Consider the following 72089-nt stretch of genomic DNA (forward strand, 5'->3'; position numbering starts at 1 on the left):
CATCGACCGTCGGCTCCTCATAATGGACCTCCTCTTCTTCCTCGCCCTCACAATGCACTTATGTAATAACCTAAATTTTTGAGGTATTACGTGTAGTGCCACGAGGCATAATCGTAAAGATTAAGAACGAGAAAATCATATTAGGATTGGATAATAAGGACTTAGACCGAAGAGGGTCTATTGGAATTATCGTAGGATAATAATTTAAGTGGAAAATTATTATGCGATAAATTGGATTTAATCGGGACAAAAATGGAATAAGATAAAATAAGTTGGAAAGCCAGAGTTAATAATATTCACGTCAAGGTCCGTGAAATATTATTAATAAATGATCGTCAAGTTTCGTAAGTGTACGAAATCGTTTTAGAAGAAAGTTTGACGGTTAGTTAAGAATAAGGGTTAAAGTGCAAATTAGCCACTTAAGGGCTAAAGTGGACTTCTAACCACAAACTTCCGAAGGAAGTTATGTTTTACTCTATTTTCTCAAGATAAGAAAATAATATCGATAAAGTGGTTATCGATAGTCATTAATATGAAAATTGGACGAAAAAGTGAGAAAAAGTGCAAATTAGCTCAAAATGGAAATTTGAGCGTTTTTGGCCAAAATTGCCAAAATAAATTGTTGAAAAGTGATATTATAAGATATGAGACTAATATTATTTATTTGGAAGTAAATAATACAGAATTTATCAAGATCGAATGATTAAGTGATTGATGGACTAAATCGGACAAAATAAAAGTTTGAAAGTGAAGCAAAAGGAGGTGGCAACTTCAAGGATCAAAGGAGACACTTTGCCAATAAAATATAAACCCTTTTCATGTGATTTAAACCAGCAAAAACTCATTTTCAGCCAACAAAATCGTCATCTTCTTCCTTTGATTCAAGAACATGCTAAACCTTTCCAAGGCCATATCTCACTCGTTTCTCATCCGATTTGGACGATTCTTGCGGCCACGGAAAGAGGAGAACGACCTCTACTGATCTATCCCAGAAATTCAAGGTAATAATCTCATCATATAGTTAGGGTTTCAGAGCTTTGATTTTCGGTTTTGATTAATTAAGATGGTGATGATGATTCTAATGGTAGAAGTGATATATATGATGAGTAAATTGATGATTTAAGTTAAGTCTAATGGTTGTTTTGATGTAAGATGGGAGTTTTGAATTGTGTGTGATATGTATGTCAAGGGTTTTGAGGATTAATTTGGGGATTTTATGTGTTGATAATCATAGGTGTTCTTGAGTTGAATTGAAGTAAAATTTATGGCGAAATTGAGCTTGAAGTGTTCGGCCATGATCAACAATCCAAGGTGAGGGTGATTTCTGAAATTAGCTATATTTTGATTGTTATGTTGGATGAATTTGGTGATTTAGGATTTAGTTTAGCTATGGTAATAATGATGGATAATAAGTTGGTGTTTTAGCCATTGAAATGGTGTTATATTTGAATGAATTTTGACTTCAAAATGAACAAGGGTTTCGGCCCCTAAGCTTGATGGATGAAGTGATGTTCAAATGTTGGATTCATGCTTGTTTATGGATGACTAGGGCTGAGTATATATGATGTTTGATTAATGGAAGTTGAATGCAAATGATGATGATGATATTTGGTATTAATGGGTAGTTTAAGTTGTATGAGTTTGATGATATTGAATTATTGATTTGTGTATATACTGATGTGTAGTAGCTGGGTTAAGTTGCTGCTATAAACATATAATGTCGATAGGTGTAAGTCTTGACGAGTTCTAATTACGAGTTGAATGGACGTAACTAGTTAACGATTTGCAGAAAATTGTCTTGCAAAACAGCGATATTGCAAAGGCAATATCTCGGGCTGTATAGGTCCAAATCCAGTTCCGTTTGTTGGTACGGAAACTTTGAGATGTTAACTACAATTGTCTAGCTTTAAGTTTTCTCTAATTCTGCCTCTAAGATGATCAAATTGAGCAGAACATTTTATTGCTCAGAGCAGGTCTACAGTTTTAGGACAGCCCTATGTAAAAATCTTTTGGGCTAGATTCCGACACCTTCGGGTGCGAATTTTATTCCGAGACCTAAACAAAAGTTGTAGGCGACATTCCGAAATTTAAGAATATCAATTTTGTTTTGGGGTCGGACTATGTTTAGATAAGAGTTTTATTAGCCGAAGTAGACTAGAAAAATAGCTTTTTTATAAATTAGTTATACTTAGAAATTTTATTAATTCGTAGCGTTATCGAATTTGCGTAGACTCGAAGGAGCGACTATCGATAAGGCTCGAGGCAAACGGATCGAGATATTGTCAAGCTTATTTGAAGAATTTGGATAGCAAGTGGTGAGTACACTTTAAATTACTCGTCAATATTCATAAAGCCGCGTATTTTCATACGAAAGGCTATATGAATATTTATATATTTGAAATATATGTTTGCAAATGTACTACGTATATATGTTTTGAAATACCTGTTTATTGTATTATGTTATTTTCATAATAACATAAATAAACAAAGAGAATATACTTATTTAAATACCGGGGAAGGGTAAAGCTATACAATATGAAATCGAACATTGAATAAATTACAAGTATCGAATCAAATATGAATAAGGAAATATAGTACATTCCGATATATACTATCAAACATAATAAATACCCATACGTGTGTGTGATAGATGTATGCGTGTAGATTGTAATGTGCATGCCATGGTCCATAAAGGATCAATATAACAGAACGAAAAATACAAAATCAATTAGTAAACGTAAAACGAGAATTGTACTATGGTACACCCAATAATAAGAACTGAGATACAAGGTTAAACTCGGTAGAATTATCCCGGGACCTGATCTCATCCATTCTCGATAATAGTCCTTGGGACTCATACGAAATAAAAAGTAAGTATACATCGAGAAATTGTACGAGACAAGATCGTGAAGCAATATGGAATAAACTTTCCTACTAAATGTCAATAGGAATCATATGAATCGACAATTAAGTTCAAAAGACCTGCAGGGTGCAGAGTCCGAATGTAGACACGAAGGTAACTCGGTTGAACTATCTCGGGACCCGTGTCTAAGGAGTAACTCGGTTGAATTATCTCGGGACTCCTATCGATCGTTTGGGATTGAGAAATGGTACAAGTAACTCGGTTGAATTATCTCGGGACTGTACCATATGGTTGAAGGTAACTCGGTTGAACTATCTCGGGACCCAACCATAAGGATCAAGTCACAAGAGACTTGCCAATGATTTAATTCGACTTAGAATCATGATGATATAAACTAAGATTTAAGATTCTGTTGAAAACTAATGCAACAAAACGAGAAACAAAAATATCAACACCATAATAAGAAATCGAAGATGCCAAATACGTATAAACTATAAGTTTATGAATTAAACAAAGAGTTATGAAGGAAAGTAAATAAAGTATGCAATATGATTTCAAAAGAGTATTTTCTATATATAAAATGGGTTTTCAAATGTTTTAACCCTTTATGTGATATTGCGTGTAATTTGGTGAACTCACTCAGTTTTATACTGACCCCGTTGCTCCTCCCATTTTTCAGGGATGGTATGATATGATTTGAAGAGTTAAGCTTCCGAAGTTTTAATTCTCGGAAGTCATTTGTATAAAAGGAAAAAGAAGGTTTTCATTCTAGCAGTCCGCAGTAGTCTAGATATTTTAACTAGAATTTTGTATAACGCGTTTTTAACTCTGATATTATTTGTAAATGGGGTCACATGTATTTTAATATATGAAATATGTTTTGATTTGCGAAAAAATTTACACAGATTTTTAGGCTTGCTACGGGATTTGGAGCTACCACTCCCATTCCCTAGCGCCGGTCGCGGCTCATAAATTTGGGTCGTGACAACTTACCACTTCTTCTTTAGATCCATCAATGATTGAGCAATTTTACCAGTTCCTTGCATCTCAGTCGCATGCCATGTCGGCTTCATTTCAAATAGGTTTGTCATTTAGTTCGTCAGGTATATCTTCTTCCTCCTGGATTGTAGATTCTGGTGCTTCGAATCATATGTCGCCTAATTTTTCATCTTTTACTTCTTTGACCCCTAAAATTTATGTTCCTGTTATGAGTGCTAGTGGTACACATATGCCCTTACAAGGTCTTGATTCAGTTATTACACCTTCTTTGTACTTATCAAATGTTTATCACAATCCTAGTCTTACTTTAAATCTTGCTTCTGTTGGTCAAATTTGTGATAATGGTTGCTTAGTTTCCTTCTCTTCTTCTGCTTGTTATGTTCAGGATCCAAAGTCTCAGGAAGTGATTGGGAAAAGCCATAGGAAAGGAGAAGTTTATATATTGGATCAGCTCAAAACTCTTAAGATTGCAGTTGCTATTCCTGGTGTGGATGTTTCGTCTTTTCGTTTGAGTCAGTCTTCTTCTGTGTTTTATTTGTGGCATTCTCGCCTTGGTTATGTCTCTAGGTCTCGATTACAATTTTTAGCGTCTACATGAGTTTTAGGAGATTTGAAAACTCATGATATTTCTGATTGCAGTGGTTGTAAACTTGCAAAGTTTTCTGCTTTGCCTTTTCCTAAAAGTAATACATTTTCTATTTCACCTTTTAATCTTATTCATTCTGATGTTTGGGGACCCTCTCCTGTTTCTACAAAGGGAGGCTCTCGTTATTATGTCTCTTTTATTGATGACTACACTCGTTATTGTTGGTTTATCTTATGAAACATCGCTCGAATTTTTTAGGCATCTATAATGAGTTTTGATCTCTTGTGAAAACTCAACATGCAGCTGTTATTAAATATTTTTGATGTGATTTAGGGGGCGAATATACTTCTCATGCTTTTAAGGAATTTCTTGCTTTAGATGGAATAATTTACCAAACTTCTTGCACTGATACTCCTGAACAAAATAAGGTTGCTGAAAGGAAACATATGCATATTTTTGAGACTGCTAGGTCACTTTTATTGTCTGCTAGTGTTCCTAGTGAATTTTGGGGGAGGGGAGGCAGCTCTTACTTCTGTTTATTTGATTAATATGATTCCTACTTCTCATAATTCTGGCTTGTCTCCTTATGAGAGATTGTATGGTTGTCCACCAGATTATTCTTCTCTTCGTGTTTTTGGTTCTACATGTCTAGTTCTTCTTCATCATGTTCAACGGAGTAAGTTAACTTCACAGTCTGCTATATGTGTATTTCTTGGCTATGGTGCAGGACAAAAGGGGTATCGTTGTTTTGATATAGTCAGTCATAAGTTATATGTTTCTCGTCATGTTGTCTTTCTTGAACATATTCCTTATTTTACAATTCTTGACCGCTCTCACAGTATATCTATGTCCGATCTTGTTTGCATTGATCCTTTTACTGCTAATGATGATGAGCTACCTCATGCTGAGAATCCTGACACTCCTACTGGCCCCTCAACTACCCAATCATCTTCTAAGACGGCGAATACTACTGAACATCGATATCCTGTCCGAAATCGTATGTCTACTAGAAAACCTGATTTTGATTATTCTTGTCTTTCCAGTTCATTTTCTTCATTCCTTGCTTCTATTCATTGTCTTTCTGAGCCTTCATCTTTCAAAGAGGCAGTTCTTGATCATCTTTGACAGCGTGCTATGGCTGAGGAGCTAGCTGCTCTTCATCAAATCCATACTTGGGATTTAGGGTCTCTTCCTGCAGGAAAACGTGCTATTGGTTCTCGTTGAGTCTATAAGATTAAAACAAAGTCTGATGGGTCTATTTAAAGATATAAAGCTTGTTTGGTGGCTAAGGGTTATTCTTAGGAATATGGTATGGATTATGAGGAGACTTTTGCTCCTGTTGCAAAAATGACTACAGTTCGAACTCTTATTGCGGTTGCTTCTGTTCGCCGTTGGGATATCACTCAAATAGATGTTAAAATACCTTTCTGAATGGCGACCTTCATGAATAAGTCTATATGGTTCCTCCTCCTGGTATTGATCATCAACCTGGTGAAGTGTGCAAACTTAGGAAGGTTCTTTATGGTCTTAAACAGGCTCCCCGTGCCTGGTTTGAGAAATTCTCTAATGTGATAACTTCTCTTGGTTTTTGCCCGAATAACCATGATTCTGCTTTATTTGTCAAGTATACCTCAGCTGGTCGAATTTGTCTTTCTCTTTATGTTGATGATATGATTATTACAGGTGATGATGTTGTTGGAATTAGCTTGTTAAAGTCTGAGTTGACACGAAGTTTTGCTATGAAAGACTTGGGTCCCCTTCGTTACTTCTTGGGTATTGAAGTTGCGTCTTCTCCAAAAGGGTATCTTCTTTCTCAATCTAAGTATATTTCTGATATTTTTAAGCGAGCTCACCTCTTTGATAATAAGAATGTTGATACTCTGATTGAGCTCAATGCTTGGTATTCTAATTCTTATAGGTCCCCTCTGCCAGATCCGAGTCTTTATAACAGTTGTTGGAAGTTTGGTTTATCTCACTATCACTCGTCCTGATATTGCATATGCTATTCACATTGTCAGTTAGTTTGTTACTTCTCCTACTACATTTTATTGGGCTGTTGTTCTTCGTATCTTGAGATATCTTCGTGGCACTCAGTTTCAGACTATCTTGCTTTCATCTACATCATCTTTAGAGTTATGTGCTTACTCTGATGCTGATTGGGCGGGTGATCCTACTGACCGCAAATCCACTACTGGCTTCTGTATTTTTCTAGGCGATTCTCTTATCTCTTGAAAAAGTAAGAAGCATGATGTTATATTTCGGTCTTCAACTGAAGCTGAATATCGTGCTATGGCTTCTACTATTTGTGAAATAGTTTGGCTGCGATGGTTGCTTGCTTATATGGGTGTTTCTTTGCGGTGACCAACTCCTTTACATTGTGATAATAAGAGTGTTGTTCAGACTGCTCATAACTCGGTTTTTCATGAAAGGACTAAGCATATTGAGATTGATTTTCATACTACTTGCCATCATCTTCAGTATGGCACATTGACGTTGCCCTTTGTCTCTTCTTACTTACAACTTGCAGATTTGTTTACCAAATCATTGTCCTCTTCGCGCTTTCGTTTTTTGACTGAAAAACTCTCAATGCTTATAGCTGACGCATCATGAGTTTGAGGGGGATGTTAGAATATTAATATTATTCTATTGTAAGGGTAGTATAGTATTTTCCTTTATATTTAGTTTAGCCCTCCTAATGGGTTGAAGACCATATCAACAGGTCTTCCATCTTGCAAATAAGGCATATCTTGTCTAGGTAGGTTTTCTCTTCTATTGTTAGCCTCCATTGCTTTATATCTAATTCTTCTATTCAATCAATGGTTTTGGATTCCTCCACTAATGTTATCACTTCTATTATGCAATAAATTATTATAAAATAATTTTTTTATTTAAATGAAATTATTAAAAAGGTCAAGTGCTAGGCATGTAAATGATATATATATGATTCGTAATATATTTGATATTTATTTAAATTATTAAGTATAATAACCAATCTTTTTGTTTTCAACTCATTAGTTTTTCCTTTGCATTTAACATCATAACATTAGACTCATAATCAGCCAAATAAGTAAGAAAGAAAACAAACTGAAAACACTACATACGTGTTAATTCTCCAAGAACCGACATCCGCACGGATTTGAATCTGGATTTCGCATCCACTTCACCAGCAAACGAGCCAAAAACTTAGACTGGTAATTTTGAGGACCCTCTATCATTATTCCTTTGATTTGCCATGTCATGAATATCATAATTACTGTAATTATGTGTTTTAGGGCGTATTGTTAGGATACTTTTTCTTACCCTCATTTTTCTTCTCCTTCCTCTCCTTTTTCTGATTCACAAAATAGCAAAAAAATCGCTTCATCTGGAAGGGATACCCACAAAACAGCAAAAAAATTCCTTCGACATGAAGGGATGCTCTTTTAAACAGCAAAGAAATCCCTAAGTTTTCCAGGGATATCCTTAAACCTTCAGAGACACATGTTGATTTCTTTTTTAAGGAGACTTTGTAGTTTGCAGATGATTCCATCGTTATGAATAGATAACACTATTGTTCTAGATACGTTTGATAACATAGCTCTTGGTGAAGATGCTCAGGTTGATATAACTGATGGACAAGGTTTGAATGATATTCAAACAGTGGTATCTGATAGTGTTGATTTCCCCTAAACAACCAACTTCAACCCTAGAAGTCCTTAAAATAAAAAAATAGTATGGATGAATCACTTATAACATTCCTTTAGTTAGGAATAATGAAAAATAAAAGGATAGAGAACTAAAAATTATAAAAAAAATAAGAGAGCTAGAAATCCGAAAGATTACGTGCATGTGATTTGAAAATAAGATTGAGTGTATTGTAATGCAGAGATAGAATTAAAGACTACGTGTCACACTTAGTGTAATATGAATCTTGCTCATTATGTAAAGGTTCAATTCCAAAGATCCCTTTGTCCATTTACAATCTTATAGATTTTAATATTTCTTGAGAATCGGTAAGTACTTTGAAATCGGCAGAGATATGTCTCGCCTATTTTGGGATTGTTTGCAATATTTATCTGTAGTGTTATATATAATTATAAAAGTGTTTTATTGTTTTAATTGTTTTCCGTTTAATATATGTAAATAATAGTATGGAGTCATCTTAGTATATCCAAATCCCGTTATCCCCATTTTTCAGGTTTATAATTTTTAGCGCACCTGATTGATCTCCAATTTTTACTTTTCTTTGGAGGTCTACTTTTTTTTAATAAATATGGTCAAAATTATTTTTAATCTTAGACCGCACTAGTATTAGTTGATGTCTTTGTATACTAGACTTGTGGTTTGTTGGATTGGTCTGACTGTTACTATATTGTTATTGGCATGGTTATACTTTGGTTGATTATAATTATTTATATATGCTAGTTTAAGGTTGGAGGCTCGGTTGTCCCTGAACAGTGGTTTTTATGCAGGTTATGTGTTGTTATATATGTTGTATCTTTATCGCGAGACTAGATACTAATTTTGAAGGTACCACTCTCATACCCTGGCGTTGGTTACAATCTATGTCAAGGTGGAGGATCTTATCATCGATAAAATTGAATCCTCTGCCGTTTTCTGTTCCGGGAAAGAGTCCCGACGTTGACAATTTTTCTATAACTTCTCGTGCTCACGTTTAGAATTTTATGATTCAAGTTTTTTTTCAAACAAATTATCTATTTGTTCCAACTTTAGATATAAGATCCTAAATGAATCTAGATTCTTACAGTTTCATATAAAAAAGATGTTCATAAATGGATATATAAAAAAAATGTTCATAGATGGATCTGTTGGAATCGTAAAGATATAGACTCGGTCCATAAAAAAATTCATGAACCTATCCAATAAGGTATTAGAGAAATTAGAAAAAAGAAAAAATAATAAGAAGAGAAAGAAAATTGTATTAAATTTTTTAACACTTCATTGGATAGGTGTATGGAAAATTTATGAACCAAGTTTGGGTTAGAATTTTCCAAAGATATAAATGGTGCACAAGCTTTATTACCGGTTGATTTACACTGTCCAAATTCTATCTTTAAAATACTATTTTATTACTTTTTGAGAAGATTAAATGGTAGAATTATTTTGCTAGTATTATATTATTTTATTGCTTTTTGAGAAGATTAAATGGTAGATTAAATGGTAGAAATAAGAGAGCTAGTATTATGTTATTTTATTTATTTTTTAGAAGATTAATTGTTAGATTTATTTTGCTGTTTTAATTTGGGATAATGTCATAAAAATTCAGTAATTTATTAGTGCAATTTGTAGAGGTATAAGTCATTTTTAACCAATGAATAAATTATACGTCAATACCGTATATGAATTTGGAAAAACATGAAAGTTGGTGTATTTTATGAGAATTTTTAAAGAACGTAATTAAATTGAGAAAACACGTAAAATTGATGATTTTTTTATGACATTACTCTTTTAAGTTTGTTAAATATTTTTTTATTAGGATGTATTTCAATTTATCTTGAACATAATTTAGCGGTTGGTTAAAAAAACGAGCTCAATAATTCTCTATTGGAAAAAAGTATAAAAAAACTTTCAAAGTTTCCTCAATAGTACAAATCAATACTTGAACTTTTTTTGGCACAAAAAACCCTCATTGTTTTTAAATTGAACAAAAAAAGCCTTTCCGTCCATGACTTTAACTAATAAACGTTAAGTAGCTGAAGGAAAAAAGTCCAAAAAGTCCAAAAACACCATTAATATTTAAAATATTTACCACTTTTATATTTATAATTTTTTACCATTATTTCACCCTGTTCTTCTCAATAATTCTATTTAAAAAAAATATTATTAAAGATATCAAAATACAATTTTACCTATCAAATTCAAACATACCTTTGAAGGTCTCAGTTACAGACCATAGAAGGTCTGTTGCAGACCTTCAAGGTCTGTTTAAGAACAGATCACGACCTCCAGTCAGCGAAGGTTGTTTTTTTAATAAAACAATTAATTAGAGTTAATTAGAAAGAAGATTAAGCATTAAGCGTGTATTTGGATTTTTTTCTTATCGCCACATCAGCTACTTAAGGAATTTTTGTTCGATTTAAAATCAATAAAAGTTTTTTGTGTCAAAAAAAAGTTTAAGACTGATTTGTATTTTTGAAAAAATTTTGAATTTTTTTTTACTTTTTACCTTCTCTATTTTTACAATTTTTTTCTACTTCAACGAGATTAAATTGTATTTAAAAAGGAATTAAATTGAAGCGACTTTGGCCCTTGTATTTAAAAAGCTGGTTATTAATATAAAAAGAATCATTTGAACTTGGTAGTTGTATATATATATTTCTCTTCGTTGTCCTTTTTAAGAACATATCTATTTCTCGACGATACGAAGGGAATTTATTTATAGACCACTGGTTGTTGAGGGAATTAAAATCCTTTAAAATTTCAAACTACCAATTTCAATCTGACTGGATTTTTATCTTTCTAATTTGGTCCCCTCTCTTTTAGATGAAAATAACAGGTATTCGTAGGTTGATTATTTTATATAAACCCATCCTAACAGCTAAAATTAAAGTCCACTTGAATATATAGGCTTAATTACTCATAAAACACTTATCTTTTAACTTTTTTTCAATAGCTATGACCCCGATATTATAAAACGGCCAATTATACCATATTTCATATTTTTAACTTTTAATTATACTGTAAATTAAAAAATTTGGATGATTTTATTGCTATATGTATGAAAACATTCAAAACAACTAAATAAAGGGTACTTTCATAATTTTTTAATTTAAAAAATTCAAACTAGTCATTCATTTTTAAAAATATTCAAATAAATCTTAAATGAGAAATTAATTTGATAAATAATTAATTACTATTTTATAATATAATTTAAATAACTTATAAAATAAAATTTTATTAAAGCACCCACCACATTGAAAAGACGATGACGATGACAATGGAACACACCACCACCGGAAGAAAGACGACGACAATGAAATTTTATTTTCGTTCTCTGATGTAATTGACGCTGATTTTTTGAGCTTGTAGACGTCGTGAAATAAAAAATAGAGATTTGAGATTTGATGGGAAAAGAAAATGAGAGAGGTTTGAAGATCGAAATTTCAATATTTATGTATTTGGGTAACCTTTTAATGGTTGAAAAGACCCTATTCGATAACTGTATCAAACAGCTCCCATCATTATTCTAGATTAGTTCTTTTAATTTATTGAGTAACTATTTTTTTATGTAATTTTCATTTTCTCAATGAAAATTTTAGTCTTTGAAAAAAAATGAAGAGAGCAGTAGTGGTTTAGCCAGAAATTAAATATAAGAGGGGCAAAATATACTATTTTTATAGATAATATATAAAATTTAAAATTTATTAAAATTAAAGGGGTCAATATATAATATTTTTAAGCAATTAATTAATACAAATAAAAAATAACTTTAAATAGAAAATTGTATTTTTTAAAAAAATAAGAGAGGCAAATGCCGCTTGTATGATGCATGTGGCGGAAGCCATTGGAAGAGAGAGGCGGCTATATTTGAGAGGAAGAGAGAGGCGGCTATATTTGAAAGGAATAGAAAGAGATGTTCGCGTGAATAAAGCTCTAATTAAAAAAAAGTAATTTTAAAAGTATTTTTTAAATTGAAATACTGATATGCAATGTATTTGTGTAGTTATATTTTAAAAATGAACAAAGGGTCAACGTGTCCCTTAAACTTGTGATGTAGGGTCATTCAACCCAATTTTTACTTGTTTGAGCAACCAACCATGAAACTCTTCATTTTTGGTCAAATAACCCTATAATTATATTTTTATTGCAAGAAATAAGTTTAGAATAATTTTATCGCAATAATTAGAAAACTTTTTAATTTCTATTTTGTATTTCTCACTTTCGATTTGTAATTTATGCGTTTTTAAAATATAATTATGGGGTAATTTAATCCAAAAAGTGAAGAGTTTTGGAGTTAGTTGTTCAAACAGGTAAAAATTGAGTTAAATGATCTTATATCACAAATTCAAAGGGTGCGTTGATCCTTTATTTTATTTTTAAAATAGAGTAGTTTTATAATTCTCCCAATAACTTCGTGTGTGCAAGCAAAATCCTAGCATAGTATTTCTAGAAAATCACTGCGCCATTCTTTTTTAGTTTGAGAGTTTCAAATGAGATATTGTAAAAGTGACAGTAGAACTTTTTAAATGACATGTAAAATACTTTTGAATTGTTTAAATTTTTATTTTATTGAATATACCAAAAATTGTATAATAGTATAGTTGTAACTTTTCAAAATTATATGTCGAGACTGTAGTTCAATAAATTTCAACTGATCATCTTATAAATATGAGATCATTAAGATTTACCTATATAAAGAAAATATTAAGAAAATTATATTATGTTTCTAATTTTATGTTAAGAAAATTTCTATTACAAATGTTGAGAAATTCTTAGGTATTTCGAGTTTATCACGTCATTCGTAGACTAAGCCACTAATAATACACACCACATTAAAATGATGACAATATCGTAATAATTGTGCAATAAATGTATTCAGATTTTAATGGTGATATTATGATATTACCATCATTTTAAAAATTATGTTTTATATTATCTTTTTGAAAGATAGCAAAATACTAATTATACTATATATTTCAAATTTTCATTTCAACACAAAATATTATGGGTTTTTTAGATAAATACCAAAAAAAGATAAAATATTCTCAAGAATACTACCTCAAATTTTTTTTTTGAGAAATACAATCTGCACTTTTTTTTTGCAAAAATGACTTTTTTTAATCTCAGGAATACGTTTTTGGTTACCCAGCGGTATACCAATACCGTTGGTTAACAAAAAAAAAAACTATTTCAAATTCAAACCTGCATTTTTATTAAACTAGTTGAAAATTCTATTACAAACCCCTCCCCTTCATCACCGCAACAGCAACCGTCAAATAAAACCTAAATCGTCTTTTTTAAAATCTAAAATTATTGATTAACCATTTGTTAACCAACATGGTACTAAAAATAAGGTCATTGGTGTACCATTAGTACACCATTGGTTAACTAGCAATAAACATAAAATTCAGCAACTGTTTGCTAATAATTTTATTAATGATATATTCAAAATAAAAATACAGGTTATCTAACGGTTTACCCAATGTTAACCATTGGTTATCCAACATTCAAAAATATTATAATTCTCACAAACATTTCTTCAAACACCTAGAGTGCAACATGCTGTGCAACACACTAAAATCGAACCACAAACATAAAATTCAGTAACTGTTTACTAACGATTTCATTAATGATTTATTCAAAATAAAAATTACAGGTTATCTAATTTTTTATTTTTTTCGTTTATCCCTTATAATCAGTGTTTTAAGAACATAGTTCAACTAATTTAACCACTAGTTAAACAATTTAAACTAAAAATAAATATTTATTTATCCAATGTTAACCATTGGTTACCCCAACACCCAAAAATATTACAATTCTCACAAGCATTTCTTCAAACACTTAGAGTGTAACATGCTGTGCAACACAAAAAAATCGAACCACAATGACATCAACATCATCGTTCAGAAAACAAAAATAAGAATTAAAACAATACACAAAATATTGATTCGATTTTAGAGTGCAACATGTTGTGCAACACAAAAAATTCGAACCACAAACATAAAATTCAGTAACAGTTTATTAACGATTTCATTAATGATATATTCAAAATAAAATTTATTGCAAGTTAACCAATGGTTTACCCAATGTTAACCATTGGTTACCCAACACCCAAAACATTACATACATTAACTCATAAGCAGTTCTTCAAACACTAAGAGTGCAGGCTGTGCAACACCAAAAAATCGCGTCTGCTCATTTCTAAATTTTAAAATCAAAGTAATTTGCTAAAAAATCAAAACAAAAATCTTAAAAAACCCTAAAAATTATACAAACAGAAGAATTATATAATTTTTGCCTGCCTAAATCTAATTGCAGCAGCTCCTAACTCATGCCCAGGAGAATTAATGTGGTATACGCTCAATTAATTCATTATCAAAACTCATATGAATTATGCCATCTTTAACTTCTCCTTCTTCTTCCGATTAAACTCCGGCGAAGCAACGACTTCTCCTTTTTCTTCAAAAGGAACGACAGTTCCTCATCTTCTAGTCACAGAAACAAGTCCGGCCACGGCAACTTGTTTTTTTTTTTCAAGATATGCGGCAACCGTTTGTCCCTCCGTTTCATCACCGGCGGCAGTAGTTGGGTTTCCAAACTGACAGCAACTTTTCTTCTGTCTTTTCAAGATTAGGATTTGAGATGATAAAGTTAGGGTTTGAGAGGATGAAGAGATTATGTTGGCTGCTCTGAAATCAAGATAAAAAAAATTTAGAGGAGTAATGGTATTTGTCAAAAAGCAAAAGTGTAAAAATCAAAAACAAAAAGAACAAAATGTATATGTCTAAAACCAAACTTAGCATCGTAATTTTGAGATTATTTAGGGTAATTCCCGTTTTTTGTGTAATTAAGTCAAATATTATATTAAATGATAATTTCTTATTTTTTAAACTCATTATTGTTTTATAGAGAGATTTTTAGGTACATTCAGTTTATCACGTCATCCGTAAACTAGCCTATCACATTAAATTTAGATTGAAATATTTTTAGAAAACAGAGAGTAAAATTTTTAACGAAAAAAGAAATATCTTTTATACATCAAATCTAAATTATAGTCTTTCCTATAAATTTCTCTACAAATATTTCCACCTCGGAGGACACACAATCATTGGCTTTTTTTTTCCAATTGAAAATCCGACCCTTTCGGCCTTCTTCAACCTCGGGTGGGCCGACACCTTTGAGCCAGCATCAATAAGAGAGATTTATATATTTAGCTAAAAAAAAATATTTGAATAATTACCTCAACGCGGAAAAATTAATAAAAATACTATATAATTTGGCCACTTTGATGTTTTTACTCTCTATGTCTAACTTATTAGACTTTTACTCTATCTATATAATAGACTTTTTTGACGCATTCTTCTATCTTTCTCTCTCCTTTTTTCTCTCTCTTTCTCCATACCTGACGTCTCTTTCTTTCTTTCTTTTTCAAATTTTTATTTTGTTTACTTGTTTCAAACTTTTTTAAATTAGGTATTTTTTATTTTTTCATACTTTAATTTAAATTAACAAATTTGCTACTCCCTCCGTCCCAATTGAGCTGTCCACTTTGAAAATTTTTTTTGTCCCTAAACTCTTGTCCATTTTCAAAAAGTAACTAAATTTTACACTCAATTTTCTATATTACCCTTATTCAAAATTAATGAGTAAATCAAAAATAAATTGCAAGTGAATTCTATATTGAATAGGGGTATGACAAGAAAATTAAGGAAAATTTTACAAAATCCATAAATAATAATTGCTTTTCTTAAACTGTGTGATAAAGATAAAGTGGACAACTCTATTGGGACGGAGGGAGTATTATAATTTACCAATAAATAAAACATTTTTTTTCATTTATTTCAGTATTAACAAATATTTTATAATTTAAAAATATATAATACTACTTAAATATTTTATTATATTAATAGCATATTTAAAAATTGTATGGATTAAATAAAAAATCACAGTATCACGTTATCATATGATTATCAATGTATCACTTTATTATATGATTATCACAACTTCATCTTAGCATGTAATTATCAGTGTCGTGTTATTATCATGTCATTATCAGTATCGTATGTAACTGATTATTATATGGTAATGTGATGATACTGCTGGATAATATTAGACAAAATCATATTATCGTATGATTATCATAATATTACATTATCATATGATTATTACAGTTTCACCTTATCATATAATTATCAATATATCATATTGCGTGTCATTTTATTATCATGTCATTATTAGTATCATACGTAGCAGATTATTATCATCTCGTTATTAATAATTTTTCTGTAATTTTTTTTCATGTAGGTATCATATTATCTTACCATTATCATTTTATTATCAATAAGAAACTTATCATACTACTCTATCTTCACATTATCATCACGTTATCATAATTTTTATGCATTGTTTTCCATATAGGTATCATATTATCATACTATTATCATAACTTTATTATTTAATTATCATCTGATTATCATTGGTATCATGAATTTTTTTGTAATTATATTTTCACGTACATTATCATCCAATTATCATAATCTTATCATATTTCATTATCATCTATTTATTATACTGCAGTGTTATATGATAACATTATGATAATAACATGATAATCAGAGGTTGTTTTTTTTCCTGCAGTGTTATGATAACGAAATGATAATATAGTGATAATAACATGATAATCAGAGGCTGTTTTTAATAAAAAAATCAATTTTCTCTGCAGTGTTATGATACTTACATGATAATGCAGTGATGATACTCATATGATAATCAGAAACTGTTTTTTTTTGCAGAAAATCAATTTTTGTGTATAAAATCGTTTCTAATGCTAATTTTTAGATCTGAAAATTAAAACAAATCGTATTAATCACCACTAGTTGAGGAAAAATTGCCAAAATTAAATATAAAAAACGACGGAGCGATGAAGGACGGCGGCGGAGCAAAGAAAAAAATAAAAAAGGAAAGAAGAAGAAGAAGAAGAAGAAGAAGAAGAAGAAGAAGAAGAAGAAGAAGAAGAAGAAGAAGAAGAAGAGGAGAGGGGAGAGAGAAAAAGGGAGGGAAATATAAAAAAATGCCACCTGTAATATGATAGGAGTAAGAAAAGTATACTTAGAGTAAAAACTTAATAAGTAGTAGGTATAATTATAATATAAACATGTTTTAGAATAAAAAAAATAAAAACATTAAAATTGTGAGGTATTTTTTCTATCTTTTCCTTGTTGAGATAGGAAATCAAATTGTTTTTAAAATGAAGTATTTATCCTAATTTTCTCCATCAATAATGCCATATGCTATAGGGATGATGACAAAAATATTCAAAATTTTAAAAATATTTATAAAAATGCCTGTGAATTTTTTTTATTTACAGAAATATCGGCTAATTTAAAATTAATTACAAAACTACCAAAAAATGAAAATTATTTATAAAAGTACGATGTGTATAATATCGGTATAATTATGGTATGATTTCGGTATATTAAAATTATAAATCAGAGAATTTAAAAATAGTATTTGGTTTATTATTGGTATAGTTTCAGTATATTTTTGGTATATTGATAATAATTTTTTTTATATATTTTCTAGTTGATAACATATATTTTTTTATATGTATTTTTTACTATAGTTGATAATGAACTAGAGAATTTGTATATTGTTGGTATAATTTTAGTATATTGTTAGTTTAATTAATTTTTAGTATACGATGTGATGTAATGCTGGTGTAATTTTTATCTAATAATAAAATTTCAATATATTTTGATGTGTATACTCTTAGCATATTTTTGGTATAATTTAGGTATATTATTAATTTAATTTTTAATATACTATTTGATGTAATTTCGGTAAAGTTTTATTTAATATTAATAAAATATCAATATATATAATGTTAGTATAATATTGATATAAAGTTGGTATAATGTTGATATAATGCTAGTTTATTATTATACTAATATTATACGAACATTATACACCGTGTGTTTGTAATTTTTTTTCATGTTTTGATATTTTTGTAATATTTTTCGGATTTTTGTAAATAAAAAAAATCAACATGTAGTTTTGTAATTATTTTCATTTTTTTGGTAAATGGTGTAATTTCTTATATGCTATATCATCAGTTTTAGAGAAAAATTTGTGGAATACATAACTTATATAATAATAATAATTAAAAAATTACGGGACTATCTTTCAAAATTAAAAAAATATTATGTCCATCTTTTATTTTACAAAATTAACTTTTCTAAATTAACAAAATACGAAGTTATTGAATAAGGTAAGTCTCACCTGAAAATTAATTCTTCTCCTATAATCTCTATGAAAATCAAATTTTAAGATTATAATTAAAATCTTTCCAAAATTGAGGAATCTAAATTTCCCTGTTAAAGACGAAATTTTGCCGGCGCATAGATTATCGCCGGTTGAACATAGTATATTTGCCTCCGTTTTCAGGAAACCATCGCCGCCGCTGCCGTTGAGAGGAACACTATTGACGCTGAAGACAAAAACCAATGCCGTCGTGAGTGAAAGCAATGCGAAGGTTGTGTCTGTGATATTTATTCCCATCATCGAACTCTTAAGATAGTTGATCTTTAAGCCCGAAATAAGCTTAAAACATCTTCGAATTCTAGTTAAATTTTGCAATTTACTAGTATCATAAGGCATCACAAGGTATCGTCGATAAACTACAACTTAGAAATGGATTCTTGGTTGTTACTATACGCATAGCCCATAATAAGGTCCATAGACTTAACTTTCTGGAGAATGACATTAAAACCTTCAAGAGCGATGACAAAAAGATAAGGCGATATCGGATCTCCTTGTCTGACTCCTCTTTCAAATGAAAAAGGTTCCATAGACTGCCATTGAGTAAGACCGAAGTCGATGCAGTCGAGAAACATTTTGACATCCAATTAATCCAAGTTCTTGGAAAATTCATCATTCCCATAGCTGAAAGCAAGTAATTCCAGTCAATACTATCGAAAGCCTAATGGAAGTCTAGTCTTTCCCCCTATTAGCCAGATGCAAAAGCTCGTTAGCGATCATAGAACAATCTAAGAAACTCCTTCCTTTAATGAAAGCATGTTGATAATCAGATATAATATTTGAAAGCAGCGGACCAAGTCTAATAGAAAGGATTTTAGAGAGAAGTTTACAGATGCCATTTGCTAGACTGATTGGGCAATAATATGATAGATTGAATATATTAAATATAGATTAAATATAATAATATACTATAAAATAGGTTAAATATATTATTCATGCATCAGACCAGTATTTGGTATTTATAAATAATATATCCGAAAAATAATTCATAAAATTACATTTTTTTTAAATTGTATTATTTGTGAATTTTTATATTTTTATATTTTTAAAATTTAATGTATTTATTGTTTTAAAATTGAAATTAATAGTAATTGTTTTTTAAAATTAAAATATTTTTTTAAAAATTAAAATAAAATTAAAAACACAAGTAAGCAGGTGCACCAATTAAGTGAGCAAGTGCTGACGCACACTAACGTCAGCAAAAATGTTGCTGATGAAATCTTTTAATGAAAATCGACACGGTTGTAATAAATGGCAAAAATGTTGTATCTTATGAAAAGGAAGGTCATTTTTTAGTATTTTTGTTGTTTCCTCAAAATAAAATCGATTTACTAATGAAAAATTATCTTGAAAATTTATTTAACTTTGAAAAATAAGCAAATAGAAAAATAAAAAATTAATCCAAACTCAATAATTTCATTTAAAGGTGAGTATCGGTTGATTTGGTATAAAATCTATCGAAACCGGCCAATCGAAGTTTACAAAATTTTTAAACCAAACTAAATTGAATATAAATTTGGATTACACCAAATTAAATTAAAATTGAACCAAAATATTCGTTTCGGCTCAATTAAAAACAAAAACTTTGTGCTTTTATCATTTTTTTTATTTTAAATTTAATTTAAACATTATACAATTAGCATCTAATAAAATTTCATATATATATTTATCAAGATATTTATATGCTATATGAAATTTATTAATTTATATATTGAATATAATTATAAAATAAAGACAACAAAAATATAAATATATACATACTATATTTCTTTTTCCAAAAAATATACTTTATCATTTTTATTTAGTCTTATCTACTTTAACTATATTCAAATCGAACCGAAATCCATACCAAAAGTTCACCTAATTATAAATTGAACCAGACTGTTTTCACCGAATAACCAAACCAAACAAAAAACTTTATTTCGGTTTTGCAGTGTGGTTCAGTTTCTTCTCGGCCCTAATCTTACGAGTCGAGTTCGAGACATCATCGTTGAGTGTAAGATACCAAAAGTTTGTTTTAAATTATTTGGGAAATCATGGGAAGATATTCTTTGATAGTATCAAAAACCCTACTGAGATTCATATAGCAAAAAGCATAATTCTTTTATTCAGAATTTCAAAGATTCAGTTGGTTTTGTAGGATCAAGAATACCCAAAAAACAAAAACAAAAAAAGAATGCATCTATGGCCATCAATGAGAATAAGGGACTCGTTCAAGATCGGGTATTTGAAAAAACTGGAGTGGAATACCCAAAGAATGAACAGCCAGAAGAAACAGCAAGAAACCAGCACCAGCAATCAAGAAAAATTGTTGGGTGATGAGGAAATTAATACAGAAGTTTCTTCTTCTTGTTGTTCAACAAAAGCTGCTTTGATTTTCCGAGAAATTTTCATGGTCCTCACTTGCTGCTACTGTTGTTTCTGCTGTGGAGGTGAATTGATTTTCCCCCTTTTTTAATTGCTTTTAAATTTCGGTTTTGTAGTGAATTGTGTTGGGGTTTGTGTTCTTGTATGTGGGTTCTGTTTATAATGTGATTATGGTAGTGATTAAATACTAGGTAGCACGGACGCAGAGAAACGGTGTTATTTTAAGGTTTCTTATGTAAAAAGTGAATTTTCGTGTCTCAAACGGACATATAAATTAAATGAAGTATCCTTGCTATCTAGATTAAATAGGATACACCCATTTAGTTTCTGTCTTTCTTTGGTAGAAAAGTTTGATTAGTATATGAGTTTGTTTGTGATTATTTTGTTAAATGGTCTATGTCAATCTTGTTTTTTTATTCGGTTATTGTTCGATAATGGTTCGAAGTTGGATTAGTGATTGAGAGGGGCTATAGGAGGGAATTTAATTAGCTATATGGAGTGAATTGATGATTTTAATGGTTTTGAACTTATAAATGCTATTATATTTGTTGGGGAGATGAATGTTTTGGATTAGACTCATATGCCTGCAAAGTTGTCGCTGATTATAGATTGGAACTTTGGATTATAACTATTTAGAAAAGGATGCTGCGGAGGCATGATCCTCATAGTTTGTGTAATTCTCATGTTTACGTATATTATACAATAGTTGGACGCATGTCTGTTTTGACTCGTAGCTCTAAGATGACTATAATGAAATAAGGAAATGGAGCATCAATAGTTGCTTGAATCCCTTTTTGCCCCTTTGAAAGAAGTAAAAAAAAAGCGCCAGGGAAGGTCCGGGTGGATTATTACCTTTGGGAGCTAAGTCGAAGATCCTAGTGGTCTTGATTGTTTGAGAAATAGGAAGAACTGTTATTGAACGATTTCCTCATTTAGCTATGCGGTTTACCTCATGCCTCCAAAAACTGCCTTTCAGTTTATATTTGTGGAATTGGTAGCAAAATTGCCTTTTCAACGAGAGACTGACATCGGGTCCTCGAGAAAGAAAAGGAAAAGAAATAATTTCACATTTTCTTTTAAACTTGTCCAAAAGAGACCAGGTAGCAATGCCATAGGCCCATATATATAGATTTGCATTTGATAATAATTGTTTTAGATTGTTTAGTCAACCTTATGTCATATGGCCATCTAATTTGTTTAGTTGACCTTTCAAATTCACTTACATTGGTGGAAATGGGGAATACTGCTTGGAGTGTTATGTAGTTGTAAAGCTGTTTGCAAGGCTAAATTAGCATAAATTTATGAGATATGGATAATAAGGGATGTTATGGCATGTCAAAGGTAATGGAGAGCATAATTGGTGTAGGATATTTTTACGGAAGTCTTAAAACAAGAGTGATTAATTGGATTCGAGTTCCCCTGAATCAGACCTCCCCTTTCCTTTGACCAACGGGTTCCAAACCAAAGTATTATGGTCGTGTAACATAAGGTCAAGAAGTACGGTAAACTCGGCTAAGATAGGACGCCTGAAGGGCCTGTCCCTTCTTTTTCAGTAAAGTCGATCTTTTTTCATGAGTGAAGAAAAGGGGAAGGAGATCATTATATTGACACTAACAAAAGTAGTTTAAACTGTATTCAATTTAGAATAACATTAAGAAAGAATCTAGTTAAGTGGCTTCCTTATGCTCATAAAATATGCTATTGCAGAACATAATATTATAAGGACTTTCAGACATGGAAAGAGTGAGTATTCAGGTTTAGAAGCATCCTTGAGCAGTAATCTTAAATCAACATCCCAATTAATTAAATTTTGTTTTAGAATTTTGGATATATTTTCATTTCTTGAATATGACTGATGTAACCGTCTCCAACTAGGCCTTTGACCTAAAAAAAGCAAATGTTTTTTTTCTTTGGAATTTGGCCTTTGAACTGCCAAAATGTAATTTTAGAATTTTTTTCATATTCCTCTGAACTATGTTTTGTTTTTGTTTCCTCTTAAATTGCAATTTTTTTAAGAGTAGACGGGGTTTAATGATCAAGTCTGTGACCTCATGCATTACAAAAATCAGCCCTTAACCATCAGATTATTGCCTTATTGACAGTCATTTCGACATAAAATAGAAGAAATATAGTATGATAATATTAAGTTTCTTTAAAGAAAATGGAATTTTGAATATAAGATGTTTCTGGAACAATCTAATAGGAGTTCCTCTGCCTGAAATCTAATAGGAACATGGAGTTGGTACTCAGAAAAATTGAATTAAGTATCTATATGCTTAGATTTTTTCTTTTTTGTATATACAATAATGTGGAAAGATGATGACCAATTCGATTCAGAAACGATAGTGAGGAATAGGGGGGTGACACGATTACATCGACAGACAGAAGTGGCTTAAACTTATTTGAATTTTGAATAACTTTTAGAAAGCTTATAAGCAAGCAGACTTTTATATTCTTTTTAGACAATAAACAACTTTGGGGTTGTGTAAGAAATGCTTTAAGTTTAAAATATATTTAAGAAAACTGAGAACCAACAGCCTTTTATCGAGACAAACAGTTGGTGTAATTGTTTGCAACTAGTTAAACTCAAATCTAGTTGAGTGGCTTGCCTATATGACCATAAAATATGCTATTGCGGAACATGATATTTTAAGTTTAGACACGGCGGGAGTTGAGCACTCATGTTAACTATCATCCTTAAGCATTGATTCTATATCAGCATTTTAGCTAATCAAAATATTATTTGAATTTTGATTTTCTTTTTTTCATTTCTTGAATTTGACTGATGTAAACGGGACGGTGTAATGAGACTCCCTCTGCTTGATACCTTCTAGGAACAATTTAAGTCTTTGTTTTGATTTTAGATTTCCTATTGTATTGGGTGTCTAAACTGGTAGTTTATGGTAAAAATGGCTAATAATTAATTTTGTTGGTTTGAAGAGAACTGCAAGTCCACGATGGAATCATTTTGTTTGATTTGTCTTTTATGGTGTTGAGGGTCTCTGGTTAAGAGCTAGGGGTGGGTGTGCTTTTGGTTCGGAAGTACTGAACTGATCTGAACAAATTAAATTTTAATTTTTTTCAAAATCGAACCAAACCAAACTGAATTTAAAACGAATTAAAATACTTTCAAAATCAAACCAAAAAAAATAAATTATAATATTAAACCGAAGATTTGAATTTGTCAGTTTTGTTTCGGTTTGATTCGGTTTTTGCATACCCGTATGGAGCCATGCTCCTTGTACTGTGTTTATTACCGTGGACTCTGTGGAGCATGCCCTGATGGGATATTTCATTGGAAGGCAATTTAATGAGGCAAGTCAATAGTTGGGAAATAACCTTGTAGCCGAGCTTCAAGTTAAATCATAGCTAAGTTGGCAAGGTATACGAGTTACGCTCTGTGAAGAAAGATATAGTTCAAAATTTGCAGAATGCTTACAAGAGACAATTTGAAACTGAATTGGTGCTGCGTTGGTATTTTAATGGTGATCACTTTAGCGGATCGACATCTAGTTCATCCTTATAGAAAGACCTTTGTCGTAAAACGTCGGTGTCGGCAGCAACACCACTATGGAGTACCTTAATAAAAAGCTATAGCCACGATTTCATGAAATATAGATCTTCTGATATATATGTTTATTCATGATAGACATCATTTACCTTTGGCATTTCTCTTTTTCAAAGTTTTTGTTCCTTCTTCGCCACTTCCTAATCTTCTTTGTTTCTATTTAATTTCGGAACTTATGATTTCGTTTCGTGTACATGACATGTACGCTCGATTTGCTTGTCTGAGAAAAATGCGATGCCTTAGCGCTTGAATGAGATTTTTAATTATTTGCAATAGGCTTTTATCTTTGTATAATTACTTGGTTGGCACAAATTGTTGATTGGTATGACTTCATTTTCACCCTTTCCTTCAGCTTGTGTTGATCAAGATGATGATTGATGGTTTTAGCTGGAAAATTTAGTTGCTGATTCCAAATTCATATAACGAGAAGGTCAGATCGTAGAAGGTAATGATTAGGAGCAAAGTCTCTAACCCATGGTAGATTTGTAATCAAATGTTTTATGTTGCGATGAACATTCTCAACATGCTTATTATTTCCACCTTGTAGTTATGTTATAATATTAGAAATGTAATCGAGTCAAATCAACTCGTGCTGAGTTACATGGGATTGACCGGAAATTGACTCGACCTTAATTGAGTCAAGCTCGAGCATCAAGATATTCAGCTCAAGAAGCTCGTGAATCGAGCTTTGGCTAATTTATTTCTTTATTATATATAATTATACATATAATAACACCCTCGTTTTTTATATTAAATTTTACTTTTTGTTTGTCTCAAATTGATAGGTAGTTTAGGACAGATATGTCCATATTAGGAAATTTAGTTTCTCAAGGTAAAACGAGTTACTAATTTATAAAAATAAAAGGCTTAATTCCTTAAAAAATCTCATTTTGCACTTTTTTTTCGTTTATACCATGACCTTCTAAAAACACCATTTGTACCCAATTTTAAGTTTTTAAGTTCCATCCCTATCCAAAAGCATTAAATTGTACTCGTTTCATTTGGAAAAGAGTTTATATCATATTTTTTTCTATTTTAAAAAATACAAACAAGTCCTTCAACTTAAAAATATTCAAATACATCATAATAATTAATTAATTTTTTTAATTTTATGAAATAATAGAATAAATTAAATAAATTTTAAAAATTTTAAAAAAATTCAAAACCAACGAGCGGCGGCCGCGGCGGCTCTGGAAAGATTTTTTTTAAAAAAATTAAAAAAAGTTATTATTTTTTTATTTTTTTAAAAAAAGATGGTATTTTTGTAGTATTAATAGCATTAGTATTTAATTAATATATAGGTTAAAAATGAAGGGTTGTTTTAAACTCTTTTCTAAATGAAAAAAGTACAATTTAATGTTTTTAGGCAGGGATGAAACTTAAAAACCCAAATTGGGTACAAATGGTGTTTTTATAAGGTTAGAGTATAAACGAAAAAAAAGTGCAAGGTGGAGATTTTTTAACGAATTAAGTCAAAATAAAATAAAATAACACACCCTTATTAAATGTAATAACAATTTTCTCTTTTTGTATCTTTTGTTATCTTTCTAATACACTCTGTTGTAATTAATAAAGATATATATGACAATTACTCATTAAAATAATAATCGAGTGCCTATAAACAAACTTTGAATAGTGCGGGACGAAGAGAGTAATTTTAATTATGTAATATATAATCAAGTGCCTATAATTGAGATAAACAAACTTTGAATAGTGCGGGACGGAGGGAGTAATTTTTTCATTATATAAATATATAATCGAGTCAAGCTCACTGAGAATCGAGCTCGAGTTTCTATAATAAAGCTCATCGAGTTTAAATTTTGAATTTATCTCAAATTCGACTGTATTTCGGCTCGATTGCAGCCTTATGATTTACTTAGCTAATGTCATGTCCTACCTTGTATCTTCAATTGCACAGGCGGTTGTTTGCTAAAACATGTGATTTAATGTGCCTAGTAGTAGGTTGAGCTATGCAAAACTTATGAGGGGTTTCGTCATGAAATTTGTGAGGTTTTACGGTTATGCCTTCTATTCACAGATTATTGTTTTTTTTGCCTAATTATTTAAAAACCACTCATCTTATAACTTTTTTTTATTTATACCACGACCTAGCAAAATTTTCAATTGTACCCTATTTTTGATTTTTATGTTTCGTTTGTACCCCAAGAATAATTTTTTTGATAATTTAATTAATTTAAAGATGAAAATATTAAAAACAAGATACATAAATGATTAACATTAACGTTTTATTAGAATATAGGTTAAAAATGAATGACTAATTTAAACTTTTTTTTTTAAAAAAAATAGGTCAATTAACCCCATTAGGGTAGAGATGAAACATAAAAATAAAAAATAGGGTACAATTGAAAATTTTCCTAGGTCATGGTATAAATGAAAAAAAGTTAGAAGGTGGGTGGTTTTTAAGTAATTAAGCCTTTTTTTTTTCCCTGAAAAGAGGAACACATCATTGTTCTTTTCATTAGGGTAAGTATTTAAATAAACATTCTACAATTAACATTAATTATATGATTTCAGTTAGCTCCAACTTATGGACATAACAATTTTTTAAGGAGGGAAATCATTTAGTGCTGTTGTTAGTAACATTGGGATTTAATTATTACGATAAATAATTTAAAATTCAGTAACTGTTAACCAAATTTATGTTGCTGATTGAACTAATATTTTTAAAAATTGACTGGTTAAAACCCTGCCGATCAGACTCTACATCGCTTACTTTTCTTGTCGTTGAAAATGGTAATTCATTAGAGTTTCAATTGTTAGTTATGAAGGTGGATTTGAATCCGGAATTTTTTTATAGACATGAAAATGCCTTAGTCATCCAAATTAAGCGCTCATCAGCAAACGTTTACTTCAATTTCTAAGAAAAGGGCCACAGTGATAAACATCATTAATTAAGACCTTTTATTTCAAATTACAGTTACATTAACATTTAATATCACCCAACCGTTACAACCACCACATTTATAACACTCCGTCAGCAATCTTTCACCAGCGCGTGGAATACACTACTCTTTCGCTCCTCTTTCAGTTCGACTTTTAAGCCACTCTACTACATCCCCATACACTAAATTGACATCCTCCTCCGCCTCGCCGACGATCTGATGCCACATTCCGGGATAAATCTTCAACGTCTTATCCTTACTGGAGGCGCGTGCATACAACACCTTGGCACATTCCGGGTCACAAACAACGTCATCACCTCCGTGAACGATCAACAACGGCACATCAACTTCCTCGAACCTCTCTTGCAACTCCTTACAAACTCTCAGCATCATAAGCGCAGTGGCGGCGCGTGGCCTCATCACCACTCTCCTCGGACTAGCCGTCGCCAACTTCCTTTTCCACCCCTCTTTAAACGACACATCAGGTATTGACCCACGAGTGGGAACCACACGCCAAGTGGGGATAACAGCCGCGACTACGAAAAGCAAATGCTCTAACGGCCATGGAGGTTTGAATTTAGCACTGATCCCACACATAGCTCCGTTTAAAATCAGTCCGTCCCACTCGCCTTTTTGCTTCAGCGTGACGTACAAAGCTATAGCGCCGCCTAATGACTCCGAGTAAAGAAACGCCGGTAACTTCGGCGCGTGTGTTTCACGAAAGCGAGTGAAGAACTGAATACAGTCGTCAACCACCGGAGTTAGGTCGGGGATATGGTACATGAGACCGTCGAGGCTTTCCGACAGGCCGTGACCTTGATGATCGATGGCGCAGACTGCAAAGCCGCATTTAGCGAAGAGGATGGAGCTCAACTGAACGAACCAGCTGGACTCGCCGGTGTAGCCATGCACGACGGCTACGCAGGCGGTGACTTTAGTCGGAGGAAGTGGGGTCCACCACTGAGTGAAGAGCTTGAGGCCGCGGGAGTTTGTTATGTATTCGGAGGAGTGGGCGACGTTGTGCTTGGCGTAAAATTCGGTGGCTGTTAGGGTTCCGAATGGGCTGTCTTCGTTGGAATCGGCCACCGGGTGGCGAACCGCCGCCATTTTGAAGAAGCTAAATGTGGCGGTTGGCGGAGGAATCAGTGAGGGAGTGACTACAAATAATTGTTTTGGCTTAGGGCGTTGTGGGTCATGACTATGAGAGAGCAAGAGTGTTTATACTGTGATGTTGAGAACATAGTAGTAAAATATTGTGGGCGTATACAATGCAATTGTCAGTTACATCCTTACGGGAATGGGACATTTAGGGATTACAATTTTTTTATTTTATCTTCTTTAAGTTAACTTTTTTAAATTAGAATTGAATGATTACAGTTTCATAAAAATATTCATAGTTTTTTTTGTTGATAATTAAAGAGGGAGAGTGCTTTTTGAGAAGAATTAAACAAACAAACTTGACAATTTACTGCTCAGCGTTTATATCATTTGAGTTACAGTTTGCTGGTAAAAATTAGGAGAAAGTAGATTTTTGAACTATTATCAGATTGCTACAAATACTATATGTTAAAATTTAATATGTAATTTCTCAAGTAAATGTAAATGATTATATTTTAAATTCTCTTTTATAATCTGATTTTTTTTAAAAAAATGACAATATGGTGCAACTTTTGTTTCTTAAATAAAAATTATTGATTCGGTTAAATTATAAAAGTTATTTAACTTTTTATTTATTAATCTTTTTTGAAGAATTATTTATTAGTTAAAGTGTAATTTATTTATTAGTTAAAATTTTACATATCTATTCAAGTTTGAATATATACATTTATTTTAAAAAATAAATATATTTATTTTTTAGTTATCTAGTTTTAACCAAGTGGACCTACCGATTTGGTCATCAATTTTAATTTTAAATTTTTTCGATAAATTCATATAATATTAGGAATAGTTTAATTAATATTTGAATTGAATATTTGAAATGATTTTCTTTCTAAATTCTAAAACATTATGTTCTTTTTTTATATATATAATCGAGAGAAGTGGAGCATTTGCAATTAAATTGAACTTACAATCTGACAGTATATTGCCCAATCGCTTACACAGTATGAGCTATAGCCTATTGATATTATTATAATATCTTAATTTGGTAAACCAATGAGCTTTAACTCAAATGGTATAAGCGCTGAGCAGCAAACTGCTAGGTCGTGGGTTCAATTCCTCCCACAAGCGCTTCCCGCTCCCCAAATTATCAAAAAAAAATAAAAATATCTTAATTTGGTAAAATCTGAATAATTTAATTTAATTCTAAATTTTAAAATGAGATCAGAAAAGTCTTCACAAACATATTCTATTGGCAGGAATGTCGTAAATTTGAGGTAAATTCCTTCCCCTCGTTATAATAATAAAAAATAAGATCCAAAAATAGGTGACAAGCTTGACATATTAGCAGAAGTAGTCGGATTATATGCACCAGGGCAGCATAATTCATTACAGTACAATTTATTTTCACTAAAATATTTAAAACTAAATTATAGAATAATCAGTTAGATGATCCACTTCTTAAGGAATGCCTAAAACAAGGGACTGACGATCCTGCTCTAATTTTGCTTTACTTTTACACTTCAGAAATTAGTATTCTGATAATAATTCACATATTTTTACAAATGGATGATGTATTTGGTAAAGCTGGTGGAAGATTCAAAATTTCATTCATAGATTCAACAATGATGTGGATTGTATACCGAGCAATGGACAAAGCACAGGAGAGAGCACAGTCTAAAGAAGGCGTAATCGAATGCCTGACCGAAATCTCGAAGTTTTACGAGTTGGCAGTGATGCAATTAGAAGGGTGTTTGAAGTTTGTTCAGGAAGAAACTGACAGCAGCTTCGAGAGCAGCGACGAGGAGGTGCTGGGGGACTTGGCGGAAATCAAAGACCGACTTGTCGGGCGCTTGAAGGAGTCGGAGTTGGCGATTGCGGAGAAGGATAAGGAGTTAGCTTGGAGGTTTGAGAATGAGATGAAGCTTAGGAAAGCATTGGAAATGAAGGATAAGAAGTTGGATGCTTTGTATGCGAAGCTTAATCTTGATCCGACGAAGAGTAATGAGGGCGGAGAGGAGGTCGTTGTTGAGAATCAGGCGGATGAGGATCGAGATGAGGAGTTTTCGGGGTTGAAGCATTCTGTTGAACAGCAGGTTTGGAATATCAAGCAACAACTTGAGCCTGAAGTTAATTCTGATAGGATGATAAATAAGAGTTCTGAAAGCGTAAAGATTGAGCAAATGTGTTCGGATATAGACATTTTGAAAGAAACTATGGATTTCGCTTTCGGGAAAATGCAGAGTGCTATTTTAGTGTCTGAGATGGAACCTATAGAGCAGCAATGGAGGTTGACCATTGAGAGAGATGCATTAGCTATTCTGATGAAAGGTTTTATGAGGGATATCGGGCGACAGAAGAAAGTTTCTTGCGGATTGAGCGATCAGTTGTCGGATTTAATTAAAGAGATGAAATGCTTGGATGATGAACTGGGAGCTCTGTGTTTGTCTGAAAGCAGCAATGAGGGGAAGAATTTCCTGAAGGCAGGAGTAAAATTTCGAGCGGAAGAAGACCGGATTGACGAAGAAAACACGGAAGATGATGGTGGTAGTAATTATGTTGCTAAACTGATAAAGGGTCATGAGTCCATTATCAAGAGAAAAAACAAAGAACTGAAATGGCTGAAACGAGAAAATACCGAAGAAAAAGGCTCTTCGTGTTTAACGAGAGAAGAGGATCTTGTCAAACCAAGAAGAAGAATCCAAGACGTTATTGAAAGAATGCGGAATTTGGTTACCTTGAATGCAAGTTTTGCCGAAAGTATTGAGGATTGTGGAGGCAGCGATGGAGTTGAAGAAGGTTACTCGACAGAAAGATCGAAAAAAGAGGAAGAATCTCAACTTGCGGGTCGAAACAACAAGAAGGAGAAAGTGAAGAAAACATTGAAGTTTGATGCAATGAATTATGAGGAACTCCAAAATGAAATAAGGTTACTGAAAGAAGAAAAAGAAGATGCATATTTTCGAACCGTGATAAAAGAGAAGACGTATTCTGCAATTTGGGAAGGATTTGTCGAAGAATCGAGGGCAGAATTATTCAGGCGTGATTCGGAGATCCTGATTAGAGAAAGTGCACATGAAGAGTATATTTTGCAGATAAAATTAAGTGATAATATAAGCAAGATCTTTATGAGGGAAATATACAAGGAATGGAACGAGCTTGTAGAAAAATCTGCTGCTGAAAATCAGGTTATGGAGGAGAGGTATCTAGCTAAATTTGAAGAGACCCTTAGAGAAATAAAAAAGACTAACAATCGCGAAATAAGCAAATTGAAAGAGTTGAATTTAGAGGCAAACTTAAGAGAGGAAATGTCAAGATTTCTCTTTGGAGAAGTGTGCAAGGAGTGGAATTATGAAGAACTCCGAAATGAAGTAAGGTTACTGAAAGAAGAAAAAGAAGATTCAAGTTTTCGAGCTACTATAATGGAGAAGACTTATTCTGCAATATGGGAAGGATTTGTGGAAGAATTGAGGACAGATTTATTCAGGTATGACTCGGAGATCCTGATAAGAGAAGGCGTACATGAAGAATCTATTTTGCAGAGAAAATTGAGTGACGATATAAGCAAGGTCTTTCTGAGGGAAATATGCAAGGAATGGAACAAGCTTGCAGGAAGATCTACTGCTGAAAATCAAGTCATTAAAGAGAGGTATGCAATTGAATTTGAAGATACACTTAGAGAAATAAAAAACACTAATGATCGCGAAATAAGTAAATTTAAAGAGTTGAATTTAGAGGGAAAGTTAAGAGAAGAAATGTCAAGATTTCTCTTTGGAGAAGTGTGCAAAGAGTGGCAAGAGGCTGTTGAAAGATCTGATATCGAAAACCATATTTATCGTATTGCCATTCTAGAGACTCTCAAAAGTATAGCAAACACTAATTATTGTCTAGAAAGCAAACTCGGTGAGGTGAAGAACGCAGAGAATGATATGCATGGCTTTCCACTTCATAATGACTCAAGTCAGCTGATAAAATATTCAGTTAAAGATGGGGAGGCTCACAACTTTGAGTGTCTCATCAGAGAAGAACTTTTTCTGTTCATTATTGCTGAGACTGTGAAAGAGGCTAATATTGCTTGCAGAGAAATTCCATCTCAGAGTCATTCGGAAACCTCTGAAGATTTCAGTTCTTCGGATATGTTACATAAAAGTCACGAATTTAGTGGAGAGGAGATTTTGATTGATAAAGAAGATTCAGGATTGGAATTCCCTAAAGTTGAAGAGGATTTGATTCTAAGCGCGAGTTCTGACAATAACGAGTGTACTGAACACTTGAGCCTCATTCAGTATAAGCATGCTAAATCTGATAAGTTGCAGATAACCCAAGAGCTGTTAACTGGTATTGAAAGCAGTTTCACTTCTGTGAGCAGTAAAGTTGGCCAATCCTTAGAGAACTTAGCTGTGAGTAAGGCGATAGTGAATGAATTAAGATGTTTTCTTGGTGCATCAGATGATGATCAGAAGGCTTCAACAGATTACACGGAATCCGCCTTTATGCAGCAGAAGGAAGTAACTCCATATTTCGCAGCATTTACACCTCTCATGGAATTTTCTCAAGTATTTATAGACTTTAGGTGCTTAGTTGAAGAAAAAATAGAGTTAAACAATTTGAGGTATATTATATTGTAGTAGAATGACCTTTCTGCGAAGTCTATTATGTTCATCAGAGGTTCGAAAAATATTCTGAATAATTTGTTTAACTTTCCTCCTTTGTAAATTTGTTACAGGCTAGAAGAAGCAATGCGGAATTTGAATATACTTGCCGATCTTGTTGCCAAGCGAAGAAGGGAGGAAAGGCTATATAGGAAGGCGTTTATCAGTCGATGTCAGAATCTAAGAAAGGCTGAAACTGAGGTTTTAAACTAATTCTTTTCCACCTATGTAAAAATGTCACTGAATATTCCCCTTTTGGTCATTTACTTTGAAAAAACAAATTTCTATTATGCAGGTGGATCTACTTGGAAATCAAGTGGAAGTACTTTTAGTATTACTTGAGAAGATATATAATGTACTGCATCATTATTCACCAGTGTTGAAAAACTATTTTGAGGTGATGCAAATTTTTGTTTCCTTAATCTTCTATAAAACACTATTTTGTATACAAACTTATTGTTATAAATTTTGGCATTTCGTTTCCAGAAAAACTTTTGAAACTTTATATTTATAACATATTTTTATAAGAAATGTTGAAAATGTTGTTCTGTTATTTTTTCATTGTAGCATTTTCGTTTTTGTACAATATAGATAAGATGGTTTTGTCATGTCACATTTACGTATTCATAAACTTATTATTCGCTTAAAATGTTCGTTGTACATTTACTTATTGTGTTTCACATGCTCTACAGGTTTCAGACATTTTGAAGATTATCAGTAAGGAATTAGTTGGTGAAGTTCTTGGTTCTATTGACAAATAGACTACTGACTGATTAGTTTAATTTTTTTGTATAAAACAACTATCAAGAAAATTCGTCCGTCAAATTAAATTGACAAAAATGAATTATTTGATCACGTATTCCGCTCTCAAAGGTCAATTTCTTTCTTATTGTGTGCTGATTATGAATAATTGTTTTCTGATAGTTACATTTATATACATAAGTAACAAGAGTGGCATGAACTATGCAGAGCATAAGACAGAATAGGCATCTCATATACTGTTACATGAATTATCTTTTAATTATTTATTGTTTCGTCTTCTCTTTGATGTTGAATCCTGATCTAGGATCAAACAAATTGCAAATAATAGTATAATTCCATTGGAATAATCCTTAAATTTCTTGGACATTACCGTTTAATCACTACAAGTTAAGAATTTAGATAATTCATAATCCTGCTGCATATGGTTGACATTTTACCTTATTTCATTTCTTTTAAAAGGTCAGTTGTTTTGAGTTTCTACTATTAACAATGGCAACAGGAAGAACCCTTTTGTTACTCTTCACTTCCGTCCTCCTCCTGGTCACCCTCTTCCGCTTTTCAGCTCCCTCTCATCGTTCACCGGCGATTCATTTCGATGGTTTTGAAAGAGTTCTGTCATGGCTTCAAGGTAAGACTGATAACAATTTTGAAGTTCTGCAAATAGCTGAAGATCAACCAAAAAGCAAGACTAGTGTATCTTCCATTGGCAGTGATGTTTCGCGTTCAATTGTTAATGAAATGGACTCCGATCAAGTTTTTCAAACTTCTGAGGTGCTATCAGGAATTGAATCAGAATCAAATCATACGGAAACATCTGTATACTCAGATCAAATATTGACTCATCAAGAAGCAAACAGTATTATTCTTGAAGTTGGCAACAAAAACAAGGCACCAGGAGTCCAAGTAATGGAAGTTCTTGAAGAAGTAGATACTGAGCAAGATGATCATGGCGTGTATCTCTCTCCCTTTGTCAGTAATGTTTCGCATACGAATTTTGATGGAATTAGGCCTTGCAAAGAAAAAAGTGTTAACAAAATGGACTCGGATCAAGATTTTCAATCTTCAGAGGTGCTACCAGGAATTGATTCAGAATCAAATCATAAAGAAACATCTGTCTACTTAGGTCAAGCATCGACTCATCAAGAACTGAACAGCATGATTCTTGAAGTTGTCAACAAAAGCAAGGCTCCAGCAATTGAAGAAATGGAACAAGTTCTTGTCGAAGCAGATTCCAAGCAAGATGCAATGCAAGAAATGGAACGAGTTGTTAAAGTTCTTGAAAAAGCAGACTCCAAGAAAGATGATCATGGCGCGTATCTCTCTCCCATCGATGAAAATTATACTATTGCCACTCTCAATGAAAATTCTAATCAATATTTTGTCAGTGTTGAGAAAGCAAACTCTGATAGCGATTTGGATGATATACTATTGAGCAAGGAAAACTTCAGCAACTTTGTATCAGAGAATAAATATGTTGCTGTGCAATTCTACATGCCATGGGCTTATCGGAACGAGCTTCAGGCTTTAGACTATGCAGAAGCTGCAACTATTCTAGAAGGCAAAGTGGTGTTTGCTAAAGTTGATGCTATAGTTGAAAGAGAGTTGGCTATGAAGTATAAATTTGTGGGGATTTCCACGCTGTCTTTCTTCATTGATGGAGTTCACTCGTATACTTATCGCCATTGCTGCAATCGGTAAGCTTTTTTAATTTTTTTTGCAGACTCAGCAAGTAAACCGAGTGTAGCTTTTAACAAAAATGATTAATTATTTGAATTACACGCAGGGATAATGTCGTGTCTTTGTTAAAGGAGAAGATGAAAGGTGGCGTTCGGAGTGTTATTAGACCATCGAAGGCATGGAATATATTGAAGAGTGATTCTATGATTGTTCTGGCATTTCTTGACTCTTTAGAGGTACACATAGCTGTATTTGCAGTAAACATATCAACAAATTAGAAAAGGGTCTTAGACTTTTTCTGATAATTTCATCCAAAACCGTCGAGATTTAGCAATTTGAAGTTTCATTATATCTGAAACCCGAATTTAAACATAAATTAATATTTTGTTCAAAAGATCCGAAAATCTATATTTGATGTCGCATTAACCGAACTACTATTTACCATACCATGAACATAGGTTTATCATAATAAATTTAGCAATTTTGAAATAACTTGCTAAGCTCAATAATGGTTTTTTTATATGTTGGAGATTCATAAAGAATTGTTCAATCTCTTATATTTACCATAAAAGTGATAAATTTTCCATCTAAATATATAAATATGGTCACAGAATAAAATTACCAATCACACCACTTCTCATTAGTGTTAGGCTCAATAAGTCGTTTCCTTTGATTACACATTTCAAATTGTAAATTTTTTATTATGCCTGAGAAACATGAACTATGTTGTATAAACATTCATAGATTTGATCAATTACGATATGCGCATTTACAGGCACCAGAAAGTAAGGAATTTGCTGCTGCCTCAGACTTGGAAAAAGATGTCATCTTCTACCAAACTGATAGAAGATATATTCTGACACTACTTGGCCTTGATTCACAAGTCCAAGGCCCTGCATTGTTCATGCTGCGCAAAGATGCCAAGATATTCATCAAATTTGGTTAGTTTTCGCTAGGTCTGATTTTTTTTTTTTTTTTTGACTTTGGTAGAATCTAATTACGTTAGTAGTTAGTGGTTAGTAGTTAAACTTCCATTTTTAATTCGGCCTTAAACACTGGCCCTACTGAGACTCGAAACCGAGATCTCAGGAATGCACTGGAGCGCCTTAACCACTTGGACTAGGCCTCACTGGTGCTAGGTCTGAATTATGATCATCTTTAAGCTTCATATACTGTACATGACAGGTTAAATATTTATGCAGTAACCTAGATTTTTATAAAACTGTTACCAAATTATAAAAAATTACCGAACTATAGATTTTTTACCGAAAAGTAGGTGGCAAACTATAAAAAGTTACAAAACGACTACTGAATTATAGCCTTTTTACAAGATAGTCACCGACTTGCTGCCTGAACATTCTTCTTTGCCTCGTCACATCAGCAAGCCGATAACCATATTTGTGTAAAAAAGTAATAGTTCGGTAACTATTTTATATAATTTTTTATAATTCGGTAACCGTTTTCTAAAAAAGTTATAGTTCAGTAACCATTTTATAACTTTTTTTAGTTCGGTAAACGTTTTTAACATTGTACATGATCTTGTTTTCTCTAGATGGTCCATTCAATAAATGGGCAATAGCTGAGTTTGTATCCAAGAACAAGTTTCCTTTGGTCACCACTTTCAATGCCCATAATGCTCTGATGATTCTTAGGAATCCTATTAAACAGGCAAGATATTACATTCATGTGCACTTTTTTCAGGAATCTTTTTATTTTCTTGTAAATTTAACTATAACATATAATTTCAGTAAGTTTTGTCCAATTTAGTAACTTTTGAATTGATTTTTTTAAAATTGAACTAGAATTGCTGTTAACTGTTAAAATTGGACTAAAATGTTGAATTAAAAGTTTTAGTTAGATAAAAATCTAAAAGATTTGCCTATTCTTTTGTGTCTTAGGCCTTAATTCTATGATTCTCATGTTTTGTTTTACAATTTCTTTTCAGTTATGGATTTTTGCTGCTGAAAATGTAATGGACAAGTTTATGCCTATTTTCATAGAGGCTGCAGATTATTTTAACGGAAAGGTAAGTGTAATTATATGTTAACATGTATTGTGCTGTATGGAATTAACTTTATATTGATGCCTAGATCATTTGGAAGTAGAACTTTGAAGCGCTAAAATATAAAATTAATTAAATATTATGAAATGATAATTCTCGAAAAATTCAAGTTCTGAAAATATTTTACTCAGAAATCTTGAGGGTACATATTTTTTTTTTATTGTAGTTGTATCCGTAAAACTATCAAAATCAGGGTTAAAGTATTTTGAGGTAACTGAACTATAAGTTTTTTACACTTTAATTACCACTAGATCATTTGTTATGTTTTAATAATTCAACTTTCATTTTTCCAAAAGAGGAGGTTATTATCGCAATTCCAGTTGCTTATGTGGCAACGGAAGAATCGGGTGCCACATCATTTTTTATCGTTCATATAAGCAATATTTCGATGGAATTCACTTATAATTTCTCGTTGTTGAGAAAATGGAAGTTATGTTCTCAAAATATAAAAACTGAAATGATCGTAAATTGACATCAAATCTTATTATCTTTCGGTTGGAGTATGTAGGATTATAAATTTTTAGTCATAAAATACACCGAATTTTATTTTAGTGATAGATTTGAAACAAAATGAAAGATAATGTATATAAATGCCAACTTTTAAAAATCGTGATTAAAATGAAATTACATGTAAAAGTCATGATTTTTTTTATATAATTAACCCTTTTTTATTTTGTTATTTTCCGGCTCTAAATGTTTAGGTGGAAGCCGGAAGTTGACATGTGACAACCAGATTTTGCTAGTTTTAGTTTAATTTTTTTCACATATACATAAATTTACTTTGAAACGGAATTTTTAAGTCAAATTCTGCCTACATGACAAGTTTTCAAGTAAAACTAAAAAAATTGTTTAGTGAGTGAAATAAAAAAAATTAAAATTTAATGATATTCAGGATCAATTACCCCAAATATCAACACTGTCTTTCGTCATTTATTTTTTATTTATAATTTAACTGATGCTGATATTTGATTGGTTGAATTTTATTTTGAAGCTTCTTTTTGTGTACATCAAAATGGATCACAAAGACATTCGAACGCGACTAAACTATGCTATTAGTGATCCTGAAAATGAACTAACAGTAAGTGTAAAATCTATTGAGAAAGAACTTATTTCTTATTCATTCTTTTTTTTGTGTATTACAAAGGCTATACATGTATCTCATATATAGAAGAAATATGTTACTCCAGATAGGAAACAATCTCTATCTTAAGTAAGTGATAAAATCTACCCATATATTCAGCTAATCAAATCAATCAATAACATAATTTAGCTAACCAGAATATTCACAAAATAACTATCAAATATTCTAACACTCCTCCTCAGGTTGGTGCATAGATATCTTTAATGCCCAACCTGTCTAAACTGTTATAGAAGTTATTGCTGGCTATTGCTTTTGTAAGCATATCTGCTAGTTGTTCTTCGGATCTAACAAAAGGAAACCGGATAAGTTTCCTCTCAAGATTATCTTTTATAAAATGTCTGTCTACTTCAATATGTTTCGTCCGATCATGTTGAACCGGATTGTGAGAGATTTGAATTGCCGCTTTATTATCACAAAATAAATTCATCTCTGTGGAAGGTGAATATCCAAGTTCAGCCATCAGCCTTCTAAGCCATAACAGCTCGCAAAGACCTTTGGATATTCCTCTAAACTCTGCCTCCGCACTTGATAGAGCAACCACGTTCTGCTTCTTGCTTCGCCAAGTAACTAGATTTCCTCCAACAAACGTAAAATACCCAGATGTGGACTTTCGATCAGCGATACTCCCTGCCCAGTCAGCATCAGTGTACCCATCTATTTTTGTATGACCATTTTTTGAATACATAATCCCTCTACCTGGAGCAGACTTTAAATAACGAAGTATTCGAACAACTGTATCCATATGAGTTCTCTTAGGATCATGCATATACTGACTCACAACACTAACAGCATATGCGATATCTGGACGCGTATGCGACAAATAAATCAACTTCCCAACTATCTTCTGATACCTCTCTTTGTTGGTTGGTTCTTGGTCTACTCCTTCTCCAAGCTTGTGATTAACAGCTATTGGTGTATCAATTGGTCTGCAATCGAGCATTCCAACTTCAGCTAGCAAGTCTAAGACATACTTTCTTTGAGATAAGAAAATGCCTCGAGGGGACCGTGCAACTTCTATGCCCAAAAAATATTTTAGACCACCCAAGTTTTTCATCTCAAATTCTGCACCAAGCTGTTCTTCTAGTTTTGCTATTTCACTTTCATCATTTCCTGTAATAATCATGTCATCCACATAGATTATTAAAGCAGTAATCTTTCCTTCTTCTAATGTTCACGACAATGATTCGATTCAGAATATTCATGAGGTATGTAATCCTTCTCAATTGAAAGATAGTACTACTGGTTATCACTTACCTTTCAGGAAAAATCGAGGGAAGCCTCCAGGTCGGTACTCTCCTGAAATTGGTGGACAAAAATCTAAGTACCCAATTGCTAACCATGTTACAGCAGAGAAGTTATCTGCCCCTTTGAAAACATTTGTCCATCAAGTGTCATCAACGTGTACACCTATTGGAATCCGTGAGGCCCTTGCAGATCCAAACTGGTCACATGCTATCAACGAAGAAATGAAAGCTCTACAAAAGAATCATACATGGAGTCTTGTCTCACTTCCAAATGGAAAGAAGACTGTGGGTTGTCGATGGGTATTTACCATAAAGTACAAGGCTGATGGTACAATCGAACGATACAATCTATGCCATGAATATTGTGAACTTGGCCAGCAACAAAGTCATCAATGTAATACAACCCCTCCTTCCTAGTACCACGCCCAATGACCAGGAGATTTTGATTTCAGCTTTCAACTCTAATAAAAATTTGAATCACCAACGGGATGAACATGAGATTGAGGAGGAGCAAATGACAGAAGGGATCCACAAACCCACCAAAAATAATAGTACTCATGGAGTTGAACTTAACGAACTAGAGAACAACGATGCTCATTTAAATGAAATCTCAGTTGACGTCGAGATTACTGATTATGCTGAACAGCCAACAACCCCTTCTTCTAATGTTCACGACCAATGATCTTCTTGGTCAGAATATCCTGAAATAGACAAAATGTGGGATACATGAGCACAACACAATTTTGTTCATCTGTAATTCGTTGTGTATTCTTGGGATATGGAACAACTCAAAAAGGATATCGTTGTTTCGATCCAATAGCTAAGCGCACTTATGTTACCATGGATGTTACCTTCCACGAATCAGATCTGTTTTATTCGACTTCTCATCTTTCTTCGGTTCAGGAGGAGAGTAATATTGAACCGATGAAGTGGTCAGAGAGTGTTGCTCCGACCATGCCACCGCCTGATGACCAGGAGATTTTGATTTCAGCTTTCAACTCTAATAAAAATTTGAATCACCAACGGGATGAACATGAAATTGAGGAGGAGCAAATGACAGAAGGGATCCACAAACCCACCAAAAATAATAGTACTCATGGAGTTGAACTTAACGAACTAGAGAACAACGATGCTCATTTAAATGAAATCTCAGTTGACGTCGAGATTACTGATTATGCTGAACAGCCAACAACCCCTTCTTCTAATGTTCACGACCAATGATCTTCTTGGTCAGAATATCCTGAAATAGACAAAATGTGGGATACATGAGCACAACACAATTTTGTTCATCTGTAATTCGTCCAACAGACATTAATTTACTAGAAAGGGATGGAACTAGTAATGTATTAGCCAAAGCAAGAGACGGAGATAAGGAAACTCTGCCCGCCCCAGTAACAGGGTAGGAAACCCCATTGGCATTAATGATCTTGGTTCGATGTGGAGGCATTGATGAAGCAAAATCTCTTGCTGTGAATGTCATGTGATCCGTAGCCCCGGAATCAATAATCCAGTCACTGCACTGATTTATAGAGTTAGTATGGTAAGCACAACTAATACCTGAATCGTTTGGAGTATCATTATGAAGTTCTTGGTGGGGAAGTAGAGATAATTGAGGTTCGGAAGTAGCTAAAGCAACTCTCCCTGATTTTCCAGCGTCTTCTTTCTTTTTCTTAGTTTGATAATCATCCCACCAATCTGGATATCCATGTTTCTGAAAACATGATTCTTGAGTATGTTTCTTTCCTCCACAATGAGAGCACCCACTAGAAAGTATGGGTTTTTTTCCTTTGGCAGCCCTTTTCGGATCGAAAAAAGGACTTGGCGTAGATAAATGTAGAGAAGAGGATCCAAATTTGGCAGCATTAGCAACCATTACAGCCGCAGAGGAGTGATGTGAACCACCAAGCATAACAGCTTGACGATTTTCTTCTCGCCGGACATAAGCGTAAGCTTGTTCGACGGTAGGAAATGGAGACATCTGAAGGACATCACTTCGTGTTTTATCAAGACGATCATCTAGCCCGTCAAGCAAAATGTAAACCCGATCCTCTTGAACAATCTTATTATATTCCTGAATATCAATTACACATATCATAGGATTAGGACGACGAAAATCAATTTCGCGCCACAACCCTTGTAGAGTATTGTAATAGGACTCAAGTGATCCTCCATCTTGTTTCGCCTTCGTCACTCGTTTTTTAAGATCATAAACTTGAGAAGTGTCAGTACCATCATAATATGTAGTTGCAATCATAGTCCATACCTGATATGCAGTAGGAAATCGAATGAAATTTGGTATAAGAGATGGGTCCATAGAGTTAATAAGCCATCCCTTCACAACGGCATTTTCTGTCCTCCATCGTCGGAATCCAGGGTCTGTTGTAGATGGTTCGCGGAGATCGCCATTTATGTATCCCAATTTGTCGCGGCCAGAAATAAACATTTCCAGCACTTGAGACCATAAAGCATAATTTGTGCCATTCAGTTTAATGCTCACAGGTGTAGCAGCAACTTCATATTGAGAAACTGTTGGTTGATTTTGAAGGTGGGTATGTTGTAATTCTTGGGTCATCCTCGCCGTGGGATCATCAAGAACAAACGGTGTAGTCGAGGCTGAGGTTGCATCGGTCATGGCTGTAAAAAAAGAAGAAAGCGGATCTTTACCGCTTTGATACCATGTAAAATCTATTGAGAAAGAACTTATTTCTTATTCATTCTTTTTTTTGTGTATTACAAAGGCTATACATGTATCTCATATATAGAAGAAATATGTTACTCCAGATAGGAAACAATCTCTATCTTAAGTAAGTGATAAAATCTACCCATATATTCAGCTAATCAAATCAATCAATAACATAATTTAGCTAACCAGAATATTCACAAAATAACTATCAAATATTCTAACAGTAAGTTTCTTCATGTTTTTTTTTCATAATTTACACATTGAATTCTACTTGAAATTACTGTTTAAGATACAAAATGGAATTTGTTTTTGCACTATTTTTCACAAACCAACTTTTATTTTTTTTAGCTCTGAAGCCTCAGTTTTTTGTTTAATTTCTATACTAATTTCTTTGTTAGGAAAATTTATTTTTCAAAACTGCAAAATCTATCTCATAATTTAAATAAAATTTAGAAACAACAACAAAATGCAATTTTAAATTTTCTAACTTTTAGTAGTTGAAGCAAAGTAAAGCAAGTTTAAAATTAAAAATGAACATAGAAAGCAAATGATGTATTGTACTGAAGTGAAATATTAGAACAAATGGACTAATTATATAAAACTGGATAAATTTCTAATAAAATTATCAAATTAGGAAAATTTGCAAACTTTAAAAGATTTGAAAATTTTAGCAGTCGATAAAGTTTAACTTTTTAAACTGTTAAACCTTTTTTAAATAATGATTTTTAAAATTCAAAAAAGTCAAATGTTGTTTTTTTCTTCAAGAAAAATATTCTTTCAATAATAGTAACCTGATAATTAATTTGGAGTTGAAGTATAATGTTTTTATCACTGAATTAATTATTTTTATATATAGATTTTGTCTACCACATCATTTGTGAACAACATGCGAGATTTTATAGTAGCTTACTCAGATAATGATGGTACAATGGTATGTGCAATGTATGGTGAAGTATCAATGATCTCTAACAAGGTTCATAATCCAAACTTTTTTATTTTTCATTCTGTATAGGGGTAATACCATACAAATTCACCAATTTTACACTTTTTCTCAATTTAATCATGTTCTTTAAATCTTCTCATAAAAATAAAAATACATTCATTTTTTTTCCAAATTCATACACGGTGCTGACATGACACATTCATTTGTGCAATTTGCTGAGGTGCAAGTCATTTTTAACTAATGAATGAGCGATACGCCAGCACCGTGTATGAATTTGGGAAAAAAATGAATGTATTTTTATGAAAAGTTTTTAAAAACGTGATTAAATTGGAAAAATATGTAAAGTTGGTGAACTTTTATAACATTAACCCTTCTGTATATGGAACTTATATTATATTATATTATATAATAATATTTTATTATTTTTGTAGTTATTTGGGAAATCTTTCATTGAAGAAAACCTATTAAATGGTTATTCAATTCCAAATACAAACTGGCTTCTTGAAGGTCTCTCGCACTGGTGATAATCAGATTCTTGAAGGACCTGTTAATAGAAATCTCATCTTATAATTGTTTGTTAAACAACTATGAATTTTACTTGGTTTTCTTATTGTGTTGGTTGGTTTTATTAAGGAATAATTACTAAAAAAATACAAGACCTTTAATAAAATTTGCAATTTAGTTATATTTGTTTTTAATATTTGTAATGCCAAGTGTGACATTGCAATTTTAATTTTCACAAGTGTGGTTGTCTCTTCAGGAATAGTGTGGTTGCCAAGTGTGACATTGAAATATTTGTTATATATACCAAACTTTCTTAAATTTAAATTAATAATTTTTTATCTTATATCAAATTTTTTTACTATTTTTCTTCTAATGTTTTTTGCTTGTTTAATTTTTTTATATATGAATATATATATATATATATATATATATATATATATATATATATATATATATATATATATATAAATAATTTATAATATTTTTTGTAAAATAATAATTATATTATTTTAGAAAAATAACGACCGTATTTAATAATTTATTATATATATATTTTAAAAATAATAACAATTTATACATAATCCACAAAATTTATATATAAATGTAATATAATTTTTATAAAAAAATAATACGTAGTTTGATGTGGATTCTTAATCAGTTTACTTTTTAAAGTTTAATTATTGTAAGAAGTTGTACAATGAAGACGAATTTAATAGAAAACTGATGTAGCATAATTATCACACTCAAAAACAGTTGTTCGTAGTAATATCTTAATTCAACAAGTTATAAAAGACTATATGCTATAATCGTGCATAATTCAACAGTTTCTTAGTAATTAATTTTTCTATTAATAGCGTCCCTTACTTCACCTTGGCAAGTCACCGTTTGACGCGGCATCTTACATTTTTTTTAGAATCAAATTGGACTTTTATTAATAATACAAAATAGTTACATACGAGGAATTTAAGAAATTGATAGAACCACTTCTAATGACCTGAAATGGAACAGACATTATGCGCTAGAATATGCACTGCCTGATTCGCAAATTGTCTCACAAAATTAAAAAATACATTACTAAACTGTTTTTATAGATACGCGCAATCACCTATTAGGACAGCCTCAGACAAATCTGGATTTCGTATTTCTAAAATCACTTTCATCGCATCAGATTCAATAATCAAATTCGAATACCCTTTCAACCAACTCAACGCTTCTCGAATCCTCATTACTTCTGCCATTTTTGGAGATACATTTCCATGAAATTTGACTTGTCTAGCTAGTACTACACTTCCAAGATAGTCTCTAACCATAATGCATAGCCCGATCCCTTGATTATTGGAGAAAATAGCTACATTTGAATGTACTTTTAACTAGCCCTAAATTGGAGGAGACCATCTTGCACGACCATCTTCCTTTCAACAGCTCCACTCTCTTAATTTCTTCCTACAAGTGTGATATATTCCAAGCTGAAAGTTGAGTCACCACTGCTACAATAATGGAGCCCACCGTCCTCAGTTTCTTCTGCCAGACGGTATTATTTTTGCTTATCCACGGGTTCCAGCAGACCATGACAATCATCGTGTTCTCTTCCATAATCATGTTTGTTAACCACATGTACATCCAATCTACCACGGTCAGATCTTCATGCATGGTTGGTGTTTTGATAATCCTCCAGCAAGCCTCTGCAACCGAACATGAAATCATCAAGACTGCATTATCAACACCGGTAGTATAAACTGAACACTACTATTATAGACGAAAACTTTTCTCCGAGCAAGAGCTTCCTCCGTTGGAAGAAAATCTTTACAAACGTGCCATAGGAAATTTCGAACATGAAAGGGGATCCGAAGCTTCCATATCTTGATCCAAATCTCATTCGGATGGCCCGTAAACTCACCACAAACAACTCTATAACAACTTTTCACCGTGAATTTGCCATTTGGGTGGAACCTCCAACACCAACCATCTTCTATGTCACAGTTAGTGATAGGAGTATTAATTTTCTCCACATCAATAGTGCCAAATACATCTCTCACTAAGCAGATATTAAACTCTCTAGGTCAGCAAGCTTTTCTCAAATTACGGAAAGGTCACTAAATAAATTTTTTTACAAAATGGTCACTAAACTATACTTTTATTACAAAACGGTACACCCATAAAAAACGGACCGTTTTCACACAAAACACAACCTTTTTGCTTACGTGACAAACCGAAATTACAAAAAGGAACAAAGTTCAATGACCTTTTTTTAATAAAAGGTATATCTCAATGACTTTTTTATAAATCACAAAAAATTTAATAATTATATTGTAACAACATAAATATTGTTGTAACGAAAGGTATAGTTCAATGATTATTTTGTAAGAAAAATTTATTTAGTGACCTTTCTGTAATTTGAGAAAAGGTTAGTGATCTACAGAATTTAATATCCCTCACTAAGCTTTCATCCTAGGCTCTTCCTTTAAATATCCATAAGATTATCAATAATTGTATTTATAAGATTATTCGGCATAGTAGTAGAAATAAGAACTCCACAGTCATCATCGAGCCATGGACTGCCCCAAACTCTTGTATTACGCCCATTACCAATCTTGACACTAACTCCCTTAATCATTACATTTTGAGCTTCAAAGATACTTCGCGAACCGTAGCTCGAATTCGGCCTCATCTTAGCCTCAAAAAAAGAGCAATTAGAAAAAACTTTGATTTAATAACTTCACCATAAGGTTATTTTCCGAATTTATTAAAACGTCAAACTTGACGAGCCAACATAGCAATATTAAAATTCGAATCTTTTTGAATCCCATGCCAACAAACTTGGGTAATTGATTCTAGGGGTTACTGTACTTTTCAAGAATTGCAAAATAGTGACCGAACTTCAAAACGTAACAAATTGGTTACTAAACTTTCAAATATGTGATTTTGGAAGGTTTTTTAGTGTTTTACGGTCAAATTATACATACGTAGTAATCAAATTTTGATTATTTATAACAAATAATATCTTATATTTCATATGTACACACAATCAACAAAAAATCGACTTGAAATAATTTTCTTCGGTAACCAAAAATCCTTCTATCTTAACATAACCAAATAGTATAATAACTAAAATGTTACGTTTTGAAGTTCGGTCACCATTTTGCAACTTTTTAAAAGTACAGTGACCTCCAAAATCAATTACCCCAACAAACTTCTTCGAACACAAAGTTTATCCCAAGTTCCCAACTCACCCGACTAATCCCTTAAATAACCTAATGTTCTGCTATCACTAATTGTCATATTAAATTACTACTATAATAATAAAAAAAAAGAAACTTTAGCTTGAAATAAAAATTAAAATTCTGATACCACTTTAATACAAATTAAAGTGTAGGTATCAATTTGAAACATAGAATAAAAATTTAATACTATTCAGATTCTAAACCCCCAAAATACAGACTCGCCGGCCAGTGATGATCTTTACTATGTTATCTGTTGTTTTCTTCTACAAAACCTGTTTCCTCAATATCATCATTGTATAATCATAAACTTTCTTTTATCATTTCTCTCGAAACTTTGTTTTTTCAGCTTTCAAATTTCATAAATTGCCACAAATTTTATGTTCAAAACTACATTTTTCTAGTTGATTTCTCATGGCCATGCATTCTAAAATATGTTTCTCTATTCTTTTCTTGTTTCACTTCATATCTTTAACCACCGCTGCATCATCGGAAACCCTATTTTTCTCTAAATCTTTACCTGAAAGTTTCTTCGATTTTGATGCAGCACCTACTCCTATACCTCCACCTTCACCGGAAACTCCTCCTCCGCCACCACCACCGCCGCCAACGGACCTTATTCCTCCACCACCACCACCACCAGCAGCCCTTGTTCCTCCACCACCACCAAACGATGAGCCACAACAGATTAACAGCTCATCAAGTGGACTAAATGGTGGACAGAAAGCCGGAATCGTGATCGGAACTTTAGCCGGGGCTGGTTTATTGGCGTTTGGTGCTATGATATACAAGAAACGCCGGTCTAATATAAGAAGAGCTCGATTTGGCTCGGCAGCAAGAAGAGCAGCTCTTTGAATATTGCCACCTTTCATTTTATAGATTCTTGATCATGTTTTTTCTCAATCTGGAGAGTAGATGTAATTGTAGACAGATTAATATTTTATGCGAGTTTTTATGTAATGTAACTGCATTTTATTCGAAGAATTTGAAGGATGAAAAAAAATCAGACGGTTAGCACGTTTTTTTTAAAATATTTGGAACGGGCCGCACAGAAATTTAATTCACGGCCTTATTATATCGATATTTAGCGTTTATATCATTTGAGCTATAGTTTTTTTTTATCAAATTAAGGTGGAAATCGACTCTTTGGAGTCTCATGTTAGTTGTTAGTTAACGAGGCGTCGTTCGAACCCACAACCTCTTGATGCATTTAGAGACGCCTTAACCATTCAGACTAGGCCCACATTGGCATTTGAGCTATAGTTCATTAGCATGTTTTGGTTGATCTGTTTAAAGGCTTATCTCTTACAAATATATAACAGATTTCTGATATAATTATAGTCACTTTTCACATATTTGTGACGGTATAATTAGTCACAATTTTTTTTTACGTCACAAATTTATAATATATTCGTTGGTGATTTGGGGTGAGTACAATTTGTTTTGGCGAACTGAAATTTTATTTTAAAATGGTTTGGTTCTGTCAGTTTTTCAAATATAAAATAAAAAAATAACCCAAATTTTCAATATTCATTTTAAATTCTACGAACAACACTTACTTCGTTTTGGATTATCAAAATATTTTGAATACTAAGTTTATAATTAATCTTTTTTACTAAAGATAATAATTATTAATGATGATTTAAGAAATATAGTAAAAGTGTTAATGAATAGTAAATTAGATATATTAATATGTAAAAATGACGTCATATGGAAGTTCGATCGGGTTGGTTTCATGAACTTGTATATAAAACCAAATAGGAACGTAGCCGGGAATCAAAATTAAAGGGGAAAATATAGAAAAAAAATTCATATAATATATAAAATTTAAAATTTATTAAAATTAAAAGGGTCAATATGTAATAGTTTTCCAAATAACATGAAAAAAATTTAAAAAATTACTTAAGAAAATTATATTTTAGAAAAAATAAAAGAAGCAAATGCCTCTCTTATCCACCATGCTTGTGGCTATGGCGCTGAAACCAAAAACCAAAACTTTCATAAATTTCAAAATTAAATTAGTCCATGCAAACCGTTTTAATCAATTCACTTTTAATTTTAATCCATTTTGATTCGATTTTACAGTTTAATTCGGGTTTTATTCGCCTTTATTAGTGACATTTTTTATTTTCAATTTTATATCATTTTTTTTTATTTTACAATTTTATGAGACAATTAAAATACAGTAACAAAATTATAATATCCTTCATAAGTTTTATTATAGTAGCATTAGTCCGTCACAAATTCCGTCATAAAAACCTCACAAATGTCCTTCACAATTTTTTTTTGGTAGTGATACATAATCCTCCGGATAATTGGCAGGGTTTCACTATTTAGAATTAAATATAAAAATATCTTGTTCATTATAACTGATTAAGAATTACCCACAACAAAGGAAATTTCACTACTAATGTGAAGTTATTACCTGCGCCTGGGGTTAAATTGACTGCTCTATCAATGTCAAATAAAATGTGATAGAAATTTAAGAAGAGAGGATAATTCGAAAGAAAATTGTTTAAGTTCTCATACTAAATTACTGATATTTCAATGTAGGCCTCACTTGGTTGAGGATAAATTCACTAAGGAAGTTTAACTTTTCCGAAAATAGCATATTTTTCTTACTTGGTTCATTTTTATCAATCTACTTTCCGGGAAGTTGAAGGGTTGACTTCCCTTTGACTAGCAAAACCTAGGAAAGTTCTACTTCCCTAGTTAAGTTAATTAAAATATGATTATAACCTTATATTAATTAGTCAATTTAGTTATTGGGGTAATATTGTCTTAACATTTTAATTAGTTGATAATAGAATGCAACTTTCCGGGAAGTTATTAAGTGAACAAAGCAATAAAAATACTGATTTCCTCCGCACTAACTTCCTTAGTAATTAACTTCCCGGAAAGTATACTTTCTGGGAATTATCCTCTTTGAAACCAAGTGAGGCCATAGTATACAAAATTAATTTGTATCAAAATGACATCAAAAATTTAATGTTCAATTTATTTCCCAATTTGATATAAATTTGATATGAATATCAATTGAAACATGTGTAGCATATTTTTAGTAAGAAAAACTATAAATTGTATAAACTTAAGCAATCATAATATGAAATAAACATATATTGAGAGTCTTTAAATCAATCAAACACAATAATAGCTCTCAAAAAACTGAAATGCCCTGTAGTAAGATGCTACTGGGTCACGATAAGCATAATCATGATAAGGGTAAGAACTAACACATGGAACCAAAGAATTAAAATTCAAATCCTGAGGTCTTTGCTCTACATCACAAATCATTTCGAACGTTCCATCGGAGTGATTATAACTTACCGCCATATTTTCTACGGATATCACAAACGTCGTGTCTTTTATATCTTCCCCGCATATTATGCTAAATATGCTCGATGGCGAAAAGTTCCAGTCTGGATGAACTCTTTTAACAGATTCAAGATCGATACTGTACCGTATAGAGACTTTAGAATAGTCTGACGCTACTTCCCAAATATTAAATTTCAGACTTGAATAGTCACCCTCGCGAGTTATCATCTGCAAGTTTTCGCGATATTCTCCAAATCCCAAGAAATTAAAATAGGGTACATTTATTGTTTTGAAAACAATCGTATCCGAATCAAAACGAAGCACAATCCCTGTGTGATCAAGAGATCGGTATCGGACCCAATGAATTGCATCATTGAAACAAAAGGGATTATTGTTGTTCCTCATCAACTTTGTTCCATAGTCAACTGCCTCTATTCTATGCCAACTCCAAGATTGAGTTTCTGATGAATATATAAAAATCTCAAAAGGTTTATGTGTTGGGTGTTTCTTTACGCAAAGATCCCAATCCCAATCGAAAATAAAGATAACCTTGTAATGATTTGATATTCGAGGGTTAAACCCTAAGCATACACTAAACAAAGCATCACTATATTTCAAATTAGGGTTTGGTGACGACGGCGGTGATAGCGAACTAGGGCAAACGATTCTCCTCAACTGTCCCGTAGTTGGATTACAAACAATATATGCAACGCATCGAAGATGACCATCGAATGTAAAATCATCGGTATGAGGATTCGATAAAAAGGAAGATTGACAAAGAAGTAACCCATTACAAGACTGTACTATTTTAGCATGACCATAAATCTTTAAAAAATCTCGAACAACGATGTTGTTAACAATTCTTGTTGGCGGATTTAGAGGAATGACTTGAAATTTAGAACAAAACATATCATCATCGACTAGAAGGGAAAATTTAGGGCTAATACGAGCGTAAGAGTGACAGAATTTCGAATCAGAGATTAAAGAAAGCCATTGTTTCGATACGCACTTGAATTTGGTCAAAGGCTTTGGTGGTACTCGTAAGAGGATTTCGATAAGAAGCTCTTCAATTTCGGCTACCTTAGAAACTGATGAATGATTATTAGTTCTGATCATGTTCATGTTGTCGCCTAGGAATGGTTAGGGTTTTGAAAAATTGTTTCAATTTTTTTTATTATTACGATCATAATATAGCATATAGGAGAAGTTGTACATTACGTAATTAATTATAAGTCATTAAGAAAACCAGAAAATTACGTACGACTCTGCTATTTTCAGTTTCACTTCTCTTAGAATTCTAAGCACTCCGAGAGAAGATGAACTTATCTCTTTTTCATCTTCTATCAAAATGGTTAATTACTTTTTAAGTACTTATAGTCTTAATTTTTATTTTTTATGTTATTTTTTAAATTGTAATTTTTATAATATTATTAATTTGTACTTTCTGTCCCGGAGATTTATTTTTTATTTTTTATGTTATATTTTTAACCTAACACGTAAATTTGACGAATCTGGATTGAGACTTAGCAGGTTCGTGTCAAAAAATTGATAACCCATTTATGACACGAAATAAATGAATCGTATCACAGGTTGACTCACGAAATAAAATAGTAATAATTTCATAAAATTAAATATGATTATATTAATATATAAATAAAATTAATCATATTAAAATTTTATAATGTGAATATTAATTAATAAATTAGAGGTTAAAATTATATTTATATGTTGAAATATTTTTAAATAGTAAATGGGTTTATCATGTTAGTTGTGTAATTGTGTTAATTGTGTAATCCGTTTATCATAACGTGTTAATCGTGTCGTGTCAGTCGTTTAAATTTCATATCGTGTTAGAGTTGAAAATTTTGACACCTAGTAAATTTATTGTGTTCGTGTTGACTAGTCATGTCAATAGAGTGGATTGACATGACACGAACATAACTCGTCAATCTATTTTGACACCCTATCTATACCTACCTGATACAGTTTTACAATTTATAAAAACCATTAAACGGTTGATTAATTTAATATAAAAATCAGTTAAGAAATTAAATTATTATTATTTTTACAAATCAGATTATTTAAATTGATAAATTTGACATAATTTGCACAAATATTGAATTAGATTTGTAAATGTTTATTTTGATCCATGCACCAAAACATATTTTTAATTTGGGCCCCTCCACTTTTATTTGCCAACACTGTGTCCCTACAGTTTTAATTTTATAGACATTAGGTCCCTCAGTCACGGAAATAGAGTGTTTGTATTCCGCGCGCCGTTAGTGCGACTAGGATAAAAATATTATTTGTTGTTTTTATATTACTCCCTCCGTACCAAAACAATAATCCACTTTCCCCTTTTCACACAGTTTAATAAATACAATTAATGTTCTAACTTTTTACAAATTTATCTTCATTTTTTCTATCAATATCCTCATTAAATATTATGACTATAGGCTAATTGCAATAAATGATACACTTTAAATAAAGGCAATATGGAAAATAAACACTTTAAATTGTGATTTACAAGAAAAGTAAACTATTGTTTTGAGACAAAAAAAAATAATAAGGAAAGTGGACTATTTTTTACGGAGGGAGTAATATTTTTTTAATTGGATCCGTGTATTTTTATTTTTATTGCAAATAAGTCTCACAATTAGTTTTTTTTTTAGTTTGACTTGACACCATTAATTATTTTTTGTGACGTAGGGACCTAATGATTATAAAATTACAAGTGTAAGCACTCAATATATACAAATTATACTGGAGGAATCAAATTGAAAAAGTATGATAGTGGAGAGGTCCAAATATGCATATTGAGGAATCAAATTTAAAAAGTTTTTGCCAAGATATTAGTAGGAAAATACATTATTCCATGTTAAAAAAAAACCTCTTCGCATATTGATTTGTCATTTTGAACTAATAAATTTGCGGAAGGGAAGTTGGAACAAAGGAATGAAAATGATCAGATGGTAGTCTTAGGACTGGTTCTGTCACAAACTTGCCTTCAACTTCAAGTAACTCTTCAGCAAATGACTGTGAACATATAATTAATATCAGATCATATATATCATTAATCATGAAAAATCCGAATTATTATTCCGTATGGATTAAACGAATTATAATACCTTGATGCCACTTGAGCTCAGTTCACCGCGATACATATGCTTCTCAGTACCATCAATTGTACTGTAACGAGCTACGATCTGCAAATTAAGAGTTCAGAACTTTTATAATCGTCTCTTTTGATACAAATTTTTGTCTATGTTGCACGGAAACTAGTTAAAACCTTTGTTTCAGCATTTCGTTATCGTTTTCAGTGTTTTTGAAACTCTAAAACTTTATATTTATAATTCGTCAAAGGCAAAATGACTTTACATATATATATATATATATATATATATATATATATATATATATATATATATATATATATATATATATATATATCTGTAACTTTGATTGTTTTAACGAAAATTACAGTTTGATTTGCTAATTTTGCGAATTGAGATCATTGTATCCTTGCTCCGATGTGAATGGTTTGTGTGGATTTATTCGATTAGTCATCTAGAAAAAAGAATCTTCATACTCAAATTGAATTGAAATTTAAAAATATCCCAACTCGCCAAATTGATGCATCAATGTCCAATTATTTTCTTTAGGATAAATAAAATCATTTCGGCTTCGTAAAAATATCTTTTAGTCATCCTATTTGGATATTTCCCGATTCGACATTTGCAGTTTCTAACATTTTTTAGTTTTTTGGCCTAATTACTTAAAAACACCCCACGTAATTTTTTTTCGTTTATACCCCGACCTAGGAAAATTTTCAATTGTACCCTATTTTGGGTTTTCGTTTTCAACTCTACCCCAACTAAGGATACAATTGATAATTTAAATAATTTAAGGATAAAAACGTCACTAACAATTAAATAGAAGGATTTTACTATATTTTTTCTTATTTGGAAAAATACAAATAAATCCTTCAACTTTAAAAAAATTTAAATAAGTCCACATAATTAATTGTTTTTAAAAATTTATTAAAAAATTAAATTATTAAAAAAACTTTTCGATCTACCACCATACTTCTCCGATCCGTCACTAAATTTAAACAAAAATAATATTTTTTTTTATTTTCCGTCCGAGTTCGCCGGAGCCGCCGTCCCCCTTCCGGAAAAGGAGGAGCTACAGCTCCTCTTTCATGTTCCTCCATGGAAGGAGGAACATTGTTCCTCCATTTTGGAGGAACAGCGCTGTTCCTCCAAAATGGAGGAACGGATATATCGAGTTGTTCCTCCATCTTGGAGGAACAGCGCTGTTCCTCCAAAATGGAGGAACACATATATGTTCCTCCATTTTGGAGGAACAACTAATCTGTTCCTCCAAAATGGAGGAACAGAAAGTTGTTCCTCCATTTTGGAGGAACAGTGTTCCTCCTTCCATGGAGGAACACGCGGTTTCTCCTTCCGTGGAGGGAGGACGGCGGTTTTGTCGGAATTTTTTAATTTTTTTATAATTAGTTGATTTTTTTTAAAAGAGATGGTGTTTTTATAAAATTAATAATATTTATGTTTAATTAGAATATAGGTTAAAAATGAAGGACTGTTTTAACTTTTTTGTTAGATGAAAAAAGATTAATTTGGTGCTTCAGGGTAGAGTTGAAAACGAAAAACCCAAAATAGGGTACAATTGAAAATTTTCCTAAATCGGGGTATAAACGAAAAAAAATTACAACGTGGGGTGTTTTTAAGTAATTAAGCCTAGTTTTTATGAAGTACATATATTCTAATATAAATGAATACTCTTTAAGAAGGGCGGAAAACTCACTCGTGGGGTATCACCGGTGACGCCAAATTCATACGCAAGATTCCGTCCGACATAAACTTCCGTACTAGTTTCCACATGTACAAACAGAAGCTACAGAACAATCAAACAATCATCATAATTATAAGGTAATGAGTAGATTATATAAACAAAATGTGCATAATTCATAAATGTACATATTCATTCATCTTCACCTTTCCTTTGAAAATGTCTGCTGCCTCTTTGAATATGGATAAAGCATCACAGGATCCATCAGAAGTGAACAGCCACAACTGATAAAAATATAATCAAGAATTACTATAACATAGAATACAGAGGAAAATAATTATTGCAACAGAATATTAATTGTTACCTGTTTCATAGGATTTTCAAAAATACTCGAAGCAGCCTCGGATTTAAAAGTGATTACTGATGGAATCTTATACAAGGATACGAAATCGGCTACTGCAACTTTGGTGAACTCACCTTCTGCACAAATTTGAAGAACAAAATACATAATTAAGGTGCATGGAGATACTATATATACAAACGAGATATGTATATAAGCGCCCAGCAGAAAACTGTTAAATTCATGGGTTCAATTTCTTTCACAAACGCTCTATCTTTTCCAATTATAAAAAAAAATGAATAATATATTTAAAAAAACTAACCATAAATGAAATGGGTATTATTTGGAGGTTTTGGCTTCACTAATACAAGAGCTGGACGCTTGATTTGTTCCTCTATGTGAAACAAGTTTGCAACATTAATATTGGTTGTTTGATAAAAGTCAACATCCAAATGCATTTTGGAGACAGCATCAAGCTCCTTAGACTCTGGACCCTGTCAATTTTGCATCTTATTAGCAATGTTATTATTTTATGGCTTTATACAGTATGGCTCCATATATAGCATGAACATGAAATTGAAGAACTTTATGAACAAAATTAAAAAGTTGAATAAAATGGGTATTGAAGGTTTTACCTCTAAAGAATCTAGAAATCCTAAAACCATCACAGAATTTAATTTTATTGAAACTTCTGCCTCCTCCATTGCTGTCAAATTTTTAACAGCAACATTAACTTTTTTGTTCACCCAATGCACAAGAGCATCTCTACAATCAATAATAAATTCAAATTAGTACTGTAGAAAAATATTTATAAACTAATAAGAGTATGTGAGAGGGTGTTTTAATTAACATTCTCACTTTACGACCACTCATGTGAGCAGAAATCGAACCAAATTGAAAAATTAAAGCGACTAGTATTGTTTGGTTCTGATATTCAGAAAAAATAGTTTGGTTCAATTCAATTAAGGTAAAAGTTGTGTACAAGTAAGTTTTGAAAACCGAAAAACCGAATCAAATATAAAAAATATAGTTTTTAAAACAATAATATAAGGGCGAAGTTAGAAAATATTTTTAGGGGGGGGGGGTGTCAAATTTTATGATTTTACATAAAATAATAAAATTAAGGTGGTCAATTTATATTAATCATGAGTATATTATATAATTAGGACTAATTCATACAAAATATTGGTATAATTATTTTTGCAAAAGATGATCAGGTGACTACCTATTGCACCATGTGGCTTCGCTACTGCAGTCGATCCTCTAATAATTAATATATATAATGAATTAATAATTAATTTATTAGTAGATTTATTAATTTATGGAATATTACATAAAATATAATATTGAAGTTGGTTTAGTAAAATTTTATTAATTATTAGGTTCAGTTGTATTTTCTTTGAGCTAAAAGTTTAGTTTGGTTTAGCTTGGAAAGTCAAACTTTGATTGGTCAATTTTTCTCGGTTTCTAACCGAATCAACCGATGCTCACCCTACACTTATGTAGTGTCGTGCATTCGGTTTATATTATAACCGAATCGAACCAAATTTTCCTCCTTTCCAAAATTAAACCAAACTCTTAAAGAAGTGCAATTTTCCAATTAATTCAGTCCGATTTATATTAAAATTTAATCATTTTTTTGTTTAAAACGGAATAGAACCAAAAAAAACAAAAATATCAAATCTAACCAAATTGAAATTTTTCGATTAATTTTCTAATTCGGTTCAGTTTTTGCACATCACATCAGGCTCAAATTGGAAATGACAGGTGTAAGGAAATGAGTTAATTTTTTATTCTAAAACTCACATGGCCTATTAGGCTTCAATAATAAAAACAAAAATCCTATAAATCTCTTAATAAAGAATGACCAAGAAATTAAATTAAAAAAACAAACCTGGTTCTTTCATCCATGGAATCATAAACAATCTGTTGAGCTCCACCATCAACCAAGAAATACATAGTTGGATAGCCTTGAATATTAAACTTTCTAGCCAACTCTGGTTCTTCAACACAGTCAACTTTTGCAAGAACAGCCTCACTATTATTACCCTTCAACATTGTAGCAGCTAAACCATATTGTGGTGCTAATTGTTGACTGAAATAACACCAAGATGCATAAAAATCAACCATCACATACTTATTTTCAGCAACAAAATCACTAAAATTGTTCTGTGTCAACACTACAACATCATCCTGATATGCAGCCTGAAACTCATTTCTTAAATAGTTGTTCTGATCTTCTGAATCTTCGGATTCTTCGGAGATTGATTCCGCGAAAGAATCTTCAGTGATGAGTGTATTGTCATTGAAGAATGATGAAATAAAGTTTGGATGAGGTGGTGATTGTGGAAAAATGTATATGAATGTGATGGAGATGTGTGTGAAGGTTAGAAATATTGAAATAATGAGAGGGATAAGGAGAAGAAGTTCTGGTTTTTTCATTGTTTAGTTAGTTGTTTTTGGAGATCAAGAATGGATCATAATGGCCAATGAGATATGTTGATGCTTGGAAGAGAAGGGGGTTGACTTTGACTGATGACTGTTGGATGATAAAGATAATGGATTATGTAAGAGGATCAATTGGAACCACATGCATATGATTAATTTTGACTCATGATGTGTTTTTTTTTTCACTTTATATATTAAGTCTTGGTATAAAAAGGAGCTAAGGATCAACTAACCCCCTTTAACTTGATACGAAATATCAAACAAGTTATTTTTGAATAAAAAGGGTCAATTGACTGACCTAGAAGTTTGTCATTTCGCAATCGCCCGCTCTCACATCCCTCGAATGAGATACACCCTCTATTTTAAAATGTGAAAAAAAGTAAAATAATCATTAGTATATTCTTATAATTTTAAAAGTGTGAAAATCATCTTATTCTTTTTATAAAAATTTAGGAACGTTTTCACTCTTTTTTTGTTTTAAAATTTCTACATCATTCTCCTTTCTTCGTCATCGTTCTCCTCATGTTGTCGCTGCCTCCTGAGACGTCCACCTTTCATTTGCTCCTTTTCACATTTTCTGGTTTGTTCTCGACGAAGACGAACCATCTTCGTCTTTATTTGAGATAGACCCAAACCAGGTGGTTTTAGGTTTGTCAGCCATCTACTGGTTCGTCTTTAAGGGAGACGAACTCAGATGGTTCGTCAATCCAGATAAAGGAATAGCCCAAAAATAAGCCTGGAGTTCGTTTTTTTTTACGGAAAATCACACCATCTAAGAAGACCATCGCCATGTTCAAGCCGCTAATCCAATTGGCAGTGATACCACATGAAACTGGCGCCAGTGCCAATATAGGTTGTCCCCAAGACAACCATTTTTCGAAACCCGAGACCTATTTTGGAGAATTTTGAGCGATATTTCAAACGTTCAAGCAATTAAAACATTTACACAAGAGAAAAAATGGGAAAAATTAACTCCAATATAAAAAAAACTCATATATCAATACATATATTCATTTTAGTTTTTTGCAATTTGAATATCCAATGAAAAATTTAATCAATCAATAATTGAACCTACAACTTTAATAGTTTACTGTCAATCACTATACCATTTGAACCATAACTCATTGGTGTTATAATACAAATCATCTTTCATGATTGTTTCGGCTTAACTAATCAAAATACTCATATATTTTCATTTTTTGGTATTAAGTCCTTTAAATTTTTTATTCAATAGTTCCCTTCATTATTTGTTTTTTTATTTAATGGGTCCTTTTATAGACGAAAGTTGTGTGCGTGTGGCTTAGTTGTTGTTGAGTGATTAACAATTTACACATCGGAAATGACAAAATACTCTTATACTTTCATATTTTTGTTTATTTAGTCCCTTTTTAAGTTTTTTATTCAATAGACCCTTATACTTATATATTTTATTTATCCGGCCCTCTCCAAGTTTCATAATATGGCTCATTTTGCCAACCTGTCAAGTTAGTTTGACATTTAAATTTGTTTCACGACGAGTGTAATGTACGCTTCTTTTCCCTCCTTAAAATGACTTAAAAATTTACAATAAACCAGTTACAATGATTAGATAAAAATAGAAATTTGAAAAAAAAAATAAGATAAATAAAATTTAAAAAAGGGTGCTAATGATGTGTTTGACCAATTTCTTACTATATGTTATTTTTTGGTATGCTTAAGGATATTTTTGCTGGTGGAGCTGATACCTCTTCAACAGTGTTAGAATGGGCAATGACAGAACTCATAAGAAACCCAAGAGTGATGAAAGAATTACAAAATACAGTGAATAAAATAACAAATCAAAAATCAACCATCATATTAGAAACAGATTTAGAGAAGATGCATTATCTAAAACTGGTGATCAAGGAGACACTTCGTTTGCACACTCCTTTCCCATTACTAGCCCCTAGAGAAATAACAGAAGATATCACAGTAATGGGATATCACATTTCTGCAGGGACTATGGTTTTTAAAATTTCTGGGCCATAGCAAGAGATCCACAGACATGGGAAAAACCTGAAGAGTTTTGGCCTGAAAGATTTGCAAATAGTAATATAGATTTTAAAGGCCATGAGTTTGAGTTCATTCCATTTGGAGCTGGAAGAAGAATTTGTCCAGGTGTTTCATTTGCAATGCATGTGGTGGAGCTTGTGTTAGCTAATTTAGTGAAGAATTTTGAGTGGGAATTGCTTGATGGAGCTAAAGGAGGGGACTTGGATATAGATGAATCCTTTCTTTTTACTGCTCGTAGGAAGAACCCTCTTCTTGCACTTGCAATCCCTAGTTCTATTTAGGGTTTGTACAAAATCAAAACTAACTGATTAATCAGTTGAAACAATAAACCAGGTTTGATTCTAAATTCGATATTATAAGAAAAAATAAATTGTTTTATTCGGTTATGTTTGAAAGTATAAATTATCATATTATCTTTTGTTTAAACCTAATTGAAGAATCCAAATTTATAAAAAAAATTAGCCAAACTATTGGTTTAGTTTGTTTGATTTAATATATTTTGGATTTTTCAAAATCCAGCTCGGTTCGGTCTAAAATAAAATGGACTGCACACTCCTAAATTCATCTAATTACTCTTTATTTGATAAATGCAATAATTCTGTAACAAATAAAGCAGTCATTTTGTTCCATAAATATATGCAAAAAAATTTATTTTGGTATTTCAAATTATAGGAAAACTTGTTTTTTTATTTTTTTGATAAAATGATGATTTATAAAGCACAACTATAAAAAGTGGAAGGCAAAAGATCCAAAACCGGATTAATCAAACTGTTCCAACAAAGAGTCTATACATCTGAATACACCATTTCCATTAAAAGGGAATTGAGGGAGAAAAGAAGTATAGAAGCAAACCGCCTTATAAATGCTATAGTAAGCCAAAGGCTCAATAGATCTCGAAACATTGTTAAATAGTATGTTATTAAGATCGCATATTAGGAACCTGAAAGGGAAAGCACTATGGGGAGGTCAGTTAATACTGAGTGAGTTTGCAGTTACTAATGATATTATATGAAATAAAATCGCATATTCATAAAACAGTTATAAACATAGTCCAAAATCCGATCGAAATCCTAATCACAAAACGTATCACAACTATTTATGCTATATCCAATTTATATCAAATCCTATTCGTATCATATCAAACAGAATCAATCCATGTGGTACGGTTCTGAGATAATTCCACCGAGTTTAAATTTTCTCATTTTCATGCACGAACTACCACTTTTTCTCAAATTCATGCACGGTGATGAGGTGGCACTTATTCATTGGTGTAAAATGACCTCCACCTCAGCGAATTACACCAATGGAGCCGTGACACCTCAGCACCGTGCATAAATTTGAGAAGAAGTGGTAGTTCATGCATGAAAATGAGAAAATTTAACTGCGTAATTTAAATGAGAAAACGTGTAAAGTTGGTGAATTTTTATGATATTGACCCTTTAATTAAAATAGAAAAATGATACGTTAGTTTTTTGTTGATACTTAGTTGATATTTTCATTTACGAAAAAAACGAACATTTTATATAAAAATAAATTAAAATTAAAATTAAAATACAGATAAATATATTATTTTTCTGTCTCAATCTTATTTACTTTTTAGTTTATTTTACAAATAATATCGTTTTTTCCGCTAATGATAAAAATCAACCATATAACAGCTGAAGATAAACACAAAATTAATAAAAAGTCAACGCAATATTAACATAAAATCAACATGTATACTATATTTGTCGCTAAATTAATTAAAATTTCAACAGAAGTATAATACAAATTCAAATTTATAAACAAAGGGCATTATATATTAATAAAATAAAATTAGTCAAAATTTGCCTCCTTTTGGAGCAGATTCTGGTGGTTGAAGTGTTGAAGAAGCCATTATTTTATAATTATGATACTCCATCCATTCCTTATTAAGTGACGTTCTACATAGAGATTTTTGTTCCAATTTGTATGACGTTCTCTACCACCAATGCACTTTAACGATCCTTTTTTCTATTTTACCCTTATTAATACATGTTACTCTTGAAACAATTCAAAGCTAATAAATGCTTATATGATTTATTGCAAGGACAATATAGTATATTTCATATGCATTAATTACATTTCTTAATTTATATGCACAAAGCTTAAACGTTAATTATTAAGGAATGGATGGAGTAATAAAGTTGATTTTGTTGTTTCTTGTAAGAGATGAGAGAAGTAATTAGCCAAATATTAGGTTTGCTCAACTTGAAGAGAGTGAAAGAAGGGCAACAATAAAAAAGAGTAGCAAATAAGCGAGTGAGTAAGGTTGTTGTTGATGCTGCAGGACTTGAGAAACTCATCGAGTTTGACTAACAGGGGATGCTCAAAACATACACATCAGTAAGTATTATAAGATATAGAACAGAAACCATGTTTATCTTCTTAACATTGGACATTCATTTAATTCTTTTGGTTTGCATTTACACTGCACCCTATTTGAAATAGTGAGATTTATACCATAGTTCATTGATTCTTTCATTTGCATTTACATTAACCAACTTAGTCAAGTGTAGACAAGAAATCTCCAATAATTGGAATTTTTAACTTGGTAGAGTTGGAAATTCTATGTTGATTAGTCGGTGAGTTTACATAACAAACTGCTGGTAATATCATTGAGCAAGGCTATCTAACCACCGATTGTGAAACGTACGAGCTAGCCAGAATTTCCATTACCACCAAAAGTAGACTCGGGGAAATCGGTAACACTGAGATGGCTGATATCGCCCCAGGTTGAGAGTACAGTTGTCATTCCCATCAATCTGAAAAATATTGATGGATGCATTCTTAATCTTACTAGGTGATTCTTATTTTGGAGCTGCATACTTGTGAAGTGCTCTCACTACTCCACCATGAGTTACTATTACCACTCTTTATCCTGAAATTCAATTTGAAGACTAACTAATCAGAAAATGACGTAGCGGATTTGTTATCTCATAAGTTGATTGAGGAATTCTAAATGAACATCTTGTATAAGTGGTTTTTTTATAGGAGTTTTAAAGTGGATTGTATATGAGTAAGGATATGATTATGTGTGCCAATGGCAGACATTATCTATCCCAAATGGAATGATATAAGTAAATGACTCTTCCAGCAAAAGTTTAGTAAGCAAATTTGTGTTAAAAAATGAAGCACTCACGGTATAAGACTTGAATTGTATATTCCAAACTTGCACCTTTATGGTTCCTTCCGATTTTCTGCAATGAGATTTTGCAGTGGTTATAAACTTGACCCAAACTTTCTCCGCCTCCCTGTATGTTACAGCTCAATGAAGCAAATGAAATCTCTATCGGATGTAAAACCCATCAAATTTGTAGAGAAATTCAGATATATAAACAACTTGACAATATAGATCAATAAAATAGAATTAGTCAATAGCATGAAGAAAAAATACCAGTCAATTCAAACAAGCGGCGTTCTGTACACCCGAGAAAATGACGCTACTGGATGTTTTTCATTATGCTCTTAATTGAAGTGTGGAGGCAGCATAATGGCCAGCACCGGCCTTAGAAGATATGAGGCCCTAGGCGATAGTTTTAAGACTCCTTACAAGAATGTCAAATTTCATCAAATTGTTCTAAAAAATACGCTCGTTTTAGTTTTTTTTCACAAAAAACTGCTCTCTTTTCATTTAATTTTTTTACAAAGATATACTTTTATTCAATTATTGGTAGATTTTAGTAGATCGTTGGTAGATTTTTGTTAAAAAAATTCTGAATATTTAAAAAATGTATTTTTGTAAAAATAAAATAAAAAAAACATCTTTTGTGTAATATTTTTTGTGCACTAGAACTATCGTGAGGTGAAGGCAGAAAGTGAAGCAGATCGGCGGTGGCAACAGAACAATGGTGAAGCGGAATGGGGCGGAAACAAACGGTGACGAAGTGGAACGGTGGCGGCGGTGTAAGTGATTTGTAGGAGCTTGAACAGGCGCATGTGCTACAGTAGCAGTTCTCGGAGTAGGTGCCGCTGACGGTGACTTAGACGGTGAAGAAAGAGTCGGTCGGTTCAAAAAATCACGGAGAAGAAAGAAACCTATCGATGTTCTGCATTCTCCGATGTCGCTTCCGTTTTGCCTCATTATCGTTTAGCTGCTGCCGCCGTTCCATCTTCACCATGCCGCCGGTGCTGCTACTGTTTCGTCTTCCCCATCGTGGAAAAGAGAGAAGAAACAACAGAAGATGAGAGAAAACAGATAAAACCGTAGAAAAGAGAAGAATATAAAAATTAGGTCTAAAAAAGAAAATTAAATCGGTGATGAATATAGAGAATTAGATGGTGCAGTATAAAAGTAAATGTTTAAGAAAAAACCGTCAAACGTATAAAAAGCTTTAACTTAATACCTTAAAAATACAGGTATTACACTGCCGTCAAGGACTTTCAAGTTGTACTTGCCCCAAGGAATTTTTTTAAATTTTCATCTCCTTGATAGCTGAAAATTCTAAAAAAGAAAGCTTCGTGGGGGAAAGAGATATTTGCAGATATGTTTTTTTTTTGGCTAAATGTCGTAAAAAGGCCAAACCTTCCATAAAAATTTTATAAAAGTCATGACCTTTCAATTTTGTCGATTTTGGCCAAAAACAGATTATTTGGTTTCAATTGTGGCCAACTCTCAATTTGATTTCAATTTGCCTATGTGACGCCTACATGGCATGCACATATATTAAAAGGTCAGGACTTTTATGAAACCAAATAATCCATTTTTGGCCAAAATCGACAAAATTGAAAGGTCAGGACTTTTGTGAAACCAAATAATCAGTTTTTGGCCAAAATCGACAAAATTAAATTGGTGTTTTTACGATATTTGTAAAAATTTATAATCAGTTTTTGGCTTTTTTTTGTGAAAAATTTTGTGTTTTTACGATATTTGGCTTTTTTTTTAACAAAAAGTTAGATTTAGGAATTCTCCAAAAAGTAAAGCATATATTTTAGATCGTTTGTAATGTAATACATGAATTTGATAAATTATTAAAAATGAGTGTGTATATTAGCAAAGGTTTTGATTTATAATTAATTTTAGTTATGCTAAAAAAGATAAATTATTATAATAATTATTAAAATGGTTACTTAAAGAGAAAATTAAAGAACAAAAATTTCTGCTGTACAGTATGTGGCAGCCTCTTAGAGGTTGCCATATTCCTCTCCTTTATTTTTCTTTAATTGGTTAGTTTACAATTTTACTATTTTAGTAGTGGTCATACACTAGTTTTGATACCATTTTGTTTTTCTAATGATAAACATGGACTTTTATAAAAGAAGTTGTATATTGTTATAAAACAGTAATTTGATTCTAAAATCCAATATCATATTTTCATTGTTCCATCTTTTTTTTTTTTGTGAAAGTTGCTCCACCATTTATTAACTACTAAAAATTCTATAATCTTTTTTTTTTTTGAGAAAATTGCTCCACCATTTATTAACTACATTCAAAATCAGCCAACATCATTTAGTTTTTGATAATCAAAGAATAATAGTTGCAAGCCAATCAAGTGCTAATTTTTTTAGAGATTTATGGGATTGTGTTTTGGTTTGGTGTTGATAATTAAACTTAAAAAATGGATAATAAAATTACAAAATATATAGCAACATCATCATAATAGAATTTAACACAAAACTGCCAAAGGATGATGGTTTCTTGTCTGATTTATGAGCAAAAAGATTAATGATACGGTCTTCTTATTGACTATAAAACAGTGCATTTTAAAACAAAGTATGGAGATTATTAAGAAAAACAACACAACTTTGATCAAAATAAAAATAAAAATCTAGGTTTTACAAAGATTAAGTTTTTGGATATCGGTTTTGAATTTTATGAAATTTAACACAGAGAAATAAAGGAATCGACTGTAAATAAAATTTAAATACAATTTAAGCTTTTTATTTTTTTGTACAGTACTTAAAATATTTATACATAGATTGGTACACACAAAAAATACAATTACTAAATTGATAATTAACCAGTATTAAAATGTCTAATCAAACAATGGGAGAAAAAGAAAGGAGATATATAAATATGATAACCTCTTAGAAGCTGCCACATACTTATACAGCAGGAAATTTTTGTTCAAAATTAAATTGATAAAATATATATTGAAATTATTATTTAAAATATAAATTAAACCGTAACCTTTTCTGTATAAACTGTTGCTTAAAATTTTAATCAAACTATTGCAAAAAGAGTTACAATTAAAACTAAAAGTATTTATAGTTATACGCTACTAATTAGCGATTTTAATGGAAGGTAAAATGAGATAAGTTCATATTATTTCTCGGCTTGCTTGTGCAAACCAACAGAGCCGTAATTGTTTTTAAATGTAATGACTTAATCAGTTAAAATATATGCTTAGAATTCTAATAGAAGTGGAACTGTAAATAGCAGAGTCATGATTGTTTTGATAAATCATGACTTAATTAGCGACTTATATTATAATCCTTTACATATTCTAACAATTGTGTAAAACTTCTTGTATCGCTAAATTATGATCAATTTTTTCAAAACCCTAATTGCTGAGATCGCCTACGCCACTAACATGAAAATCAGACCTAATTTGTCAGCTTCTAAGGTAGCTGAAATTGAAGAGCTTCTGATTGAAATCCTCTTACGAGTACCACCAAAAGCCATGCTGAAATCGAAGCGCGTATCGAAACAATGGCAATCTATAATATCCGACTCGAAATTCTGTCTTTCGTATGCTCGTTTTCGCCCTAAAGTTTCCCTTCTGCTGAAGGAAGAGGGTGAGAGATCGAAAGTTCAAGTTATCTCTCTAAATCGGCCGATAAGAATGGAGAATAACGTCGTGGTTAAAGATTTTATCGCATTTAATGGTCATCATACTGACATTATACAATCTTGTAAAGGGTTGCTTCTTTGCAAATCTTCCTTACTTTTATTGGATCCCCGTAGGGATGATTCTACATTCGACGGTCATCTTCGTTGCTTTGCATATTGTGTTTGTAATCCGACTACGGGACAGTTTAGAAGAATCGTTTGCCCTAGTTCGCTATCACCACCTTCGTCACCAAACCCTTATTTAATTAGATATACTCACGCTCTATTCAGTGTAAGTTTAGTGTTTAATCCTCAAGTATCAAATCATTACAAGGTTGTCTTTATTTTTGATTGGGATGCACCAAAAGAATACGCAAATATATACCCAGCTCATTATGGGATTGAAATTTTTATATATTCATCAGAAACTCAATCTTGGAGTTGGCAAAGAAGAGATGAACTAGACTATGGAAGAACTTCGTCGATGGTGAAGAACAATGGTCCTTTTTGTTGCAATGGTGTAATTCATTGGTTCAGATACGATTCATCATACAGAACTGGATTTGTGCTACGTTTCGATCCTTATACGATGGTTTTCGAGACGATAGATTTTCCTTATAGTTTTTATTTCTTTGGCTTTGCAGAGTACCGCGGAAATTTGCAGATGATAACTCGCGAGTTTGATCGTACTAGTTTGGAATTTATTGTTTGGGAAGTATCATTAGACTATTCTAAATTTTATAAACGGTATTGTATCGATCTTGAATCAATTAGACGAGTTCATCCAAGTTGGAATATCTCACCATTGAGCATATTTTACATTATTTGTGGGGAAAATATAAAAGACACAGAGTTTGTGATATCAGTGGAAAATATGGCAGTAATTTATAATCACTCTGATAGAACATACAGAGTGATTAGTGAGATAGAGAGAACACCTCAAAATCAAAGATATTATTCAAATATTTCACAGTGTCGTCGTCCTTTGGCTTGTTACTATAAGGCATTTGAGTATTTAGAAAGCTATTGCTGTGTTTAGTTCATATACTGAAGTTTTGTATCAATTATTTTCCTTTTAATTTGTATTTTTATATGTTTATTTTATTTTTATTTCAGACAATTCTATTTTATGAAATTCAATATTAGCTTACTTTTCCTTCTGTTATTATTATTATTTTGACAAAAGTAGAATCTAATTATGTTAGTACTTAGTAGTTAAACTTTTATTTCTTTTAAATTGGCCTTAAGGTTTAAACACTAGTTCTACTGAAACTCGAAATCAAAACTTCTGAAATGCAATATTGGAGCGTCTTAGCCACTTGGCCTAGGCCTCACTGGCTACTTCTATTGTTATCACTTAACGAAATACAGGTTTTACCGATGAAATGAGAGTGATGGTTGCTAAATATGGCATTTTATCGATATGTTGTAAATTTTGAAGGAATATAAAGGCGGTAAATACTGTCTCAAAGAAGGAAACGTTCCTTAATCAAATACGCTCCGTAAAAATATTTATAATAATCTTCAAATTTGGCAGTTGTTATAGTTATGCTGGTAACAACCTGCTCAATATAATGTCCTTGGTCATAATCTTATGGTGGCACAAAAATGTTATTCTAGCCCTTTGTTTTACATTCTTCTTTGGATCCATTGAAGCTCTCTCTACTTCTCAGGCGGTCTCATTGATATTTCTTGCTGTAGAGCAATGCAAGCCAACCCGTACCGTATTTTTAATCGGAGAGTGGATGTAAAAGCTGTTAGAATTTGTTTATAGGCTAAACAATTAATAAAACATTGAGTTTAAAAGGTGGCTAATATATTTGAGTGGTACGCCATTTAGACCATTATTCTCGTGCCATGTCAGCATAAAATTACCAAAATTTAAAGCAATATAAAAAATTGCAAAAATTTAAATAAAATTAACCTCAAAACGCAGATAAATTACTAAGACGCTTTTTTACTTTAAGCGAGTTTGCAGGTTCAAACTATATTTATGTATGTAATTTGGTATTAGAATTCCCCGCAAAAGACTTACACGATTTAAAGGTAGATTAGTCTTATCCCGATCATTTATCAAAAAAAAGATAGATTAGTCTGAATGTGGAAAATTTCAAAATTATTTAATAACTGAGACTCATTTAAATAATTTCATAAATCTTGTATCCAAAAATGTGAGAGAATAACTGAAAATAAAATTGTAATTTTATCTTGTAAATGAACCTAAAATTTTACACATTTTGGTGTGTTTGAGATGCCAAAAATAAAAAATCATTTGTCAAAAGGTCTCATTGGAAACGCCAAATCTATTTTAAGACTCTTGTATTTTATATTTTTATTTATCTAGTCATTTTTTAAAGTTTTACCTTTATCTATCCTCTGAATTTCTAAGTCCTTTTTTGGATGAAAAAGAAGTGTGCACTACACTCGCTGTAAAACGCGCGTGAGACCAAATTTAAAGGGGGGTCAAATAAATAAAAATTTAAAAGTACAAGAACTAGATAAATAAAGATGTAAAAATATAGGGACCTATTGAATAATAAACTTAACCTATTACCTCAAATTCATTTAATTATTTTCCCATGTGATAACGATAACGACACCTGAACACACACGTGGTGATTCCGTCCAAAGAAGAGTCTATTAAATAAAAGTTTGTGAAGTACAGGAAGTCGATGAATAAAAAAGTTTAGAAAAGAACCAGATAAACAAAAAGATGAAAATACAGGGGCCTGAAGATGAATTTAGCCAAAAAAATAGAAGGGTATTATGGTAATTCAAGGTAGTTTATTACTGGACACAATTACCGTTTAGCTGTTCGCAATAATAATAAGAAGGTGTTTGGTTAAGACGAAAGTTGATTCTCTAACACAAATCACAAACTCACAGCACAACACAACACAACACGACCAGACCGCTTCTTCGGGTAAGTTCAATCTCTCTCCATTCATGTCTCTAAATTTTCTGCTACATCTCTGCTTTTTTAGATCACTCTACTTGCAATACCTAGATCTTTTTTGTTGTTTTTTCTGTGTATAGATTTTTTAAGGTTTCTGTTAAAACTTGTGATCTTTAGTTTCTGAATTAATAAGATAAATCCGTACCTGAATTATGAAGTTATGGTCGGCAATATCTTGTGGGTATGATCTGATTTGATGGATTACTGTTGTTGGAATTGATGGGTTCATTCATGTGGTTTTGCTGGTTCTACGTTGGGTTTTTTCAATTTGATTCTTGATGTGTGGATTCTTGTTTTGGAAGCGTAATGTTGGGTTTGACCAGTGATATTTGTTAATTGATGTGCATCTGATGATGGGTGGTCATCAAAATCTTTGCTGATGTGAGTGTATTAGGAATAGCTTATTGAATTTCTTGAGCTATTTTAGGATTTTCTTGAGTCTTAACGGGATCGGTTTCTTGTGTTTTGATCTTTGAATTTTGCTTTAATATGAATTTCTTTAGTTTTTGCTTTTTCAATGCTGTGATTATGTTTCTTTAGTTGGATTTTTCTTTTGATTGTTGACATTTTATTTCTTGGATGTCTGGAATTTTTATTCGATTCTCGATAATCTAGCTTTCAGATTTTATAGGAAGGACTAATTTGTTAAATACTATTGTGCCAATGTGATGTGAAGTCATTCTTTCATGAGCATCTCTTTTTTTCAAATTACACGATGATATTGATTTTTAATCTTGTGCTTTGATTTTTTATTTTTTCGGGTACTTCTGTGTTGCTATTGCTCAAAGACATAATCTTTTAGCATACATGCATTCCTCAAGTAGAAGTTATTGATTTTTTACTGTGCTTTGATTTTTCGTTATTTGGGTACTTCTGTGTAGCTATTAAGGAAATTATAACCGAAAGACATAACCGCTTAGCATATGTGAATTCCTCAAGTAGACGATATTAGTTTTTAATATTGCGCTTTGATTTCTCGTTATTTGGGTGCTTCTGTGTAGCTAATAAGGAAATTATAACTCAAAGACATAACCTTTTAGCATATGTCCATTCCTCAAGCAGCGGTTGCTTTAGATCAGGGATTGTCCACTTGGCCACATCTTAAAATTTGGTGTTATTAAGTGCCTTACTACACGTTCTTTTGGTTATCTTACTAAACACAAAATCAAATGCTTGTTAATAAGGTTTTTTCAGTTTGTTTGATGTAAATGTTTTGATGATATGCGTAAAAACAATTTCTATAAAAAGGATGGCATTTAGTTGGCAACTCCTGCTTCTTTCTAGACTCTCGAAATTGAAGTTTTCTGCAAATGTTTGTGATTGTGTTTCTGATAATGTATATTGAATTCAATCCTTCCACAAAATATTCAATTACCTTCTGGAATATCTATTTTATTTATATATTGTTTAATCTTATTTTCATCCAAATTACAGTTAAATTATATATCATCCATTTGCATTTCCTGGAAGAATGGATTCCAGCAGAGGTCAGAATGGAATTCAACTCCTGCTAGCTGCTGAACAGGAAGCTCAGCATATTGTCAATGCTTCAAGAAATGGTGAGCATTAGCTTTCTGAGCCTTATCAGTGTCATCTGCTTTTTAATATATAATGTATACTACGCAAAGCATGGCTTGACTACAAAATTTAGTTTCGGTTCTTCTGACAAAAAAATTATAATGACAATTTAAAATTTATATTTTTAATAGAGATGAATTTTGACAAAAGCAGTTATTGCTTTGATTTTGATGTTTTAGAAGATTTATCTTTCCCCATCTTTTAGTTTATGGAGATATTGAATTTAATTTTGTTTTTTTATTTCTTTTCTCCTCGTAGCAAAACTGGCTAGATTGAAGCAAGCCAAGGAAGAGGCTGAGAAGGATATTGCTGCATTTCGTGCTCACGTGGAAGCTGAGTTTCAGAGAAAGGTTGCAGAGGTTAGTATGTGGACATACTAATATGTTCATGTCATACTTTCATACACTTATTTAAAAATATTAATGAACTAAACACTAAGCTGATACTTGACTTTGAAAATAGATATGAGCTAAGTAGCATGGACACTAAATTCAATCTTTTTCCACTTCGAAAATGTGTGAGAAACTTAATTTTTCGGACAGCAGTTCCTTTTTAACACAAGAGACCTTAAA

The 72089-nt window shown here is 31.8% G+C and overlaps 8 protein-coding genes across 8 annotated transcripts in view; 5 read left to right on the top strand and 3 right to left on the bottom strand.

Annotated features, from left to right (window-relative positions):
• The first annotated feature begins 20337 nt into the window (after positions 1 to 20337).
• Positions 20338 to 24946, top strand: LOC126659643 (uncharacterized). Its single transcript, XM_050352961.2, has 3 exons — positions 20338 to 20421; positions 20566 to 20857; positions 24713 to 24946. Exons 2-3 carry the CDS (start codon positions 20602 to 20604, stop codon positions 24736 to 24738), a joined length of 282 nt encoding a protein of 93 aa, XP_050208918.1. The 5' UTR covers positions 20338 to 20421; positions 20566 to 20601; the 3' UTR covers positions 24739 to 24946.
• A 2313-nt stretch (positions 24947 to 27259) lies between these two features.
• LOC126661283 (caffeoylshikimate esterase-like) lies at positions 27260 to 28515 on the bottom strand. The gene has a single exon (XM_050355108.2). It carries the CDS (start codon positions 28368 to 28370, stop codon positions 27387 to 27389), a length of 984 nt encoding a protein of 327 aa, XP_050211065.1. The 5' UTR covers positions 28371 to 28515; the 3' UTR covers positions 27260 to 27386.
• Positions 28516 to 29818: 1303 nt separating this feature from the next.
• LOC130014899 (WPP domain-associated protein) lies at positions 29819 to 33785 on the top strand. Its single transcript, XM_056103909.1, has 4 exons — positions 29819 to 32973; positions 33088 to 33214; positions 33309 to 33410; positions 33706 to 33785. The coding sequence occupies exons 1-4, from the start codon at positions 29927 to 29929 to the stop codon at positions 33772 to 33774; spliced, it is 3345 nt and encodes a 1114-aa protein (XP_055959884.1). The 5' UTR covers positions 29819 to 29926; the 3' UTR covers positions 33775 to 33785.
• A 467-nt stretch (positions 33786 to 34252) lies between these two features.
• Positions 34253 to 37266, top strand: LOC126661988 (uncharacterized). The gene is made up of 5 exons (XM_050355873.2): positions 34253 to 35469; positions 35559 to 35688; positions 36228 to 36393; positions 37005 to 37138; positions 37255 to 37266. The coding sequence occupies exons 1-5, from the start codon at positions 34265 to 34267 to the stop codon at positions 37264 to 37266; spliced, it is 1647 nt and encodes a 548-aa protein (XP_050211830.2). The 5' UTR covers positions 34253 to 34264.
• A 13119-nt stretch (positions 37267 to 50385) lies between these two features.
• On the bottom strand, positions 50386 to 51684 carry LOC126661989 (putative F-box protein At3g16210). Its single transcript, XM_050355875.1, has one exon. It carries the CDS (start codon positions 51682 to 51684, stop codon positions 50386 to 50388), a length of 1299 nt encoding a protein of 432 aa, XP_050211832.1.
• Positions 51685 to 53378: 1694 nt separating this feature from the next.
• On the bottom strand, positions 53379 to 58326 carry LOC126659858 (protein disulfide isomerase-like 1-3). The gene is made up of 8 exons (XM_050353181.2): positions 57609 to 58326; positions 56350 to 56479; positions 56037 to 56208; positions 55739 to 55854; positions 55581 to 55658; positions 55390 to 55479; positions 53691 to 53768; positions 53379 to 53598 (listed from the first exon to the last, which is right to left on the bottom strand). The coding sequence occupies exons 1-8, from the start codon at positions 58154 to 58156 to the stop codon at positions 53482 to 53484; spliced, it is 1329 nt and encodes a 442-aa protein (XP_050209138.1). The 5' UTR covers positions 58157 to 58326; the 3' UTR covers positions 53379 to 53481.
• An 8338-nt stretch (positions 58327 to 66664) lies between these two features.
• On the top strand, positions 66665 to 68028 carry LOC126661990 (F-box protein At5g07610-like). Its single transcript, XM_050355876.2, has one exon. The coding sequence runs from the start codon at positions 66694 to 66696 to the stop codon at positions 68020 to 68022; it is 1329 nt and encodes a 442-aa protein (XP_050211833.1). The 5' UTR covers positions 66665 to 66693; the 3' UTR covers positions 68023 to 68028.
• A 1771-nt stretch (positions 68029 to 69799) lies between these two features.
• LOC126660722 (V-type proton ATPase subunit G 1) overlaps positions 69800 to 72089 on the top strand; it is a 3107-nt gene continuing 817 nt past the window's right edge. The window contains exons 1-3 of the mRNA XM_050354371.2: positions 69800 to 69906; positions 71374 to 71498; positions 71776 to 71876. Of these exons, the coding sequence (XP_050210328.1) occupies positions 71411 to 71498; positions 71776 to 71876 (189 nt within the window). The 5' untranslated portion in view covers positions 69800 to 69906; positions 71374 to 71410. The remainder of the gene's footprint in view (positions 69907 to 71373; positions 71499 to 71775; positions 71877 to 72089) is intronic.

Source organism: Mercurialis annua, linkage group LG8 (genome assembly GCF_937616625.2).
Source record: "Mercurialis annua linkage group LG8, ddMerAnnu1.2, whole genome shotgun sequence".
Taxonomy (NCBI): domain Eukaryota; kingdom Viridiplantae; phylum Streptophyta; class Magnoliopsida; order Malpighiales; family Euphorbiaceae; genus Mercurialis; species Mercurialis annua.

Excerpts from the sequence above, each read along its gene's own strand:
- LOC126661988 (XM_050355873.2), top strand. The coding sequence starts at position 34,265 with ATGGCAACAGGAAGAACCCTTTTGTTACTCTTCACTTCCGTCCTCCTC. Across the intron at positions 35,689-36,227 it reads CATTTCTTGACTCTTTAGAG|GCACCAGAAAGTAAGGAATT; the intron begins GTACACATAGCT and ends GCGCATTTACAG. Across the intron at positions 36,394-37,004 it reads CAAGATATTCATCAAATTTG|ATGGTCCATTCAATAAATGG; the intron begins GTTAGTTTTCGC and ends TGTTTTCTCTAG.
- LOC126659858 (XM_050353181.2), bottom strand. The coding sequence starts at position 58,156 with ATGAAAAAACCAGAACTTCTTCTCCTTATCCCTCTCATTATTTCAATA. Across the intron at positions 56,480-57,608 it reads TCCATGGATGAAAGAACCAG|AGATGCTCTTGTGCATTGGG; the intron begins GTTTGTTTTTTT and ends TATTGATTGTAG. Across the intron at positions 55,480-55,580 it reads CAGACATTTTCAAAGGAAAG|CTTCTGTTTGTACATGTGGA; the intron begins GTGAAGATGAAT and ends ATTGTTCTGTAG.
- LOC126661990 (XM_050355876.2), top strand. The coding sequence starts at position 66,694 with ATGATCAATTTTTTCAAAACCCTAATTGCTGAGATCGCCTACGCCACT.
- LOC130014899 (XM_056103909.1), top strand. The coding sequence starts at position 29,927 with ATGGATGATGTATTTGGTAAAGCTGGTGGAAGATTCAAAATTTCATTC. Across the intron at positions 33,215-33,308 it reads TAAGAAAGGCTGAAACTGAG|GTGGATCTACTTGGAAATCA; the intron begins GTTTTAAACTAA and ends TCTATTATGCAG. Across the intron at positions 33,411-33,705 it reads TGTTGAAAAACTATTTTGAG|GTTTCAGACATTTTGAAGAT; the intron begins GTGATGCAAATT and ends CATGCTCTACAG.
- LOC126661283 (XM_050355108.2), bottom strand. The coding sequence starts at position 28,370 with ATGGCGGCGGTTCGCCACCCGGTGGCCGATTCCAACGAAGACAGCCCA.
- LOC126659643 (XM_050352961.2), top strand. The coding sequence starts at position 20,602 with ATGCATCTATGGCCATCAATGAGAATAAGGGACTCGTTCAAGATCGGG. Across the intron at positions 20,858-24,712 it reads CTGTTGTTTCTGCTGTGGAG|CTTGTGTTGATCAAGATGAT; the intron begins GTGAATTGATTT and ends CCTTTCCTTCAG.
- LOC126661989 (XM_050355875.1), bottom strand. The coding sequence starts at position 51,684 with ATGAACATGATCAGAACTAATAATCATTCATCAGTTTCTAAGGTAGCC.